Here is a 72,089-nt window from a genome sequence, read left to right on the forward strand (position 1 = left end):
TGCAAATATAACCAATAACAAAAATAATAGAACACACAAAAATGAACACAAGGCACCAAGATTTAACGTGGTTCACCCAATCCCTGGGCTACGTCCACCAAATAGCAAGTCCGATCTTATTACAATCCAGTGATTACAACCTGATTACAATCTGTAATCCCTTACAGCTCAATACCGCCGCAAGAACCAATTTAGTATCACCACACATAAAAAATACCCAACCCTAAGCCCTTTTTATACAAGTATTAAACCGCTTTAGGGTTATAACATGTCGGCCATATGTCGGCCATAATATGTCGGCTACCATGTCGGCTACTTCCAAAAAAAAATTTTTTTTGGGGCGATGCCCCGAACCCCACTATTTATGAAGTATGTACAGTACTTTCCTGATCAGTCACCACAATCTAACACATGGTGGCTCTGGTTGGTCCCCGGCTCCTTCTCCTAGTACTCGTCGAGCGCTTTTTAGGAAGTGGCCTTGCCTGGACTTGGTTCCAGCTAAGGCCATATTTTTAGTCCAGCTACAGCTATGTGAACTCATTCATGGGGTGATCTTGTATCTCTCGACCCCTTTTTTGTGAATGTTAATCTTAGTATATTTTTATTAATAGAAAAGGACTATTCATCAAAAAGAAGCTGACTACCTTGCCAGTAATGGTGTAAATATTTCATGGAAGAATAAATCAAGAGAGAGTCTCATCACCTATAAAAGTATTAGTGGCCCTACAAACTTGAAAAGTCTCATGGCCCACACAAAGTATTGCTAATGACACAAACATGCGGTATGCAATAATTTGTCACACGAGAATGCCAACCAAGGTGCCCAAGCCCCATAGTTCCTGCCTTACAAAAAGTATTGCTAAGAACACAGACATGCAGTGTGCAATAATTTGTCACGCGGAATGCCAACCAAGGGGCCCAAGCCCCATAGTTCCTACCTTTGTGGTAGGTTTTGGGGTGAGAGTTAATTGTGAACTCAAATAAAGCACTAATTTTGTCAAAGAGGAGGTTTTTTTTTAAAAAGTTTGTTAGAAAATTTGCTATCAACTAGGCTCATTTTGTTGTGAAGTATCAAAATAGGTAGACCTAATTTTTTTAGTCTAGTTTTTGTTCATTTTTCTAGGATTTCTAATTGGTTTGTTTGCCTGCATGAATTCTATCTATTGGACAAAAGCTAAATTGATATTAGAAAGTTAAAAAATTAATGTCAATGTTTTGTTCAATTATTTGTTGATTGTTAACTTAATTATATAAAACAATAATGTGAGGTAATTGAATATGATTGGATAGGAGTCAATATATTGCTAAAGTAATTTAATTATTCACTATGGTTATTTGAAGAATTGAAATTTTTTAATTTGATGAATGCATTAGCAAGAGAAAATTAAAAAATTGTCTATATGTTAGAAAAAGGGTATTTAATTCAAATTAAAGAAATCAAATCTAGCTTCTACAACTTGTAAGATTAATTAATTTTATTTTTTATGATAAAATATAGGCAAAATATAATACTCAAATAATTTTAAATTGTTTGAATAAAGAGGATGCCAATCAACATAATTTCTGTAAGATAATGAACAAAAATACTTGTTAAACTGTTCGAATAAAAGTTTAATATTGGATTTTTTTATAGCTTTTCTCAATAAAATTCACTAAAAACAAATCTAATATGTTTTGTATTAAATTATTTTTTTATATATAGACAACTTTGACATCTCAAATTGAATAATTGGACTGAACTAAAAATAACTAAACTAGATTTAAAATGTTAAGGTTCAAATTGTAGCTATAGAAAACAGTCATATTAGAAGTAAACAAATTATAGAGAGACTTTTATAAAAATAATTGATTCTTTATAATTAATAAATAAACTAATTTAAAACAAACAACTAAACTATTTCGTATGCAAAGGGTCATTTGATAGAACTGATTTGAAAAATGATTTTTTTTTTCTTCTAAATTGGTAGAATTTCCCATATGTTTCTTGGTAATGGTCATACTAAATTCTTTTCCAATGCACCAAATAATGTGCCACACATATCATCTTATTTTAATAATTTATATTTTTGCATGCTTGATATTTGATTCATACAGGTTAATTGCCTTTAGATTGATATTGTTCTTCTAATCATAGAAGGAATGATGCAAGGAGTGATAAAATTATATTTATGTTGTTAAGGTTAATTGTGCTTGATTCATGTATATTTTTCATCATCCTTGCATTTTCAAACAAATTTGAGATCAGCGGGCCTCAAATTAAAAGTAGAGAAAACTCATCGTTTGAAATGCTTAATACATCAAAATATGTAAATATTATATTTTTGTCTGAAATGGAAGGATATCAAGTCAGTAATGGAAACAAATGGGAGTAAGTGCAATCTCAGGCACCCTGAAAAAATAGGGGCCACCAAAACGGAAAGAATATAGGGAAGAAAAAATAATTCGAAAAAGAATCCTCTATTTACCATTTGTCTGGAGAAAGTGATCAAAGCAGTAAAGGGTTGCTGATAGAGAAGGTAGACCGTCTTTTGCGTGAGATCTGGAGAAGGATTCATCATTGCTCAACTTGGACAACGAAATCCCTAATGATTTGTTAGTGTGGATAGCTTTAAGATAAAGACTAAGAAGTTCAAGAAAATTATGGCAGTTAAAATGCAAATTGTTAATCTTCAGGCTTCAAATAATAACAAATAGATAACATGAGATAACATGTGTTTCTATGTGACTATTTTTGTACCTGCTGCTGAGTTCCCAAATCCTAAATTTGGCACACTGTACATCTTGCCCCTCAAACGACAGAATCTAACTCAAAAGAAACTGTTATTTTGCATAACTTAGCTCGTGTGCATTTAGCTTCACAAGGTGTTAATGGTAGGAATATACAATTTACACTACAGAAGGATGAACTACATATAAAGTACCTACACACAAAATCTCTTATTCAGTTTAATTAAAAGTCAAGGAATTTCTTCTACTACCCAATAAGGATAATGTTGGCCAGATATCTGGTAAAAAAAAAGTAATACAGGATTAACTATGGCTCTTCCTCTAGGAATTGAAATGAGGGACACCTCCATATTTGGGGTATTTGCTGAGGTGAAAATAGTGCTGTTAAACTACATATAAAAGAAATAAATAGATAGCTCTTTGTCTTTAACAATCCATTAAACTACTAAAGAGAAAGAATGCTTGTTTACCGTAAAAGAGAAGGAACGGTCACGAGGAAGCATGGAAACACTGCTCAATTGTTTGGCACCGAAATATGATTCCCACATATTCAATCCCAAGTGGGCAAAGAATGAAAACTGTATCACCTTTCTGCACTGTACTCCTGATTTGAGGCTATGGTAAATGCAGAGGCGTGTAGCTTTGAGTATGTCAAAAGACACTGCTCATTGTCTTCTGCTGCTTCATCCGCCCACATTGGAAGATAAAAATCAATATTATATCTATAGCGTGATATCATAATGAAATCCATCTATACAAATAATAGCCAATCTACCATAATTGTCAAAATTACAATGTATATCACAACAAATCTTATGATGGTAAAATAGTCCCAAAATATTTGTATCGTTGAAGTGCCTATTATTCGACACCACAACACCAAGGGTCATTGCGGATGAAGTAAAGGAAAATGCATCTCCTAGTAGCGCTGACAATTATATAGTATGTTTTTAGTGCTCTGACAAAAATATCGAGGTTTCCGGACTTAAAAGAAAAGGCATTTGAGACAAGAAGCTCTGATAAATTTCAAGGAAGCTAGATTTGAAGCTGAAAACCCCTCTTGTGTTTAATAATGTTTTAGACGAGGCTTACAGAATCTGGAAGCAGACTATTTCAGCAAAGCTTCCAGATAAAGCATATTGGTAAAATGTTTTAAATTATATATTTTTATGAAGAAAATATACTTTTCTCATTGCTCAAACCAATGAGAAATTAAAAAATTTATATTTTCCATTTATAATAAATAAATTTTAATAACAAAATTTCTAATTTTACTGCAATGAAATTTAATACTCAATTGTTATTGGTCATTGATTTCAGTCAAATTATTATTTTGAGCCTAAAGGATCCATAAGTGGCAGGAACTAATAATAGGTGAATGGAAAATTCACACTCCAAAGGTAAGATGACAAAGAGCTCAACACAAGGTTCTCAGCTTTGAAAGAGAAACATATAAATAGAATAGGCCTAGTCCACAAAAGAACAACTCCTTAAGTAATCAATTTTGTCGCCGAAGGCTGTGGTGGGTTCTCGTCATCCTTCCTTACATGTTTTGGCATAGAGTCTGCCTCTAGGCTGGGCAATGTCAACTAATCCACATGCTCTTCCTTCATATCATTTTATTCCGGCTGAAGCAAATTTGCCTAAGGATGAACAGGGAAATTCTTTGGAAGACGAAGGTGAGTCAATGGTGTTCAGAGCATTTGGTCACCATGTGGATGGTGGCATAGCCAAGTGTTATCTAATGTGAAGGGCCAACCTAGTGGTGAATTAGGATTGCTAGGTGGCATAATAGAACCTAGAGCTGATTGGGTCACTAGGGAGAGTGGTGACATGATGAGACTGAGAATGAGAAGTGTTTGAATGATAGTGGAGAGAGATTTGGCCTTGATATTAGTCTTGAGATAACGATCAACCAACCATTGGAAATAAAGGCATATGGGAGAACTCTAACCACCATATATCTATGTTACTAGAAATGAGAAATAAGAAATGAGAAATGAGAAACAAGAAATGAGAAATGAGGAATGATAAATGAAATGACAATGACAACTTGACAAGAAATTATAATTTTAAAGGTTGTGCTTAAGAAACTTACGTATGCATGTAAGTATGTGTAAGTTTGATTTCACATTGCACAATTGAATTTTAATAGCAATATTATAATTTTACTTATTGAAAAATATCTTTACTTATCAAATATATAGTATCATTATAAAAATAAAGATAAATAATATAATAGATCTCTATCACTTTAAAATATTTTATTTGAATTCTAGATATAAAACAATAGTTAGAAATTATTGTTTTACAAACTAAATCCAATAATTAAAACTATATTAGTTTATCAACTAAATATAATAATTATAAACTTATCTGATAAGATCTTTAATATAATAAACTCAGTAATAAAGAGAGAGTTGGACAGAAATAATAGATAAATATATCATTATCAATAATAAAGTCTTGGTTAAAAAGAGAAATATTTGCAAAGAGGAGATAAATAAACGAATAATATATTAGCATATGTGAATGATATTGTTGTTGTTTGAAAATGGTGGAGGGTTTTCAATTACCCCAATGAGAATATGGTACATCTAGGGGTAGCTAACTCCCATCTATAACATATCAATTCAGACACTAGGCCAACTATAAGGCTAGACCCTTCTTCTACTTCAGGCTTTGCTAAACCTAGGTGGGTGGACCTGAGATTCAATCGATACTGTACCAGTGCAAAAAACATATCCCTGAATCTATTAAGTAGATGAAAACCCTTATATCTCCTAATGGCTTCTAAAATGACATAGATCTACAACAACTAAATGCAAATCTATGAATCTCATAAGTTGAGTGAGGGTTAATTATTTTTAGCCCACTAAAAAACATGAAATACTAAATTTATTTGAATAAAATGATTTTGTGCAAATAACATTCATATCAATTTGCATTTGATTTAGTAATTAGTGCCTTATCCATTGAAACATGGAGTCATTACTAGTAGGATGACCTAACTTGCTCACATTACAATCAAGTTTATCAACTAAAATCCCCAAATCCCATACTTATACAATATCCCCTTCATACACCCAGAAACCCTATCAGAACGATGAAGCATTTACTTAACTGCTTTAGTCAAAAGCAACAAAGATATGGCATACAACTCATTCAAGCTGCCTTAAATCAAATGAACCTTATCCATTTAATCTCAAAGTTAATAGCACATGAAGAATTAGGAGACAAAATTAGAGAAATTAGATAATTCATGTAAATCCCCTTTTGTATTTATCCTTGGAAAGACCAAATACACAAACTGGTAACACTAAATAAAACTCTAGACAATTCACATAATCTAGCATCAATCTCCATTTATCTCAGAAATCAATACATGAGAATGAATTGAAAATCTGCACAGGTGTGGGTGTGTAGCCTTCACTACTAGAACTCAACTCAATAAACAGGAAGCTAAACCATCAACAACCTCTGGTTTCAATAGTAGAACTGAAACCCTGTTGGTTTTACCTAGATCAAACTGCAAATCCCCCAAATGAAAGAGAGAAAGAATGATATAGGATGAAGGAATTCCTGGATCTGATATGTGCTTGACATGTGTCCACTTGAAATTCAATCTCCTACAACTGAAAACGTCTTTCATCTTTCTACCATTTTGATATGATTTCATTTTCATCATTACCTTGTAACAAATTTGAAAATATCTTTTGTTCAATGATGAAAACTCTTTGAGTCACCAAAATGCTGGTGAAATCTTAGTTTTTACTTAATGAACGTGATCAAATTCAACCCAAACTCAGTTTTCACTACCTTTCAACCACATTTAGGTCATTACCTTATCAAAAATCACTTTTGAACTTCCTCAACTGAATACAATTGCAAGATAGGAATCTGGAAGAAAACCTCCTATAACTTGAACCAGCAGCGTTCTATGCAAAAATTGACCTCAAAATCGAAAAGTTTAGTTTCTCATTGCATATCTAGCCTTTCAAAAAAACCCTAAATCTCAGTTTGAAAAGATGTCCCTTTGGTATAGCTTCTATGTCTGTAACCTTTAAAATTAAAATTTGAAATTTTTTAATTTATCTAAAGTTAAAACTTTAGAGTAAATGCTCTTTTGATTTTAAAGATTGATCGTGCATTTTTTGAGAAATAATTAAAAATATTAAACTTTTTATGATTTGAAATTTTCTCTTTTCCTCTAACTTTGGGTCAACCCTCCATTGACTGACTACTACATGGCAGTATTTGATTTTCTCATCTCATCGCCACATCATCTGTCATATCAGCGCCACTTGGGACCCATGCCACATGTGGCCATCCCGCAATCTTGCATTATTTATCCTGTGAACACTTTGGAAATGCAGGTTTGCGTTGATCGTTGGATCGTAACATGTGTCATGATCCTGTGCATTATGTTGATCTACTCATTTGGTACCATCTCATCGCGTGCGAGACCCGCTGTGCCACATGGTAGTCACCCGCAATCCCTCAATTGTTAACCTTGGTGCATCTTCTTTTTGCAGACATGCACCGGTGGTCGATCTGTACACGTGTCAAAATCTCATGAAATGTCACCACATTAGCACATTTATTTCTTCAATTAAAATTTTGTTTATCTCACCCTCCAACTAACCTTCCACGTTGAGCCCACCTAAGACCCACATGCATGCTACAGTCTTTCAAAAGGCCTCTTTCTCAATACATTACACATTGCGCACGAGATATTATTTAAAGACTTAAAAAGTCTTGCCACAGGTAATGTGGGATAAAGGTTTTAACCTCTTCCCTGCCTGTTCACATGGTTGGCTTCCATTTACATCATGGTTGCTCCATTTTTATTTAAAAAGAAAACACAGATCTCCATTTGTGTGGGACTCTTTGTTTAACATGGGTGCAAGGTACTTCTTCTTCAAATGTCGTAGGGTGTTTCTTTAAGTGCTGGAGACTTAATCTCCCCTGCTTCTAATTTCAACGCCTCTCTTTCCTAGCATCTGATGTATTGCTCTGTTTTATTAAATAGTTTATTTTCCTCATGCTGCATGTGGGGTGGCTTCTTCGTGTATGTCGTGGATTTTCTTATGTCTCATGTGGGCATCAGTTCTCTTTTTTATGGATGTTCTGCTACCTTGTTGCCTCCACTAACCATGTGGGTATCCTTTGCTAATGGCGTTGACTGCTCTATGAAATTCCAACTTGATTTTCTTGGTGTGAATCTCTAGCTGGCTCTTCTTCATCACTTGGCATATGCTTTGATATGATTCTTCTTAGCGTGAGTTTTCCTCTTTACATTGCGTGGATTTGCTTGGTGTTAGGGTTCATCTAGCTTTTGCAAAATTGGGTAGGTCTTCAAGTTGGAACATCTTTCATCCTTGTACAATGTAGCCAAAACCCTTGAACATTGAGGACTAGCAACAACAAGAATAGAACATGTCACAACAACACTAAGTGCTTGTTGTTGTGCCTTCTCATCTATGTGCTTGTCCCCAATTTGTTGTTTCTCCATCTGTGATGTTTCATAATAGCGTAGTGCAACTTCTAGCAATCTACATTTCATGTCCCAAATGCATGCATAACAAACCTCATATTCCAAATTCAGTGCTTCATCATGGCTATTGCTTACCAAAAATGAAGCTTTTTTTTAATAAATATTTCTACATTAACAACATCATCATCCTCAAGGTATAATCAAGCAATCTGAACACACTTTGATAACTTGTATGTGTCATCAAAATCCCTAATTCTGGAATCTAGGTCAATCCCACTCAGCATCTAAGCAACTTTTGACCATTGATGTTCATCCTCATATAGTTCTGCAAGTTTTTCCTTGATTATGGATACCCGTTCTTCAAAAGAAACAACTCTGGTCTGAAACTGAGCTAGAGCATAATGGGCAATCTCTTTGTGACTATTTTGAAAATTCACTAAAGATAAGCTTCATTTCTTTGGGGTTTATTCTTTGGAGAAGATAAGGTAAGATATCCTAATCTTGAGGCACCCAGATGAGGATCTCCAGAAACAACATGTTAAATTTTTGAGATGACTTTCTTTATCTAAAAAAGGAATCAATGAACTTGCTTAACTCCATTTTGATGCTTGCTAGATTGGGAGTTTTTTTAGAGATTTTAAAACTCTTCATGACATTTCTCATCAACACTATATTATCTTCCTTCGAATATAGGGATGTGTTAACCTTCTCATTCTCTTTAGTGCCATGCCTAAGAACCTCATCATGCCTTATAGATTTGATGAAATTAGTCGGGCCCCAAAGTGGGTCTAACTAAAAAAAATATCATTTTCAACAATTTATCATCTCAAATTGATCTAGTCATCATTTGATATTGACTGGATTCAAAATCAAGCACTTCTATGTCATTAATAACTCATTTTATCACTTTCTTGCAACTTGTCAATTTTGTGTCATGAGGTTCATTGACTGGCCTTAAAAACTGACTAGAACACTTGATCGGGCTCTAAAAACTGGCACACTAATTCTTTATTCTACATACTCTTAAGCTGCTGAATCTTGTCTCATGAAAAATTCTCAATCAAAAGATATTGACTTTCAAAGTTGACCCTTCAGAACTACCTGCATGTAAACATGTCAGAAAACACTAAATTGGGTTCAGATTTGGCTTTGAAAACTGAGCAAACTAACATTTGGGGGCGCAAAAAATGGGGCATTGGTTCTCTATCATGAGGGCAATATGGATCTATGGTTTGGGCTCGTGATGAATAACTGGGCGCAAATGGCAAGCAGTCAAAGTGGGCTACTCGAAATTTTGAACATTTTGCATCAGCATGACAACAGATAACTGACCAACTTTGAGGGATTCAAAACCTAGTCAAACATACCCAAAATGACTCAAAATATGAAAGATAGGTCCGTAGGTATGGACACTAGACATTCCCAAAGTGGCAATTCACAAAACATTTTTAGGTGTGAGATATTTAGATGCAAACATAGCCTCCTATAACTATTTGACACTTGGGGTAAAATACAGATTTGGCAAATGCTCCAAACAGGACTACACGAAATGGCTCAGAATCTCAATTTTTCATCATCAAACACATAGACACACTGAATTTAGGTTGTTAGAAACATTAAAAATATTAGGGGCTTGAAAGGTATAGTCAAGTACAGCCAGGTACATATGCATTTATGGGGCTTGATTTCACTCAAAATTTCAAAAAGATGCTCAAACTGAGAACACAATTTTGAGTGCTAATAGTGGCTCTATTTGCGGATGCATGCCCCTTGTGGGGATGCATTCCCCTTGTGGGCATGGCAAGATTTCAAATCTCTGGGAGAAGCAGACCACACACTTGAACTTCAAAAACTCTCTCGAACAACTTTATTGAAAATAGGAAAACTACCACTAAGCTTATGTACACACGATGGCCCCAGGCCACCGAACCTCAAAAAAACCCTTTACCTCTATCATAAACCTAATTCTCATCTGAACATGCATGAGGTAAACTAAAAATACTTCTCCTATCAGTTTCACCAATTAGATCAGCATCCTGAAACACAACACTTAGTAAAACTGAATCTTCATTCTTACTTCCATAATGCATATAAAAACTTGCTTCATTCTCAACTATTTGCTCATTATGAAAATACTGATTAGCATTCTCAAACATATTAGACTAAAACTTAAACTCTTCTTTATTAGACAAATCATGTGTGCTATCATTCTCGAATATGAAGGCTTCATATTCAACATAGGGAAAAGGATCACACATACCTTCAAATTGTATATCCTTATGCATAACTAGATGATAACCATATGAACACTCTGACTTGTACTCAAACATGTCATCAATATCATAGTCTAAAACTAATCCATTATCTTCAAATAGTTCTTCACAATCAACAAACAAATTAGTCTTCACATCAGAAAATTCATCATAAAAAACATTACAAGCTGGACGCTGATTTTCAATAATATCTTCATCAAACACCTTGTTATCATAATCAGATGCAACATAATCATCAGTTTCACTATCAAACTCAGAAGAAGAACATTTTGATCTCTTACAGAAGTAAGACAAGGTATCATCATCAAACTCATTCTCAACTAAATTTGAATTGTCCATGTCTTCTTCAAACAATGGGTTGATTACTCCATGCAATGACCCTCTTTGAACATTTTGACAAAAAATGGGCTGATCATCATCAGGATTCCCATCATATAAAGCATTAGTATATACTTTAAAACTATTACCCATTTCATCTTCATGGAGAGTTTCAGCATGTGAAGAAAAATCAAAACCATATGAAGACTCAACATCCACTCCATCAATGAGACATGTAGAATATAGATAAAAGTTACTTTTGTTGTCTTCATGTAGGTGATTCAAATGTCTTGCAAGAAAATCATCATTTATTTTACTAATAGGTGTTGATGTATTAATCTTAGGATCACTCATATACTGATCATCACTACACTCATTCTCAAGACATTCATCTACACAATTAGGTAATTTGTCCTTATAAACAATTTCTTTATCCTCGTATTGTGGAAAAAACTCTTCACAACTTTCAACATCTAGCTGATTTGTATAATTCTGAAATGAAACTTCACTTTTAGATTTAGAAATAGAACTCATACCTTTACTGACATGAGAATACTCACTCTCGTCATTGCTTTCTTCTTTCCAATTTGCATATGATTCACATGAGGATGAACATGTACTAGCACTGTCCTCTTCTTGACTTGAGCAACCACTCTCTTCATTGTCTTCACATGATGCCTCTTCATAATACAATGGATCAGCAACTTCATTATCACTTGAAAGATGACTTTTAGCTTCATCATACTCACATTGATATGACTGTCTTTCAAATTAAAATTTAATAACGTTCTCAACATGATGCAGTCTATGAAGAAGATAAATCATTTCTTGCCTATCTGACTGATCAAGTGAATCCATTTTACCATCTATTGCTGAAACATTAAAAACATGTGAACCTTTTTCTTTTAACTGTGACTGAGATAAGTGTGATTCATATTCTCCATCTTGTATTATCTCTTGATGACATATCAGATCAGCAACATCAATTTCGTGATCAGAGAGATAACTTCCAGCCTTCTCACTTACATAAGATTGAGATTTAGATGCAACATCCTCAAAATTTGAAGCATGAGTTACATCATCACACATATAACTATCATGAGAAGAACTTGCTACTGTAACTAATGTTTGATCCGTAAAATCAACATAATGCTAAACCTGATCAAAGTCTAAAATATTACTCACTATTGTAGCATCATGAACATATGTGTTTCTATTTGTAATTGGACTAACCTTCCTTAAACACACTTTCTGATTTAAATTATCAATCTGAATAAAACCTACAACAGGGGTGTTGATATGCTTGTTTGAAACTAAAGCATCAATACTACATTCATCCTTTCTTTCATAACCATTATACCGGCAATCATGCATAGAAAAATGATCTCTAGTCAATTCATATTTTAAATTATTTTCAATATCCCTAGTAGTCCTAAAAGCCTGATATAATTTTTGTGGTTCTTTATCCTTAGTAAATAATTCATTTTCTTATCAAATGCATCAAAGTAAACAGCCAAACACATTTGATCACCGAGTTTATAACTCTCATGGATTTGATTCAAAACTCTTGCAAATCTGATGTTAAATTGAGGGACAAGTTCATCACTCTAAATATGAATATTCAAGAACTTGTCATAAGAATCATATATGCTTACCCATTCTCCAAATTGCTACATGAAGGCGGAATGCAATTGACTCCAAGATGAAATAGAATGTGCTAGTAGAAAAGAAAACTAGTCTTTAGCATCACCTTCTAAGGTCTGAACAAATAGTTTCATGTGAACATCCTCATGAGAAATCTCATAGTCACCCATCATATCACTGAACAATTCAATATGATGACTAGCTGAAGTAAGATGGTTCCCATTAAACTTAGGAAAACTTTTTCTAACATCACTAGGAATGACATTTGAGAAACCACGAATACCATTAAAATATAATGGCATGTACCGCTTGGTAGAAATAGATCTAGGAATAATACTAATAGGTTGCATACTAGGTGAAAGGAAACTCAACATTCTTCAAAGATACAAAATTCATTCACACTAATTCTGATTTTTATTTTGCAACAAATCTAGACCCTTCTACCAATGAATCATTTCAAACTATACACTTCACAACTCTAAAAAAAAAACACAACTAAAACTCGATCAAATGAAGTGCATAAGACCTTTCAAACTATTCTCATCCTCTTAGAGTTGGAAATACCACTTGATGGAGAACACAAATGTAGAACTCACTTTCATGGAAAAGGAATCACATAAAAATATAAAATACCTTTTAGTGTTGTTACACGAAACCTTGATCTGCTGATTGGCTTGGTGCTAATCTCACTTCTCACACTACTGATCATATGCTTTGTAGAGTCACCATCTCCTTGAGGAGAACTAAATGAGATCATAGCTGTGATTCATTTTTATCATTCCAAAATCTTATGACAATAGATCAAACAACACTTGTACACTTATTGGTCAAAAACTTATATAGATCTCTCTTTTTGTTCAAAGTTTTGACACAACTTTTAGATCTGCCTATTTCAATTGAAAACTCTTGAAAACATTTATACATAACCGATCTACACTAGTTTAGAGATCCTTTAGAGTGTCGCCACTCACAATTGTGAGAAAGATTTTAAAACATAATTCATAACATGACAAGTCTAAACTAGATTATCAATTTGTAGAACTTTGAAAATCTTTAAACACTTAAAAGAGAGTAATCACTTTTAAAATAATTCTAACTTTGAATTACAACAGCACCTTGAAAAACAAGAACCAACTGAATTTATTGAAGATAGAACTTAGTGACAACAATCTGCATTCAATCCTTCAAAATTACTGCTGCAAATGGATAAAACTTCACTAGGGTGCATGATTTGGAGTAAGAAAACTACAAAGAACATCAAAGAACTTACTATTGAAACTTTTTAATGCACTTCTCCTGCTGTATTGAATCTGTTCTTTTCAAATTCTCAAGGTTTGTCAACCATTCAGATTCAATACATCCCTAGTATAGTCACCATTTTGTTGGTGTTTAAAAATGCTAGAGGGTTTTCAATTACCCAAATGAGAATATGGTACATCTAGCGGCAGCTAACTCCCATATTTAACATATCAATTCAGACACAAGGCCAACTATAAGGCTAGACCCTTCTTCTACTTCAGGCTTTACTAAACCCAGGCGAGTGGACCTGAGATTTAATCGATACGGTACTAGTGCAAAAAACATATCCCTGAATCTATTAAGCAGATGAAAACCCTTATATCTCCTAATGTCTTATGAAATGACACAAATATACAGTAGCTAAATGCAAATTTATGAATCTCATAAGTTGAGTGAGGCTTAATTCTTTTTAGCCCACTACATAACATGAAATACTAAATTTATTTGAATAAAATGATTTTGTGCAAATAACATTCATATCAGTTTGTATCTAATTTAGTGATCAGTGCCTTATCCATTGAAACATGGAGTCATTACCAGCAAGATGACCTAACTTGTTTGCATTACAATCAAGTTTATCAACTAAAATCCCCAAATCCCATACTTATACAATATCTCCTTCATACACCCAGAAACCCTATCAGAACAATGAAGCATTTACTTAACTGTTTAAGTTAAAAGCAACAAAGATCTGACATACAACTCATCCAAGCTACCTTAAATCAAATGACCCTTATCCATTTAATCTCAAAGTTAATAGCACATGAAGAATTAGGAGACAAAATTAGAGAATTTAGATAATTCATGTAAATCCCCTTTTGTATTTATCCTTGGAAAGACAAAATACACAAACTGGTAAACACTAAATGAAACTCTAGACAATTCACATATTCCAGCATCAATCTCCATTTATCTTAGAAAATAATACATGAGAATGAAATGAAATTTTTTACAAGTGTGGGTGTGTGGCCTTCACTGCTAGAGCTCAACTCAATAAATAGGAAGCAAAACCATCAACAACCCCTGGTTTCAACAGTAGAACTGAACCCTGTTGGTATTACCCAGAGAAAATTGCCAACCCTCCAAATGAAAGAGAGAAAGAATGATATAGGATGAAGGAATTCCCAGATCTGATATGTGCCTAACATGTGTCCACTTGAAATTCAATCTCCTACAACTGAAAACCTCTTTCATCTTTCTACCATTTTGATCTGATTTCGTTTTCATCATTACCTTGTAACAAATTTGAAAATATCTTGTATTCAATGATGAAAACTCTTTGAGTCACCAAAATGTTGGTGAAATCTCAGTTTTTATTGAATGAATGTGAACAAATTTGACCCAAACTGAGTTTTCACTACCTTTCAACCACATTCGGGTCATTACCTTATCGAAAATTAGTTTTGAACTTCCTCAACTGAATATAGTTGCAAGATAGAAATCTGGAAGAAAACCTCCTATAGCTCGAACCAGTGGAATTTTGTGTAAAAATTGACCTCAGAATTAGAAAGTTCAATTTCTCCAGGTTTCGGTGATATATAATATAGTATATCTAGCCTTCCAAAAACCCCCTAAATCTTAGTTTGAAAAAATGTCCCTCTAGTATAGCTTCTATGTCTGCAACCTTTAAAATTAAAATTTGAAAATTTTAAATTTATCTAAAATTAAAACTTTAGAATAAATGCTCTTTTGATTTTAAAGATTGATTGTGCATTTTTTGAGATAAAATTTAAAATAATAAACTTTTTATGTTTTGAAATTTTCTCTTTTCCTCTGACTTTGGGTCAACCCTCTATTGACTGACTACCACATGGTAGTATTTGATTTTCTTGTCTCATCCCTACATCATCTGTCATATCAGTGCCACTTAGGACTCACGCCACATGTCACCATCCCACAATGATACATTATTTATCTTGTGAGCACTTTGGAAATGCAGGTTTGCATTGATCGTTGGATTGTAACACATGTCACGATCCTATGTATCATGTTGATTTGCTCATTTGGTACCATCTCATCGTGTGCAAGACCCACTATGCCACATTTTAGTCACTTGCATTCCCACAATTGTTAACCTTTGCGCATCTTCTTTTTGCAAGCATACACCAGTGGTTGATCTGTACACATGTCAGAATCTCGTGTAATGTCGCCACATCAGCACATTTATCTCTTCGATTAAATTTTTTTTTGTCTCACCCAAAAACTGACCTTCCACTTTGAGCACACTCGGGACCCACACGCATGCTACAACCTTTCAAAAGGCCTCTTTCTCAATACATTACACATTGCACACAAGATATTATTTAAAGACTTAAATTTTTTTGGCATAGGTAATGTGGGATAAAGGTTTTTACCTCTTCCCCACTTGCTCGCATGGTCAGCTTCCATTTACATCATGGTTGCTCCATTTTTATTTAGAAAGAAAACATGGATCTCCATTTGTGTGGGACTCTTTGTTTATCATGGGCGCAAGGTACTTCTTCAAATGTCGCAGGGTGTTTCTTTAAGTGCTAGAGACTTAATCTCCCCTACTTCTAATTTCAACACCCTTCTTTCCTAGCAACTAGTGACTTGCTCTATTTTGTTAAATAGTTTATTTGCTTCATGCCAGGTGTGGGGTGGCTTCTTCACTTATGGCATGGATTTTCTTATGTCTTATGTGGGTGTGAGTTCCCTTTTTTATGGACTTCTTGCTACCTTGTTGCGTCTGCTAACCACATGGGTATCCTTTGCTAATGGCATTGACTACTCCGTGGACTTGCGGCTTGATTTGCTTGGCGTAAGTCTCCAATTGGCTCTTCTTGACCACTTGGCATATGCTTTGATATGGCACTTCTTAGTGCAATTTTTCCTCTTTACATTGTGTGGATTTACTTGGCATCAAGGTTCATCTACGTTTTGCAAAATTGGATAGGTCTTCAAGTTGGAACATCTTTCATCCTTGTACAATGTAGTGAGAACCTGTGAACATTGAGGACTAGTAGCAGCAAGAATCGAACACTTCATAGCAACACTAAGTGCTTGTTGTTGTGCCTCCTCATCTATGTGCTTGTCCCCAATTTGGTATTTTTCCATATGTGATATTTCATAATAGCGTAGTGTAGCTTCTAGCAATCTATGTTTCATGTCCCAAATGCGTGCATAAAAAACCTTATATTCAAAATTCAATGCTTCATCATGGCTATTGCTTACCAAAAATGAAGCTTTTTTTGAATAAATATTTCTACATTAACAACATCATCATCCTCAAGGTATAATCAAGCAATCTGAACAAACTTTGATAACTTGTATGTGTCAGCAAAATCCCTAATTCTAGAATCTAGGTCAATCTCACTCAGCATCTATGTAGCTTTTGACCATTGATGTTCATTGTCATATAGTTCTACAAGCTTTTTCCTGATTATGGATACCTGTTCTTCAAAAGAAACAACTTTGGTCTGAAATTGAGCTAGAGCATAATGTGCAATCTCTTTGTGACTTTTTTGAAAATTCACTAAAGATAAGCTTCATTTCTTTGGGGTTTATTCTCTAGAGAAGAAAAGGTAAGATATCCTAATCTCGAGGTACCCAAATGAGGATCTCCAGAAACAACATGTTAAATTTTTGAGATGACTTTCTTTATCTAAAAAAAGAATCAATGAACTTGCTTAACTCCATTTTGATGCCTGCTAGATTGGGAGTTTCTTTAGAGATTTTAAAACTCTTCATGAAATTTCATATGAACACTATATTATCTTCCTTTGAATATAGGGATGTGTTAATCTTGTCATTCTCTTCAGTGCCATGCCTAAGAACCTCATCTTGCCTTATAGATCTGATGAAATTAGTTGGGCCCCAAAGTGGGTCCGACTACAAAAAAATTTATTTTCAACAACTGATCATCTCAAGTTGATCTACTCATCATCTGATACAGACTGGATTCAAAATCAAGCACTTCTCTACCATTAAGAACTCATTTTCACTTTCCTGCAACTTGTCAATTTTGCATCAGGAGGTCCGTTGACTGGCCTTAAAAATTGACCAGAACACCTGATCGGGCTCTGAAATCTGGCACAGTGATTCCCTATTCTACATACTCTTACCCTGCCAAATCTCATCTCATGAAGAATTCTCAGTCAAAAGATATTGACTTTCAAAGTTGACCCTTTAGAACTACTTGCATGTAAACATGTCAAAAAACACTAAAATGGGTTCAGATTTGGCTTTGAAAATTGGGCAAGCTGACATTCGAGGGCACGAAAACTAGGGCATTAGTTCTTTGTCATGAGGACAATATGGATTTGTGGTTTGGTCTCATGAGAAATAATTGGGTGCAAATGGAAAGTAGTCAAAGTGGGCTACTTAGAATTTTTAACATTTTGCAGTAGCATGACAACAGATAACTGACCAACTTTGAGGGATTCAAAACCTATTCAAACGGACTTGAAATGACTCAAAATCTGAAACATAGGTTCTTAGATATGGATAGTATAAATTCCCAAAGTGGCATGTCACAAAACATTTTGGGGTGCATGAGATATTCAAATGAAAACATAGCCTCCTGTCACTGTTTGACACTTAGGGTTAAAATATAGATTTGGAAAATGCTCAAAATAGGACTACACAAAATGGATCAAAATCTCAATTTTTCATCATGAAACATATAGACACACTAAAGACAGGGTGTTAGAAACATTAAACACCTTAGGGGCCTCAAAGGTACAATTAGGTACAACTAGGTACATATGCATTTATGGGGCTTGATTTGACTCAAAATTTCAAAAAGATGCTCAAACTAAGAATGCAATTTTGAGCGCCAACAGATATATTAGAAAATGTTATTGGTATGTTAAAAATGAGAATATAATGCAACAAATCCTTCACAAATCTTCATCAATCTACAAAACTAAATGCCCAATGAGTTAATACTCCTCTATAATAAAAGAACCAATGCTCAATAAATATGTAGAGGTATATGTTCCAGATAAACATTGTTGGTAAATAGATTTATCACTGTGATAGTTACTTCTAAAACTGATGCTGTGATCAGTGGCAACTCTACCAATAGTTGGAGAGATTGAAACTAATCATTATCATATTAAAATCTTCCTCTATGCTTGAGAGGTGCAACTCCCTCATATGATGGGTGTATTTTTCCTTTTTAATAAAATGTATTCAAACTTAAAAGTTAAAGAAAAAGCTACTGACGACAAATGCACCAAATTTGTTAGAATAATTTAGAATAATTAAGAGGGCAGGTGAATCAGTTATTCAAGGTCCAATATGTCCAATTCAAACTTTTAGCAAAACTATAGTAGGCCCATACATGCTACTATTCATCTAAGTCTTTATCTTTTGTCCTAGTAGGTTAGTGTAAATAAATATGCTATAGAATCAACACATAACACAAAGATTTATGTTAAAACCCAAATTGCAAAAACCACCAGTAACATGCTACCTTCCTTTCTCACCCTTTTGAAGTGATGGCCTATTTAAAACCTACCCTATTAAAGGCTACAACACATTGTTAAATGTGGCCCTGTTAAAGGATTTCAACACCCTATTAGGAGTGTACCTTGTTAGAGGACTTAAGAACATTCAACTTGGAATGTTACCTTGTTAAAGGATTTACAAAAGGCTATTAAGCCCACCAAATTCCATAGGACTTTTAATCACCTTTTCAAATGCTTCACCACCTAGTTTTTAAGCTAACCTATCAATATAGGATTTCAATATCTAATACTATGGTAAGAAAGTATTGGAAAGCTTTGACCTAGTACTACTTGCAACTCAAACCTTGCAGATCTTAGATCACACTTCAAGTCCTCAACATTCCTTGGCTTTCCTTGCTTGCAATTCTAATAGCTTGTCCACCCTTCAAGATCTGTCTCCTTGAGTCTTTTTCTTGTTATGCTAATGCATTCATCTCCTTGTGGTCACTTGACCAAATTAGAGTCTCTATGCTTTGTTCTCTATGTCTTTTCTTTGACACTTCTCACTAGTCTTCTCTTGGCTTCCACATTCTTCTCATACATTGATCTCTAACTTGTAACTCCTTATAAAGAACTTCTTTTCTTCATTTCTTGTTCAATTCTTCTTGCTCTTAACTTGAATTTTCTTTGAGAGAAAATGATATTACTTACCCTCCAAATTTTTTCTTCTAGAAACATCATGAGAAATCCATCTGTAATCACCTAGAATTAGTTATCAAAAAACTCTGTGACACCAACTCATCATCCTTATCACCCAACTAGTTCACAAAATTCAATGTAACAAACTTATCATCTCTGATCTAGTGAATCTTTAACTTTTCAAATAATACAACAACTTGGGACTATTGAAATATTAGTGCTTGGCACATACTGTGTTACTCGGCATCAACTATGTTTTTATTGATGCTCGACACCTGAACAATTTTGCTCGATGTCCACTATATTTCTCAGATGCCCGGCACTTGAAGACTTGCTACTCAGTACCCAAAGGTTACTTAGCACACACTAAATTTTGCATTTTCTCGATTTCAACTAAGAATTTTCTCAGCTTGAACTAGCTTGCTTGGCACTCATGGATGAACTTAATTAAGCTTTGCAATTGACCTTGTTACAACTTACACTTCTAATGTATCTAAGCATGTCCATCCTCTGTATCTTAGAATATGTCATCAATACACTATTTCATCAATGTCTTAGTTGATCCTTATACTTCATTACAACAACATAACTTCCACCTTTTGTCTAGGTGTTGTAGTTACCTCTTATTGATTAACACCTCCTTATCAATCAACTAAATGATAGTACTTGGATCATTTAAGTAGTTGTCATTCCTACAAATAGAAAGTTTGACATAAATGAAAAAAAAAATTATTGAAAACATTCTTTACTAGTTTCAATCAATGATCTTTTCAATCATTTCCAACAATCTCCCTCTTTGGCATTGATGGAAAACCAAACTGTTCAATTGATTAAGCTGATCAAGCTTAGTTAATCAAGCTTAGTTACCACCAAACTTGTATGCCAAACAAAAAACTTGCTATCCTTACATATCCATTCCATTTCTCCCTCTTTGCATCATATCTCCCTCTTTTGCTGATAGAAGTTGATTCCTCTATTTTGCTTCTCCTGCTATTTCCTTTCTTTGTTTGTCTAATCTTTCTCTTCTACTATAACTCTGTCTGTGTTAATGAATTCTACTATTTTCTCCCTCCAATCCTTTTTAGCTATTGTTGATCAGTTTCTCATCTTTCCCTCTGATCCTCTATTGATCAATTTCTCATAAATCTCCCTCTTTAACATTGATGCCAAAGATGTAGCATCTTGAATATGTTTGATGTGAACTTTATATCTACATTTTTCCCTTTGTCGCCATGCTTGTGATTGATCTAGCTTGGGTTAGGGGCTTTACCCCTAGCTTACCTCTAAGATACTCATAAGCATCCTTAGGTAATGGTTTAGTGAAGATGTCTGCAATCTGTTCCTTTGTGTGAATGTATTTCATCTTTACTTGCTTGTCTTCTACCAACTCTCTAAGATAGTGATACTTGATTGCAATATGATTGGTTTTTGCATGCATTACTAGATTCTTGGATATGTTTATAGCACTTGTGTTATCACAATACAATATTATTGGCTTGGTTATATCTCCTTCTTCATTCCCTTTAATAGATGTTTAAGCCATACAATGTTTGTGCAATTAATGGTAGCTACTACATATTCTGCTTCAATTATGGACTATGATGTGTATGTTTGTTTCTTACTGGTCCAAGTGACTAGTCTCTTTCCTAAGAGGAGTGCTCCTCTACTGGTGCTTTTTCTATCATCAATGTTTCCTCCCCAATCTACATCAATGTAGGCATTCAACTCAAACTTATCACTCCTTTTGTAGTATAAACCAAAATCATTTGTCCCTTTAAGATATCTCATTATCCTTTTCACTACCATGAGATGATTTTCTCTAGGGTTAGCAGAGAATCTTGCAACTATTCCAACTACTAATGCTATATCTGGTATGCTATGTACAACATATTGTAACTTTCTAATCATGGATCTATACATTGTCTAGTTGACTTCAGTAGATTCATTATTCTTCGATAGCTTGTCTCCAATTGCCATTGGTGTGCTGATAGGTTTGGAATCCTCTAGGCCAAATGCCTTGAGTATCTCTTTGATATATTTTGATTGGGTCAAAACTATACCATGTTTTAGTTGATGTACTTGCTATCCAACAAAGAACTTTATTTCTCCAAACATTGACATCTTAAATTCATGTTTCATCTTGTCAGCGATATCTTTGCTAAGTACTTCTTTTCTTTCAAATATTATATCATCCACAAAGATGGTTGATATAAGGATGTCCTTACCTTCTTCTGATTTGATGTATATGTTGCTGTTGAAATTAGTTCTTCTAAAGCCTATCTGCATTAGATACTTGTGAAGCCTCTCATACCGAGCTCTAGGAGCTTGCTTCAACCCATATAGAGCTTTGTGCAGCTTGCAAACTTTGTCTTTGTTGTTTTCATCAACAAACCCTTTTGGTTGCTCTATTTAGACTTCCTCTTCTAGTATACCATTTTAGAAATGTAGACTTTACATCCATTTGGTGGACTTTGAAACCTTTATAAGCAACATATGCAAGTAAGGTCCTTTCTCCTTCCATTCTTGCTACAGGGGAAAAATTTTCTCCACAATCAAGTCCTTCTTGTGCATACTCTTTTTAGACTAATCTTGCCTTGTTCCTTGTGATCTCACCATTTTCATCTTTCTTGTTTCTAAACACCCGCTTGGTTCCAATCACATTCTTATCTATTGGTGTTGGAACTAAGGTCCATGTCTTGCTTTTCTCAATTTTCTCTATCACTTCTTTCATTGCATTGTACTAATCATCATCTTATAGATCTTCACTTACTATTCTAGATTCCATTTTGCTGAGATGACATGTCTCACTTCTAAGTCTATTCCTTGTCATTGGTCTAGTCTCTTTGTTTCCAATGATTTGTTCTGCAAGATGGTGTCTTCTCACATATCTTGCCAATATTGGTTCTCTCCTTATTTCCATGTTTGTCCTTGCAACATCTAAATCACCATGCATATCTCTATTAGATAACTCTTCATCTCTTTCATGTGTGTTGTTCTTAGAATCTGAATGTGCATTTTCTATATTTTGCAACTCGATAGATACTCAAGTTTGTTGTTAATTTTCATTTTGATTTGCAACATCACCTTCATTAGGCATACCTTCATAGAAGTATACAAAGGACTTGTATTCCTCTATTTTCTTGATAAATTCAACATTTTGAACTTCTACAAGCTTAGCAAATATTACATTTACACTTTCTATAACTTTTTTATTGTTAACATTTAAGCACTTATGAGCTTTTCTTCTAGTGGAATATCCAAAAAATATGCCTTCATCACTTTCAACATCAAACTTTCCATTCCTAGACTCTTTAATTATATAGCACTTACATCCAAATATTTTGAAATGTTTAACATTAGGTGAATGACCATACCATAGCTCAAAAGGTTTTGTCTGAGTACCTTTCTTAATTTGAACTCTATTGAGTGTATAGACTGTAGTACTTACAACTTCTCTCTAGTAGTTGAGTGCAACATTCTTTTCCATCATCAAAGTTCTAACATGGTCAATCATTGATCTATTTCTTCTTTCGGCTATACCATTTTGTGGTGGAGTCCTAGGTGCTGATGTCTACCTTTTGATTCCTCTATCATTGCAGAATTCTTCAAATTCCCTTGATGTGAATTCACCTCCTCTATCAGATCTTAGACATTTCAGGCTCTTTCCTATCTCCTTCTCAACACTAGACAAATACCATTTGAACATTTGGAATGCATCTGAGTTTTGTTTCAGGAATATGATTGTCATCATTCTTGAGTAGTCATCCACAAATAGCATTATGTATCTATCACCTTTGTATCTTTGCACTTCAATTAGACCACATAAGTCAGTATGAACTAACTTTAATACTTTACTGGAAGTATAGGTTTTTCTTTTGAAAATTGACTTTGTTATCTTCCCTAGTTGACATTATTTGCAAATTGTGTTGTCAGGCTTCTTCAATTTTGGCAATCCCCTGACTTTCTTTATTTTGTTGATGCTAATCAGATTGTCAAAGTTTACATGACATAGCCTCTTATGCCACAACCGTACATCATTAGTATGTTCTATAAGACAAGAAACATCTTCCATATCTAGATAAAATAGATTGCTCCTAGTCTGGTCACCTTTTCCTATTAGACTTCCATGAGAATCATAGATTCTAGGAGTTCTATTTTCAAAGTCTACCTTGCATCCTATGTTGTCTAGCTATGATACACCTAGCAGATTATAATTCAAGCCTTCAACATAGTATGCATTATCACATGTTATCTTTTTAGTAGGCTTAATGCTACCTTTTCCTTTGATTAGACATGGTGCATTGTTACCAAATCTAACACTATTACCATCATATTGAGTAAAGTTAATGAACTTACTTTTGTCTCCAGTCATGTGATGAGAGCATCCACTATCTATGATCTACTTGTCATTTTTGTTTATGCAAGTTACCAGGGCTATTGCTTTATCTTCATCTAATTCATCTTTCATAGCCACATAGACTACTTCATCGTCATTCTCATCAGAATCTTCTTCAACAATGTAAGATCTCTTGTCTCTATCCTTTTAGACTTTATTATTTTCTTCTCTCTTGTTCTTGTATTTGCTTCCTTCTTTGTTGTTCTTCTTTTGTGTACATCTTGCTACAATATGACCAACTTCATTTCAATTGAAACAAATGATAGGAAACTTACCTTTGAATTTTCCTTTTCCTCTATGAAATCTTTTGGTCAGCAATGCCTCCAATTGATCTACATCATCTTCATCAGTATTGCTATCACTAGATACATGTTTCCGCTTTCCATTATTCTTCTTTAATTTCACCTCTTCAGTGTCTTTTACTACCATATTGGCCTTTAAAGTATATTCAAGGTTGTCTGGCTTGTAGTTGTCAAAGTTGGATAGCTCAAATATAGTGAGTCTTCCAATTATTGCTTCAAAGGTTAATGTGTTTCCTTGTACACACCTTAACTCTTGGATGGCTGAAACTCTTATAGCATAGATAGGGAGCAGAGTTCTCAAGCATTTGCTACTTACTATTTCCTCTTGTAGCTGACCACCCAAACTTCTTATTGCACTTACTACTTCTTTCATTCTTGCACCATATTGAGCAGCATTTTCTCCTTCTTCCATCTTCATGTCATCAAACTTTCCTCTAAGACTTTCTGTTTTGGCTCTCTAGACATTTTCATCTCCTGCATAGATGGTTGAAAAGGTTGTCCAAATTTTTTGTGCAGTATCACATCCTTTGATGTCATTGTATTCAACACAACTAAGTCCTGAAGTAATCTTTAGCATTGCTTGATTGTGCTCCTTCTTGCTCAAATCATCTACAGTGAGGGGTCTTGCAGGGCCAAGATGATTAACTGTGATTTAGTTCTTTCCATAGTCACCTATTGATCCAAGGTGCAATTTCATTAGACTTTTCCATGCAAAAAAGTAGTCTCTATTCAGCTTGGGAACTTCTCTCTTGAACATCTTAATCTTCCTGCTGCTAGTACCTTGAAACAAATCAGCAGTGGGCTCTGATACCAATTGTTAGAATTCTTTAGAATAAATAAGAGGGAGGTGAATCAGTTATTCAAGGTCCAATATGTCCAATTCAAACTGTTAGCAAAACTATAGTAGGCCCATACATGCTACTATTCATCTAAGTCTTTATCTTTTGCCCTAGCAGGTTACTATAGATCAATATGCAATAATGAAACACATAGAATCAACACATAATACAGATTTATGTGAAAACACAATTTGGGAAAATCTCCAATAACATGCTACCTTCCTTTCTCAACCTTCTGAAGTGATTCCATGTTAAAGGCTTGCCTTGTTAAATTCTACAACACACTATTAAATGTGACCCTGTCAAAGGATTTCAATACCCTATTAGGATTGTGTCTTGTTAGAGGATTTAAGAATATTCAACTTGGAATGTCACCCTATTAAAGGATTTACAAAAGGCTATTAGGCCCACTTAATTCCATAGGACTTTCAATCACCTTTTCAAAGGCTTCACCACCTCGTTGTTAAGCTAACCTATTAATATATTGTGTCTTGTTAGAGGATTTAAGAACATTCAACTTGGAATGTCACCCTATTAAAGGATTTACAAAAGGCTATTAGGCCCACTTAATTCCATAGGACTTTCAATCACCTTTTCAAAGGCTTCACCACCTTGTTGTTAAGCTAACCTATTAATATAGGATTTAAATATCTAATACAATGGCAAGAAAGTATTAGAAAGCTTTGACTTGATACTCCTTGCAACTTAAAACTTGCAGATCTCAGATCACACTTTAGCTCCTCAATTTTCCTTGGCTTTCCTTCCTTGTAGTTTTGATAGCTTGTCCACCCTTCAAGATCTATCTCCTTGAGTCTTTTTCTCATTATACCAATGCATTCATCTCCTTGTGGTCATTTGATTAAATTAGAGCATCTGTACTCTGTTCTTTGCATCTTTTCTTTGACACTTCTCACTAGTCTTCTCTTGGCTTCCACACTCTTCTCATACATTGATATCTAACCTGTAACTCCTTATAAAAAATTTCTTTTCTTCATTTTCTACTCAATTCTTCTTGCTTTTAACTTGAATTATCTTTGAGAGAAAATGATATTACTTTCCCTCCAAATCATTTCTTCTAGAAACATCATGAGAAATCCATCTGTAATCACCTAGAATTAGTTAGCATAAAATTTTGTGACACCAACTCATCGTCCTTATCACCCAACTGGTTCACAAAATTCAGTGTAAAAAACTTATTATCTCTGATCTAGCAAATCTTTTACTTTTTAAATAATATAGCTACTTGAGACTATTGAAATATTGGTACTCGACACATACTATGTTACTCAGCATCAACTATGTTTTTACTGATGCTTGACACCTGAATAATTTTGCTTGGCATCCACTATATTTCTTTGATGCTTGACACTTGAAGACCTTTCTACTCAACACCTAAAGACTTGCTACTTGGGACCCAAAGGTTACTTGGTACACACTACATTTTTCATTTTCTCAATTTCAGCTAAAAATTTGCTCGGCTTCAACCAACTTGCTTGGCACTCATAGATGAACTTAGTGAAGCTTCATAATTGACCTTGTTACAACTTACACTTCTAATGTATGTAAGTGTGTCCATCCTTTGTATCTTATACTATTTCATCAATACACTATTTCATCAGTGTCTTAGTTGATCCTTATACTTCATTACAACAACATAACTTCAAACTTTTCTCTAGGTTCTCTAGTTACCTCTTATTGATTAACGCCTCCTTGTCAATCAACTAAATGATAGTACTTGGATCATTTAAGAAATTTCCATTCCTAGAAATCGAAAGTTTGAAATCAATGAAAAAATAATGATTGAAAACATTCTTTACTTGTTTTGATCAATGATTTTTTCAATCATTTCCAACAAAATGACTACACAACTTTCTTAAATAACTTAAACCTCTAATAAGAATAATCAAGAACTCTACTTGAGGGCTAACATGATCTCTATGACAATTCAATCATTCACTAACATCCACACCATATCATGAAAATTTTAATTACAACTAGAATCAACACCCAAATAGTTAAAACTTTGAAGAAAATAGAATACATAATGCACATTCCTTTATTTCCTTGCACCAAGAACATAAGAAGAAACTAATTAGAAAGATAACCTTTGTACATACTTTCCAAAAATTGTCTTAACATTGAAAACATAAGTATTCACTTATTTCCAATTCTAAAAAGTCCCTTATTACAATGAGATTCAAAAATTTATAATCTGTTCTCGCATAACCAACTTTTCAAGTTCATAACCACTCAAAAAGTTAGGTTTTGGACTACACTGAAGATGGTTCATAACCAACTAATTTTTTTACATATCTAACTCTCAAACTCTAAATTTATAGCTATAACTCTCAAACTTTATCTTTTTAATTGTAACTCTCAACTCTAACTTTCTAATCGAAACTCTCAAACTCTAGTTTTCTAACTATAACTCTTAAAAAGTTAAGGTTGATAGATAGAGAGTAAATGCTAGTACATAGAAAGATACAAAAATTAGTATGTAGAGAGAGATGGTTTGAGTACGTGAAGATAGAAATTTTTAGTAGAAGGAGAAAGAAAGTTTTAGTATGAGGAGAGAGAAGGTTTTGAATAATTTGGAATTAACTTCTCTCTCTCTGTCTCTAGAATTAATTTAACTAACTCTCATAGAAAAATATCTGGGTAATAGTAGGCTCTATCTAGGGACAAGGATTGTGCAAGATGCTAAATGAACCCATAGTTAAGAAAGAGTAGTGCTTTATCATAAGGGCTATAGAGTCACCAAAAAAGGGGGTAAATACATCAAAATGGATTGAGCACACCAAAATTGGGAACACAAGCCAAACAAAAGAGAGGGAAAGGCACAACAAAAACTCCTAACTAGACTATGTACAAGGTAGGTCTCCCTACCTCCAGTGACTCAAGGTATAATCACACAAATCTATTCACTCACTAGGGAAAATATATACCATGGTGTGCTAACATGTGGAAAATTTTAGATACATGTGGACTCAAATATAAGATGGCTCCTGATTCCTAGCATGCTCCATCTCTCTAGAGAAAGGGACATATCTGAATAACCAAGCTTCATAAAAAATCTCAAACTTCAAGTCAACTCTACTTCATGTGGCATGTCATTGATGACTTCAATTTTGAATAATTGAAGTATAAGATTCTCAAATTTCTAAATGCATCTCTGATCTTCTCCTCTACTTAGCAAGCCCTCTACTTGAAATTCTAAAGATTGGTCGTCATGAAATCCTGAGCTGATTTCTAACACTAGGTACTGTTTTTCTCTCATTGGCAAGATTGTGGTTGAATCTTCTATAAAATTATTCCAACCTAGATGCACATCTATGTGAGATTGAATTTTCCCATGATCCATTTCTTCTTCTATTTCTTCCAAAAGATCATCTTGAATCTTTAGGACCTTTTGAGTTATGTTGATACTATCTTCAATGTTGTTGGTCTGAACTTCAAGTTCCCTTCCATCAATATCAAAATTCTCTATACAAAGGGACTTCCAATGGTTAGGACAAGAAGGTATCAAACCTTTTATTGGATTGTCCTCATATAATTTGTGATGTGAAGCAACTTGTGGAGTTATTGCCATTGAACCTTGTCTTTGAATACCAACATGAGAATCATCAATAGAAATGTCTCCCTCTAAGAATAAAGGATTAAAGTAAATATTTTGTTCATAGAGGAAATTACCATTCAAGAATTTTGAGCACAATCTTGGAGTAAATACATCATAAGAGCTTCTTCATCAGATTCCTCTATAAGATTCCTTCCTAAATCATTACTTCTTTCATCATGGTTATTCTTCTCACAAAATATCTTTGACATAGGATTTTATATATGGTGAGAAGGCTCAAAAAGAATATTTTTTTTGACCTTTGAATGATCTATAGGATTTAAATTTCAATTCAATTGGATTAGAGGAACATGTTACCATATTTGTATAGCTTTGATTTTCAATATGTTCAATGATATCTATGTCTTTTTGAATTATTGATTCTTCTCCAAGACATCTTTTGTGAAATGCAAAAGGTTGATATTCTTGTTGCATGCATGATAAAAAATGAAGGCTAGATGATTCATATTCTTCTCCTTGAAGTTGATTTTTAGTTTTTTCATCAACCAATATTTTAATCATAAGTTCATCAATGTCATCAAATATAAAGGTCTCCATTTTCATAGGGAAAGTAGATATTTGTAGTGGTTCATTGGTGCATTTATCTCCATCAATGGTAGTGGTTTCAAATTGCACCATAACATTTGAAGTATTGATGTTGTCAATAGATTCACCATCCTGAATGATCATGGAAGGATGACCAGGAAGATCATCTTCATAGAGGAAGTCATCATTTGAAGCATTAAGGCACCAAGTAGGAATAAAAGTAGTATGAAATTCACTTTGATCCACATTTCTCTCATCTTGAAGCATATTCTGTGTATTTTCTTAAGATTTTGATATTTCTTTTTCTTTCTCATTAGGATCAAGATGATTGGATACTTTCTTCTATGTTTGGAAATTTTCACAGTGATGCCCTGATACATTACTAGACCCTTCTTCTTCTATAGTCACCATCTCTTGACCATCTCCTTGATTAGACGTAGAAACCCCATCTTCTTTCATGCATGAAGATTTAGATGAATCCTTTCTAAAATTTGGATTGGGAGATGTTCTATTATCAAGAAAATAATTCTTACATGGGTCTTCTTTCTCAAGTTCTTGCAATATTTGAAGTAAAGGAGGATGTACTTTGTCAAGATCCAGGCGTGCATTGCCATAGAGGCTTTTTAAAAACTCAACCTTATTGAGATCAATGGAAGTATTTTTTGATGAGAAATAGGTGCAAGTGTTGGGACATTTCTTTTTGCCACAATTATCCATCCTTGAGTCACATGAATCATTTCTCTGATCAAAGTCATCCTTATAATTGCATGTTGAACTTCTTTCTAAAAATGATTTGGGCTTGTGAGAGAAAATTGATTATCTTTACCATCTTCTTCATCTATCTTTTGCAAAGTCTAGAGCAAAAATGGATGAATCTTTTCTAGATCTAGTTTTCATCCACATAGAAACTCTTCAAGAAGCTATCTTGCTTAGGATCAATGAGAATATGATTATGTTGGGAGATAGGTGAATGAGAGACATTCCTAGTATTCTTAATTGCTGATTTATATGAAAGGAATTTTTCAAAAAGACCTTTATATTCATATGTTGAACCTTTTTCAAATAATGAATCATGATCATAAGAAAGAAACCCATAATCTTTTTCATCATTTTCTTCAATCTTTAGAAAGACTTTTTACAAGTAGGGATAAACTATTCTAGGATCTAGCCTCTAGCTGCCATAGAAATTATTCAAGAATTCAAATTGTAGAGCTCATCAGGAATCTATTTCTTGGGATATGGAAAGTATTCATCATCACTATTGATATTACTATTACTTTCAACTATTCCTTTGTACCAAACCATGATTCTGAATTTCCACTTTTGAATAGAGTTGTAGATAATTCAATGTTTAACATAGAGTCCCCAATCTTCATTCTAGGGAAGGTACCTTTTATCAACCATGTTACTAGGTATTTCTCACCTAGTCTTGGATGTGATTAAGATTTTTCCTATGATTTCTTCTTGGAATAGCAACTATTCTTTCAATCACCACAATGTTTTAACCAATAGAAGCTCTTTGCAAGTTTTCATCAAATTATTCTTCTTCTTCTTCTAGAACCTATTCACTTGATGATATTATTGAGCACTTTGTCTACACCTCCATGCTAGAGTGTTCAAATCTAAAATAATATCTTCTTGTGTGTCTTGGAAGCTAAGATTCAGTTGTAGAACTAGAATCACATTCTTATGTGGCAATACCATCTTACTTCATTACAGGCAATTGAATAATCTTTCTTGTTCGAATCCCCAATAGAGTTGCCAAAAAATTGTTGTTAAACAGATTTGTCATAGGTAATAGTTACTTCTAAAATTGACCCTATTTGGAATGCTCTATTCCAAAGATGTCTCACTAATTGATACTAAAACTGACCCTATTTGCCTTATGAATAGTGACAACTCTACCAACAGTTAGAGAGATTGAACTGATCATTACCAGATTATAATCTTCCTCTACATTTGAGAGGGGCAACTACCTCATATGATGGGTGTGTTTAATTTTTTTAATAAACTATATTCAAACTCAAAAGTTAAAGAGAAAGCTACTAACAAAAAATGCACCAAACAACTTCATGGATTTCTTAAATAACTTAAACCACTAATAAGAACAATCAAGAACTATGCTTAAAGGCTAATGTTAGCTCACTGATGATTTTATCATTCACTAACATCTACACCATAACATGAAAATATTAATTACAACCAAAATAAATACCCAAATAGTTCATACTTTGAAGAAAAGAGAATACAAAATGCATGTTCCTTTATTTCCTTGTACCAAGAACATAAGAAGAAACTGATTACAATGACAACCTCTATACATACTTTCCAAAAGTTTTCTTATCATCAAAAACATAAGTGTTTCCTTATCCCCAATTCCATAAATTCTGTTATTACAATGAGATTAAAAAATTTATAACCTATTCTAGCATAACCAACATTTCAAGTTCATAACTACTCAAAAGGTTAAAGTTTGGACTACCCTAAAGATAGATCATTAACAACTCTAACTTTTACAACTCTAACTCTTAAATTCTAACTTTCTAATTGTAGCTCTCAAACTCTAACTTTCTAACTATAACTCTCAAACTCTAACTTCCTAGTTAAAACTCTCAAACTCTAACTTTTTAATCATAACTCTCAAAAAGTTAAGGTTGATAGAAAGAGAGTAAATGCTAGTATGTAGAGAGATAAAAAAAATAGTATATACAGAGAGAAATGTTTGAGTATGTGAAGAGAGAAAGTTTTAGTATAGGGAGAGAGAAGGTTTTAGTAAAAGGAGATAGAAGGTTTTAATACTGGCATAGAGAAAGTTCTAGTATGGGGAGAGAGAAGGTTTTAGTATGGAGACAGAGAAAGCTTTAGAATGGGAGAGAGAAAGTTTTAGTTTGTGGAGAGAGAAGGTTTTGAATAGTTTGGAATTAACCTATCTCTCTATGGAATTAATTTAACTAACTCTTGTAGTAAAATATATGGGTAACAAACATTAAACATTTGATAAATTTATGAGACTAAGACATTTTCTTCCATGTGAAAATGATCGTTTCCTCTATTGAAATGGGTGTACTTTGTTGAAACATGGAATTATAGTTAGTCATTGCATTTCTAGTAACTAAGACATATATGAAGCATTTACCCAATGGTTTAATAGGTCTTGCAAGTGGACATTCACTAAGGCCTCCTTAGCTTCTTGAAACTACATATGTAACATCATATTATTACATATGCAAGTTTTAGCATAGAGAAATCTCTATTAGAATTTAATCAAATGAGTGATAGTCCAAAAAAGTTAATTTAATAGATCTTGCAAGCGGACATTCTCTAAGGCATCCTTAGCTTCTTGAAACTACATATGTAACATCACATTATTACATATGTAAATTTTAGCATAGAGAAATCTCTACTAGAATTTAATCAAATGAATGATAGAAGAAAGAAGTTAATTATTTTTATTCTCTATCAATGGAAAGAACATATAAAGCATACTTTTAGGGGATTTCAAAACCTAGATTTGAGTGTGCCAATTATCTTTTTATGCCAATTAATTTAAAAGCATCCTCTTGTAAAGTGGGATTACACATTTAAACTATTGTTGCTGGAGTTAGACTTGTTATTTTATGGAAATTTGAAGGTACAAGCATAAAGCTACTTTTAAAAATAAATGCTTGCTAGGATGTTACATTTCAAGGCCTTTACATACATATTTTTCTTCTTGTGTAACTTTTCTTTCTTTCTCTACTACAACTTAGAAATACTAAAAGATTGATATCATAATTGATCATATCAGACTTCAATTTAGGATAATGGTAATAAAAAAGAAGGTGGTAATTGTTAGGTTTACATAGGATAAACTAGTAAATTTGTAATTCCATTCCTCTATTAGGTTAGTTTTGTCTAAGACTATTAAAGTTAACTCATACCACTATAAACTCATTGATTCAGTAAAATTATACAAATATTATCTTTATATATATATTAATTTATTTATTTTAATTCATTTATGTTGGATCTACTATTCAAACACTAGTATTGGAGAAAATATTTCTTATGTGTCTCAAAATACTTAATGAACACTAAGAAGAGGCATTGCAAAGCATTCAAAAAAAATTGTTGTTGTAACCCATGGATTTGGATATAATTGCATGCATTAAATCGAGACAATATATTTAAGAAAAAGAAGGAGAAATAATTATTTGACAAGGGCCTTGGAGATGTATATTGATTAGAGATTCATGATTGTTGGAAATATTATAACTAATGCATATACAAAAGTGATAATATAATACCATTTGAGTGTAATGTTTTATGAGATCCCTTACAATTTTTTGTCACAATAGTTTCCAGTACATTTTCATCCCTTCAAATGTTAAATTTTTATTGGCTTTGAACCTAAGTATTTTGATTTGTTTCCCAATTCAATACTTCTTTTTGTTTATCAAATTCACATTTCACCATTTTCTACATGTCTTGTACCAACAATCTAGTTTATTAGGTAGACAAGGTTTCTCTTGATTAGTAGAACTATTTTAAAAAGTACTAATTAAATCATTGACCTCACAAATATTTTTTGGACACATAAGAATGAAGAGATGGATATTATAGCATAGTGCAACAATAGAATCTATGCATTAAAGTAGTTAATTGGTGTAGGTGATTAATTTAATTATATTGATAAAAATTTAAATGCATAAATCATCTATCATTAAATAATAAGGAATGGAGAGTAAATTCGTAGACCAATACTTTTAAAGAACATAGACAACATTCTTACATTAGTTACTATTCATATGTTCTCTTGATCTTAATATTTGATTTTTTTTTAGTAATAAGATGTTTTTAGGATTTTTAGTTTCTTTCTAAAGTGGTTATAGGAGAATTGGTGTTAACATTTTATATAGAAATTTTAATTATAATATATGCATTAACAACAAATGGTGTATTTGACAATTGAGACATAAATGAGTCTAAGCTGAAGTTTAAGGAAATAGAGAGATGTTTATCATCTTGAGATAACTTCTTAGTTAGGGGTGATTTGTTACATGAGAAAAATTCATTCATTTAAGCCATTTCAAAAATATGGGATTTGGATTTAAGCTTATTCCTTTTAAAGAAAAGTTGTAGAGTATTATTTTCTCATGTCTACACATGTTGTACCCAAACTTGCTTAATGTTTTGTACAACATAAGAGGGATATTTTTTTCCTTACCAAAGGAGGCATTTGAACCACTCTCATAAAATGTGGACTCATAGGAAAAGGTCTCTCATTATGTGAAGAGGTTGGGAAAACCGTATGTACTCTCAAATTGTGCTTATGTTTGGATTATTTTAGTGATTTGTGGGTAGCCAAACTGAATTAGTTGGTAGCTTGTTTCTTATTTATGTATAATATAATACAATAACTCTATGACTTGTTATTGATTTGTGTATAGTTGAATCCATAAATTAACTATTTATTGTTGATTTTTCATTGGATCAATCACAATATTTTTAGAGAGAAGATGAGTTTGGGTTAATGGAAATGTACAAGGGAAACATTTCTCCAAATATGAGGTATTCAGGTTGATATGGTGGAGAGTAGCATAATTAGGATATACGCCTAGATCATAAATTTTAGGTTAATTCTTATAAGTTTTTGTCTATAATTTCTTATTCATAATGTAATCCTTAAGTTCAGTTGTTAAGAAATAAGGTTAACAAATTGAATAAGATAGTTAGTTAGATGGGAAGTTCAATATAATTTAAGTTAGTTTTTTACAAGAAATTGAGCTATTAAAATTTATGAAAATCAACTTATAATCATCCATTCAATTAATAATATTTCATATTTAGTTTATCTTTATCTACAACTATGAATTAATCCATATATATATATATACATGGTAGACAATGAACATGTCCTGGGATCTTCTTTCCTAGATTGATTATTACTCTTGGTCAAGTTCTTTCCTAGTACAATCCAAGATTTTAAGTTTTTCCTAGATGTGAATATTCATTTTAACTTGTGTATGTAATCTTTTGGAGTAACCAAATACAATGTTATATTTATTTCCAAGTCCATGTAAAAATGATGGGAGATAAAGAATTAGCACAAGGATGAACTCGTATAGATTGGGACTAGCCTAGAAAGTCATACCACCACATATTTAAGTTTTATGTGAGATGAAACTTCACCATTTGAAAATTTAAAATTATTAAAACTTCAAAGATATAATTAGTTTGTGTTGGAATGCATTAATGGGAAGAATACTTCTGAGGGGCGGGAGGGGGGGGGGGGGGGATGGTGTTGAATCAGAAGTACTAGCTTTTCATCCTTTTCAAACCCTTAATGACATATAACTAAAATTAAGATGCATGCATATAAACATTTAAATAACCATGAAAAGTAAACATGCAACACCACATGACACAACAGATTTCGGTGACCTAGAAACCCTCTAGCACTAATACATTTGGGGTCAATTTGCGACGGTAGGCAAATGTTATTTTTTTTGGCTTTTTTTTTTCAATTAGAGCTCGATGACATCACAATTGAGACATTAGGCAACGTAGGTGTCGCAATTGTGACATCGTTGAGCTATAATTAAAATAAAAAGCGCGCATTGGTCACTAGGCGGGTTTTCTTCTGCAACATATCAAGTCGCGTTATATGCCATTTCAAACATTGAACACTTGAACTTTGAGGTGCATTGCAAGACATTTCATTCCAAATTATTCCACATTCAAAACCCCTCAAACTTACCTACAAAACTAGGGGTCATCACGTACATTATATGCATTTGGAGAAGGGTACGTGCACCTGTGTTTTGCATTATATTCATTTGGAGAAGGGTATATTATTAGGTTCTACAGGTGAGAAATGTCCACAACTTAGCAATTTGTGTGGGTGGAAGTTTTATTGCTAAATGATAAATTAGTTTTATTGCTAAATGATAGCACATCAAACTTGTGGAGGAGCTCCTTACCAAATAGATAGTGCATCGAACTTGAATTGTTGCATTTTTAAAATTACCCATCATTGCATATCCTATTTAGGGTTTATACCAGAAATTGTGTTTAGAACACAAAATAGAAAGAGTGAGAATTCCATGGTATGCGAAGGAGTTGTAGAGGTTAAAGTTAAGAGAACTAAAAAGTAATCTATAGGAAGAGATCCACATAAGGGAGCAGCTAGTCAAAGAAAATATACTTGTGAATGTGCCAAAAGATTTTGATAAAATCCCATCAATGATTTCATTGCCAAGTTCAACTGCCAAATGCATCATGAAGATAGTCAATGTAAGATCCTCAAGGGTGAGCATATAATCTAAGCTAGAAGTGGTTGGACTAGAGGCTAGAAAAATTAACATTTTCTATCATGTGCAAGGCGATGTTGTTCTAGAGTGCATCAATTTAGATTTAGAATTGGGATGGCAAAATCAATGCCTATGATAGAACCTTTTTATTGTAGTATTATTATTGCAGTCAAGTGGGCAGCAAAAATGAAGCTTTAATGTCATCCCCAGTGGAAACTCTTGGTCAAGGGCATATGCAAGCACTAGTTTTAATGCCTTCATTAGTTGTTGAATTCCTTATAGTAGAGGCCACAATAATGAAGGAGGTATCTCATGCCAAGGGAGGAATATAGTATCCCAAGTGGAAAATACTTGAATGGCTACAACATGTAAAAGGAGGTGCACCCATGCAAAAAAAACCTCTCATGCCTTGTCTAAACTGTCCATTTTCCTTCTATTGTATGAAGTGTTTCCCTTTGGAGGTCATGTGAGTGATTAAGTGTAAGATTCTTCATTAAAATGTAGAGGCATCATAAACATGAACGCTGCAAATACACTCCAAGCATTTGATGTTTTCCTGCTCCAACTACCTGATCATAGAGGGTTTATTTATTTAGAGAACAAAAAATTGTAAACTTGAAACAATGTTTACAAGCTCAAATTAATCTTTATAACCATTAACTTGGTGAGTGAACTTTTTTGGTTGGGTTAGGTGTTTGAGGACCTTGGAAACCATAGTAGAACCCTCATGAAGTTGAGTCCTTGTATTTGTATATGTGAGCCATTAGTAGCCCTAAGGAACAATGACTGATTTTGATGACTTCTGATTGATCTCTGCTCAAGATATCTCCAATTCCTTCTCACTATTTTTAGTCTTTTGCAGCACTTGTGTTTATCTTTGAATGAGCACCATTTAATGACTTGGCTCTTGTCCATTAATTTTCTTTTTACTATCTTAATTGCATGATTCTTGACTGTTGCTGTCCTTTAATTTGTTGATTACTATTTTGCACTGGAATTCTTGTTCTTTGGGCTTTCCTTTTAGATTTCAGTTTTCATCTTTTCAACAACAATGTTCTTGTCTTATTTTATTTAATGCTTTGCTCTTAGACAAACTTGTATCTTTGTCTCTAAGACACCTGCCTTCCATTATCTCTTTCTTACTGCTATAATATTCACAAGACCTTATGCTCTGTTGAACATCCTTTTGACTGAGTTGTCATGACCATCACTTTTTTTTTCAAAATTCTATAGTGGTAAATATCATTTAGGACCTAATATTCATGTAAAATCCCTCTGAGTCACAATATTTTCCATGGATGTCTAGATCAACCTAATCATCCTACATTTGATGTAAGGTGCCATTCTTACCCAACTACCAATAGTAAGTTTACCAGAATCATAAAGATTTTCTTTGCAAGCAATGCAGCCTAGATAGATCTTCATTTATATAATGAAAGTTAATAAAAATGGAAAAATATTATAAGAACTCCTATACTGGAAACATTTGTGTAAAAATGTATTTCATCTACTTTGTATCTTCTCTAATAGCTATCACATTCTTTCAATGTTTTCATCAGTGCCCTTGATATTGTCTTCATTTCTTAGTTTCTTTCCTTTTGTCATGACTCTTCATAATGTTGTTCCTAACTGCTCTTATCATCTTCAAGATCTCTATAATATAAAAGACCTTGCTTGTCATAGCAGTGACATCTATTGAGCATCGCTATCTTTTATTGATATCTCACTATCTAAGAGATGCTTACTATCTTAAAGCACTGTTGATATCATTGTTACATTGAATATCATTGTTATCTATCACATTTCTTTCATTTTGAACATCAACACCAGAATGTGCCCCTTGAGACTCGGGTTCTTTCGAAGCAGAAGCATTAGCATCAGCTCCAGCAACCAACTCCACAATTAGCAACCCTTCTTCTTGTTGCTTCACAATATCATCACTCTGAGATAGGATCTCAATTGATGATTGAATTATGGTTGGAGATTCCTACTTTTCCACCAGGTGCATCTCAACCTCTTCAATTATATCTTGTTGCATGGGAGTTTCAAAAATTTTAAGTCTTTTTTCACTAGAATCAACCTTACCTAACTGGCATCCATCTTCCTCAAGTGGTTCATTCATTTCCTTTGGTTTTTTTGAAGACTCTGGTTTCTCTACTTCACCATGTTCCTCAGTAGCACTTGGATGAATGGTTGGCATATCAATGGCTACAAAATTTGAGGCCTCTTCAATCATGGCTCTCTCATCTAATTGAGCCTTAGCAGAAATCTCACCAAGTGATGAAGCACATACCTGTGACAGACCATTCAATATCATTCTTCAGAAAAAGTATAACCGTAATTTACATTGAAATTAACTATAATAAAATTAGAACAAAAGTGAATATAACAGATTTGAGAGCATTTGGCATCCCCAGATTTTCATAACAGAAAATGAATTGTCTCTTAACATATGAACATAACTCTCCTATACTAAATGATAATTGTGTGGTTTATTTTATTTAGTAAGTATAATTATGGAGAGGCAAAATTGATAAAATTTTATGGGAAAATTTTGGTAAAAGTCTTAGATGATACTCATCAATGGCAAGTTAAAGCAATGCAAAATTCTTCTTTTCCTACAACACATATAACATCAATGTAAACTTATCTTGAAACTTCTTCTTTTCCTACAACACATATAATAGCAATTATAAGTGCTTGCAAGGTATATACTTATGAATAAATATTACATCCTGATTTAAATGTATGAAAACAATTTTCATTCCTTTTAAGCTTCATTCATCTCAAGGTGCAATTCACAAACTCAAGAATAGTGGCTTTTGTTCTTCAGGATACCTTTAGGGGAAGAGTATGTGAATGCCCCCTTGTGTTTGGAGTCCAGTTCAGAGGAGATGGCTATTTACACTACTAAAGTTTGTTGAATCTAATTCTAAATAACATTGCTTGATATTGTATCATCACTGAAATGAAAGCAAATGATTTAAGAGTTAAAAGAACAAAATGGATTTTTTGAAAAGGCTTTAGAAACTTTCAAGCAAATACTATTGCTAATGATTTATTGCTGCTCTATTTTGGTATTTGATGATTGTCCATGCTTAAACATTTAATGTCATTATGGTTATATGAATGGATTCTTTGCCTTAGAACACTATCATCTTCAAAATCCCATATGAAATCTATATGACCATTTCATTTCTTCAATATGCCCTATGGATGTCCCTATCTAACTTTATATCTTCTAATTGCATATAATAACTAATTTATGTGCTTTTTCATGACTATGTTTGACTCATATAATTGTGATCTCTCTAGCACTATGATGTCATCTAATATGTCTTGCTAAAGCTTGTAAATTTTGTTCCTTTTTCCATGTCATGTAATATGTCTTGCCTTGTATCTTATATGTTTTGAAATTTCTGTTAGGCCTTATAGCTTATATAATTTGATTGTTGGAGAGCTTCTATAGCTAAGCAAGAAGGTCATTGCACAAGTTATAGCTGCGCGCTCGGGTATGAAAATTGTATAATTTTTAATCTAATGTATATTTTAACTAGACTTGTAGCTTATATGTTTTGAAATTGTTGTTAAGCCTTGTAGTTTGTATAATTTGATTGCTGGAGAGCTTCTACAACTAAGAAAGAAGGCCGTTGCATGAGTTATAGCCATGCGCTCGGGTATGAAAATTGTATATTTTTTATTCTAATGTATATTTTAACTAGACTTTTAGCTTATATGTTTTGAAATTGCTTTTAGTGGCTTAATGTTGTAAGGTCTCTTGAAATAAGACCTTCAGGTGGTTGGTCAAAGTTTTACAAATAATTTTATCCACAAATTTTCCTAGAGCAATTGATGGAATGTTATAAAAGGTGATAGCGTTAAATGTCTTAGGAATAAAGTGAAAGAAAGTATATTTAAAATATTAAAGTATTTAGCTAGGTCTAAGAATATTTGTGTACTTTTGATAGTTTTTCTTAGTTTGTGAAAGTTGTAGACCAAAGTTTTCATAGCCCAATTTTTCCTTCCTACAAAGAACGATCATGTCAGATAATATAAGTGAAGAACAAAATAGGGAGACAATCACTAGATTGTGGTCTAACTTGAAAAGAAAAGGTGATGGAAAATGTTATTGTCCTTGCAATATTTGTAAGGGCTTTAATCGTAGAAGATTGCTAATCAAAACAATTAAGAGACATTGTAGGGAGAATGGTCACATTGAATGGGGGCATGACTATCATCCACTAGTAATTTGTTCATTATATCATTTTAACAATTTATATACATATGAAATCACTTGATGATGAGTTGATGATCATGGTTTATTTATGTTAATCAATTTTATATAGGTTGATCTCCCTAGGGAAGTACATGATATGAACCACAACAATCTGAAGAATATGGTTTTCGAAGTGGAGGAACATGGAGGCACAAATATCCAAGGTGAAGATAATGATCCCATGGAAGATGACAATCATGTGCCAAAAAACATAATTAAGGATGATGGTATAAATACATTGATCCATGACACATTTAGTCCAAGCGTATCTGATCATGATGATGATGATATCCTTGATGTACCTCTACTTGAGAAGGCATACGAGTCCCTATACAAAGACTCCCAAACAACTCTTCTCTTTGTTGTATTGTTGTTGTTGAACTTCAAGGTTATGAATGGTTTATCCAACATAACAATGTCATATATGTCTTTATAGTTAACAAAGGGTGAATAATGTACCACTAATATTGTTTATATTAACAACTTATATTTTTTGCTGTAGATTGATAGGTGAGTTTCTATTACCATCATCAAATATTCTACCTCACTCATATCAAGAATTATCTACTGTTATGAAAAATATTGAAATGGAGTATGAAGCAATACATGCTTGTCCCAATGATCATATTATATATTATAAAGAACATGAATTTTCAACACAATGCCCTTTATGTCATACAAGTAGATATCAAACAGATTGACTAACAAAAAAGGTGCCTCAAAAGGTTCTTCGTTACATCCCCATTATTCCATAGATGTGACAATTATTCAGGTGTAGTAGATTGGCTCAATTTATGGATTATCATGCACACAATAGAAGTTGAGATGACATTATTCAAATCCTTGTGGATGGTTTGGCATTTATGCACATAGAGAAAAAGTGGCAACACATCAAAGAAGAACCTTGTAATCTTAGGCTTTCATTGGCAGTAGATAGTGTCAATCCATTTGGAGAGATCTGAGATATGTTTACTTAGTGTGGCCTATTTGTTATCAACAATAACATTCCTCCATGGATGTCAATAAAGAGGGAGCACATTATGTTGGCAATGATTGTTCCAGGTATCTTATCATTATATAGTTATTAATTTACATATACTTACAAATCTTGCAGTAAAATGATCACAATAATTATGTAATGTTACTGTTCATTCAAGTACGTAAATATCAAGTAAAAGATATGAATGTATATATTGAGCCTCTTATCGACGAGTTGGTGGAGTTATGGAACGGTGTCACTATGTATGATGTGTCTAGACCAATAGGACAAAGACAATTTCAATTCCATGCAATACTTGCATGGACAATCCATGATGGCCCAGGGCTAACACATTTTTGTGGTATGTTATAGTGAATTCAAGTTGAGCACGATAGTTCTAATTATAAAAATCAACATATTTAATTATCCAATTATATCATTATTTTGTAGGTCTTCAAACAAAGGGAAAATTTGCATGTCTAGTTTGTGGTCCAAAGATGAAATCTTGTCATTCAAAAAGTTTAGGAAAGCAAGTGTTTGATGAGTGTAGACACTTCTTCCACAGGAATCATAAGTATCGAAGTATGAAAAAACATCTTTTCAATGGGAAAGAAGAGACTACATCAAAGCCATCAAGAATGACACCTTGCCTATGGAAGTTGGAATATAATAGAATTAATCGTCGAGGTAATGCCGTTCCACCTAATGGTTTATGTTTTTAATTTATATATTTCTATTGAGATTTTTGTTTACTAATTATGTAATTGATGATCATGAAGGTCGTCAAGGCAATACTGACAACCTTCCAAAGGGACTAAAAAGCTATCCCAGACAATTTAGTAGGCTGCTCTACTACGAGCACTTACAAATTGTGCATTTGTTTGATACTATGCATATTGGAAAGAATATAACAGAGACATTGTGGAAAATATTGGATGGAAGGCATGACAAAGAAAAAATTGTCAAAATTTGTAATGACATACATGAATCCAATCATGCATTGAAGAATTTCATTCACTCAAATAGCAATAGAGATCAGATTAATATAAGTTCCCTTCCTTAGTTATTAATGGAGCAGCAAAGTGATGCCATAAAAGAAGTCATACTTTCATCAAGGTAAGTTACATATGTTCTTCTGTATTTACAATATATTCATAAACTACATGTATTGTTCGTTATGTTATGTTGGAAAATAATGAAATGATTGGTTTATAATTACTGCAGTACGTGCTTCCTCTATCTCTCCTAGAACACTTCAACAATAACATCAAACAAGTGATATACGATCTTGGAAAATATATGAGGTAAGGAATAACATATGTTCAATTTGTTGTATATATTTATTATATTCACGATTTGTTTTTCTTGCTATGTAATCTATTGTATATTTTTTTGTGACTTGAATCTCTTAATATAGGTGGTTGTCATCTAAAGAAATCCATAAAGAAGATATAAACTATTGGAAGAGAAGAATTCCTCATTTACTGTGTGAAATGCAAAAGTGTCTACCTCCAACTTTTTTCAATGCATAGGAACACTACCTCATACACCTAGTTGAGGAGATTGAATTATGTGGACCTATACACACTAGGTCAATGTGGATGGTTGAGAGGCATTTCAAATCTTTGAAGGCTTTGGTTCGACAAAGAGCACATCCTGAGGGTTCTATGGTAGAGGGATATATGGTATACCAGACTATGGTGTATATTACTGAATATCTTCCTAAGTTTGCATCAAATATCCATGTAGATCACATTTGGGATCTCGAGCCTTTAAAAAATTAGAAGGGGAGTACTTGATGGGGAAAAGTACATTGAGGAAAGTGAGAGGTAATAAATTATTTCTTAATCTTCAAAATGAATCGGTTGTAAGTTGTCTATTTTTTTTTTGTATAGGTGCTCGAGAGTGGTATGCACTACATTTGTATATTACAAACAATCTTGATTGGATGACGGTATGGATTGAACGATGTCAACATTCTGGTTGCACATTAACATGGGAAAGTGTATCTTCATTGGTTAAAGAAGCTCATTGTAATCGAGATTCCAATGTTACGCAAAGGGAAATAGATTTAGCACGTGGTTCAAGAGATTTCCACATATGTACAAATTTATTAATCACCCGTATGTTTATCAACTCACAATACAATAATTTTGACATGTTTCATATATTATTGTTGGTTAAACACCATAAGGCTATGTTCTGTGATGGTCAAAAATTTTGTGTCAAAGTGTTGGATGACACGAAGAAAACTTGTGATTCAGGAATAACTAAAGTCTTTCAAGTGACTAATATTTCATCTAGAAATGACTTACATCCTCAAGAGTCTAAAAATTGATACTATGGCATTTTGGATGATATACTTGAGTGTGACTTTAGTTCCTTCAAATTAGTACTCTTCGTTGTCAAATGGCACAGGCTATGACTTAATCCAAATGATCCTGATAGAACTATTATTGAACATTATAATGGATTTACAATGGTTAATACAAGGTCGTTTGAGCTAGTTGGGGATGAGCCTTGTGTTCTTCCAAGCCAATTTGAGCAGGTATTTTACTCAGAGGTTCCACATAAACTGGGTTGGTCATTTGTTGTTAGACATGAACTGAGAGGAAGGCCAATAAAGTATAATGTGATGGAAGAAGAAGATACCAAAGAAGTAGAAGATAATGTAGATGGTGATCACGATCGACAGTTATTGGATGATGTTCCTAACACAAATTTTCATGAAGAAGAAGAAGAATATGATGACGATGATGCTACTACTGATGATGATGATGAAGATGATATTGATGTTGATGATGATGATGTTGATGATGATGACAATGATGATCATGACAACGATGACGACGATGATGGTGAGGATGATGATGATGATGACGACGACAATGATGATGATGAGGATGACGATGATGATGATGATGATGATGATGAAAATGATGAGGATGATGATGATGGAATTTAGAGGTATGCCATCAATCCTTAATCTATTTAATATTCATTTCTTGATAGAAATATATTTTTCTTATATATATGGTTACATAGTTTATTCATTATCTGTTTAAAAGCTACAAGTTTCAACTACAAATAGAATACTGCTAATCTAAATTAACTATTAATCTAAATTAATTAAATAAAACTATTTAAAACACATATTGATGCATGAATGTATTGAGCCTTATTTTCTTTTAGGTCGAAAGCATTTATAAGTGTTTAGTTTAGAAAAGGGAATTCATTAAATATCTATAAAAGGGAGTTGTACCTAGAATAAAATTCATAGGGAAAACATAATATAAGTGCTTACCCAATCTGTTGGTTGATCATTCTACCTCTATAGGTGATGCAGAGACCCTAGGTGGACTTGTAATCATTCATAACAAGGGGGACTTCCATAGTGTTCTCACAACACCAACCAAGCATCTTCATAAGATACCTCTCCTTGATCTAAGCCGAATCCATAACCTATCAGAGTGCACACCAAATCCTTATGCCACCTTAGGTTCTACATCTTTGGAATAATCCCATGAATGTCCCTCAATCCATCCAATGGATTCATCCAAGCAATCTAATCAACAAACTATCAAATGGTCACAATGCCTCAATAGGCGCCAAACTTGACTTCACCTTAACTAGGTGTTTCCTCCACCTCCACACACATCAAGAAACTTCAAATAGCATGTCCCCAAGGTGACTAAGCCCTCAACTCATCAGCTGATACAAAAACCTAGTTTTATCCCTTCACTAGGCCTACTTCCCTAGTAGGCTTATAATGTGAGCTTGATTTAAGTGTTTTATTGTTTACCTTTTAATATTTTTAATTTTTATGTGATGCTAATAATGGATGTGATTATGATTATGATGTGATTATACTCACAATAATTGAATTACATTTGTAGGAAACTGAACCCCTTTTAGGAGCATCCCACATAGTCTCATGGATCGACAGGTATAAGTCAATACTCCTTATAAACAGTCTATTTAATACACTTATCAATAGTAAGATTGATGTCTTCTAAGATCTCTCCCATTTGTAGGTACCAGTGAATAGGTATTTATTAGAAGTGTCTTCCTTGAGTGAGGGAAATATAGGAATAGAAGATGAAAGTGAGACATGCAATTTATCTAGAACAGGGAGATTAACTAGAGGTCAAAGGACTAGAAGGAAATTCAATAAATGCATGAAATTTTTCCTTGCTCAAGGGGGGTCATGTTCTTATGATGATGAGATGGAAGGCAACATCAAGGTGCCCTTGAGGTACAAACATCTACAAAAACATTGGGTACCCAAGGAACTTCCTCCAATAAACATTGATTTTTGTGTTAATGAGAGGATATATCGCATAGAACCATCATCATTACATGGTTTGGGCCTATTTTCTATGGATGGCATAAAGGTGTCTTACAACAAAATTTTTGAATTGATGGAGTATGTTGGACCATGTTACGATTACAAAAGTTGGATGAATATTCTTCAATATAAAAAAAGTATGCGTAGGTATGCCCTCTCGGAAAATTATATACAATAGCAAGACAATAATCAAAGTAAAATTTTGGCTATATACATTTATGGAAGGCCAAAAGCAATAGGGAATATTGTGGGTTTTATAAATAGTACATGACCTGGGTCAACTATAAAGCAACCCAATTGCATATTTGAGGCACATGAGGGAAATCGTGTATTCATTTGTGCGATAAAATCAATACATGTAGGGGAAGAGCTTCTTATTGATTACAATTTGAACCACATAGATACAAATGAGGCTACTATCATAGGGGTGGTACATATTATTAAACCAACTTCTAATCAATGACTTCAACTTACCATTTAGTTAATAAATTTTTGGCTAACATTTTTATACTTGATCTTTGACACAGGGGCACAATATGGAGCAACCACCTAGAGGGGATGCTAGCGATGTTCTCGGCTCATCTACACATGAGTAGGTAAAACTCATTGTAATTGTGCAAACTAGATAGAAGAAAAATGTTGTTTTTCTAATGTTGTTTTCTTCATTGTTTTGGAGTAATTTTGATAATACTAATACTATTGTTGTCACAGAGGGCTAGTGGTCGAAGGGAGGGAAAGGAACCTGTAGTCCCTGATCATTAGCCCCCCCTAAGGAGGACCCTTTCTATATTGATTTAGCAGACACCGATGACCCAATCAGTTCGACTAAAAAGTTTCTAAAGAAAATTGGCAGAGAAATTCTATGTTTGGCAACCATAAAGCCTACTACTAAGGAAATAAGAGATAGGGGATTTGAATTGATGCACACCTCTGAAACCTTAAAAGTAAGTATTAATGAAATTTTTAATTATAACAAGAGTTAAATAATGGTTTTTATGTTATGCTCTTTTATGGCATTAATTAAAATATGGATGCGTTGTCTTTACAGAGTTTTTTGCATGATTTCGAGCCCCATTCCCATGATGAGGGTGTTGCAGGTGGTTCAGGTAGATCGCATGTTCCATTCCCCACTTGTGTTTTCCACTGAATATATATAGGAATGATCATAATCATTGACAATACATGCTCGAACAATCCTTTTTTTTAATGCTCTAACAATCTTGTCCATGCTAGTCCATGTGTTCTATATTTATGCATGCTCTAACAATTTTATTCTTCAGCTTCACATCAATTGAATCCTATGATGACGCCGTCTCCACCTAGGACAACCACAAATCTCTTTTCGACTGCTAAGTTGACAACACGCAACTTACAAGCATCGACTATTGCACCATCTACTGGTACACAAATCCCTCTTTTTCTCTCTTATGATAGCAACAAATAGTTTTTTTTTACAACTTTTTAACATCAATTATCATTTGTTATTTTATACTTCATGACAAAGACTTACGAAACTTATGAAACTTTTTGCAACAGGAGCTACAACATCATTTCCTGGATGTTCCTAAGTTTCTAGTACAGGAACGGTGAAGGATGTCATATTGATCGTTAGCAATGATGAAGGCACTCCATTAAAAGTAGCCAAAGTTCTAGGTAATTTAAAGTTATTATTATTCTATAGTGATATAATAGTAATTTAGTTTTTTATCACTCTTCATTGACTAATGATCCCATGATTTTTTTGTAGGGAATGATGTTTTTTGGAGAAAACTTGGTGATGAGTGTTTACAAATATTCGGGCCCACCCTGCATACCTATTGGAACATCATATCCTAACTAAAACCCCAAACCACTATTTTGATTTCATATCATTGCTATAATAGTTTTCCTTTTCATCCATTTCTTAAACTGTATTAAAGGTAGCTTCACTTCATTTATGATTCTAACATATTTTTTTTTACTTACAAGGTGGAATAACCAAGACAAACTATTGAAGGATGATCTTATAGAGAGCATGACCTAACTCTTTGGACCTCGTGCATTCGAGAGAAACAAGCTCCTTGAAAAATCTAGTTTATGTTTGAAGTATATTAGGGACCAGTATAGAAAAAAATTACGAGATAACCCTAGGTACGAGCGTCTGCCCTATGTTCTTAAGGCTAAATGGTAGGCTCTGATTTTGGATGGAAAGTATAAAGCTGACAAGAAAAATAATATTACACCAGTGGAGAGTACAACAAGGTATGTGATATTGTTGAGAATATAATTATGTACTAATTAACCTCTATATTTATACTATCTAACATATTTCAAACTTTTCATAGATTTCCTGACACATCAAAGGCAATGAAGGCAAGACTAGAAAAGCACGGGACACACAAGCTCGGCTCTGGTGGTTTTTTGAAACTTCAAGCAAGAGTTGTAAGTATTAGTAAATGAAAAATTGTATCAAGCTTTTTATATAATGTAATGGGAAATGCTAGGATAGACTAGCTTGTCTATGCTCTTGATCTTCAACTTGGATCTCAATGTTCCTCCACACCAATATATGATGTAGAGTAACACACTTTGGAAGCACCAACAAACTCCTAGCACATTGGAACAACTAAGCAATTCAAGTTATCACCTCAGTCCTCTATTCTCCACAAGAACATTCAAGGCTTGATTCACCTTCAAAAAAGGAACTAATCTACTATTACAACTGCTCCTTTAATTCATATACCCAACTCATCACATAAGGCTGCATACTAGTTACTTCTCCCTTGTACCATTCAAGGCCTCATACACCCAACCTTGACACCAAGTGTTTTGGACAACTCCAACCCTCTAACATAAATGGAAACACAAAAAAAAATCAACACAACCCAAAACAAATTAGGTTTAAGGCAAACTTGTTGTTACCAGTCATAGGGTAGATTGCAGCTCTTGACCTTTATTCTACACACCCAACCAAGAGTGTAATTGGATCCTCTAGGACTCCCAAACACCAAAGATAGTTTAGAAAAACTCCAACATGACCAAAATAAAGTGTAACAAGGGTTGGAAACCCTGCTAACTATTTACCATTTCCTTTTGATATTTTAACTACCCTCCATTGGTTGATAAAACAATGCAAGTAAAATTCACCATACCACGCAAAAATGTAGGGCCCAGTGTTCAAGAGATGCCTCATAGAAGAGGATAAGAGAATTAGCTTCCAACAAGGCTATAGAGCTGTGGCTGAATGGCTACGAGCTGAAATCAGTGTGGAAGGTTCTAATAATGATGCATCTGAGCCACAGGTAAATAAGCTAAATGAAATTTATTTCAAATTGAATACTTTACCAATTAGTCTATTTGATGTTAAGTTCCAATATAAAGTGAGTATATCTATTTTAAGCAAGCAATGATAACAATGTGTAGGATGTTGGAATGTAGGCTGACAATCCTTCTACACAATCTGTGGATGTTGAAGGTTTGCATGATGTGCATCCCAGTGGTGGAGGTATACATTTTCTATTAAATTTTTTATATGTAATTGAAATTGGTGTTTGGATTAATGTAACATTTTGTATAGCAGCTATAGAGGATTGAGGGGTCAATGTTCATGAGTGTGTTGATGTTGAGTCCAAACAAAATGATGTGGTTAGATTAGGTAAAGAGTGCCACAGTTATGTTATTTAAAATAATTAAATACTTGTAACAATTATAATAAATTATTTTTAATTTAACTCTTTTATTTTTTATTGTAGAGGACCCCCCTTTGCAACAATATAGGAATTTGAGATCATCAAGAACAGAGAACAGAACAACTGATGAGGGGGGAATTGATGATGACATTGATGTTCCTCTTAGAGCTTACATAGAAAAAAGAAATAGAAAGAAAAAAAAGAAATGATTTTCATCTACATACCTTAATTGATAATGACTTAATTTTATGTCTCAATGAATTTAATTATGTGCTAATGATTGTTCATGAATTATGTGTTAATGCAGAATATTGATGAATGTTGCATGTTAACGAATTTAATGTGTTAATAAATGTTATCATGTGATATTGATTGAATGTTACATTTTATTAATGGTTGAAAGAATGAATGAATGTTAGATGCTAACAGGGAATGTAGAGTGATGTTAGGGGGATGGGGGTGGGGCCAAATGAGCTTCCACCTTCACGTGGTTGGCCCTGTTTAGTAGAGAATATTAAACTATTCTCGAAACAAAGTGAAGCTCAATAAGATACTAAATATTTCTCTATTTTGTCCTATTTTTAGACCTATAACACTGTGTCTTGCTAAGGCCCCTTTCAAGTGGAAGGACACGAGCATATTTTACATAGATGCAAATTTGATAGGATCTATTGATGATTGCAAGTAACAATTGGGTATGCTGTCAACATGAGCTCAAGACCAGTTTCCTAGGTTTGTAAGAAGAAGATTACAAGGAAGCACATTGAACAATATGGAAAACAATCTGGTATTATAGAATTTGAGGTGATGTTTTTATTTTCTCTAATCCATCTCCAACAATATACTACAATGCTCAATATTTTGAAGATGGTGAAGAATCCACCGATGTATGAATGATTCAAACACATTAAGTTTTATTTTCATTAACATGTACTACTTGATTAAATGTTTTCTATTGGATTCACATTGGATTACATTTACATCTTATTCTAGACTGGTTCTGGCAAGACATACACCATGAGCACTGGTTATGTAGAAGATGAGGAGATAGGAATTATTCCTCAAGTTATGGAGGCAATATTCAAAAAAATTGAAACATTGAAAAATCAAGTAGAATTTCAGTTAAGAGTTTCATTCATTGAGGTATGCTTCAATGCTCCTTTATTATACTGTTTGTTCCAATTTTCTTTCTTATCTTTATCAGTCATGATACTCAATTTGTTTATCCTTGTTTATCTCTCCTTTCTATATGTTATTATTTAAACCTCAGAAAATTACTTTATTACATCAGTTGCATTCCTCTTGGGCTAAAGAGAGACACTTCTTGTCATGTGGCCCTTCTCTACATGGTATAGTATTATTTCTTGAGAAATGTAAATTAGGCTCCTGATGTATTTAGTACATATTATTTAATTGGTGAATTTAGGCAAGAATAATCAATGTTTCCTTTCACTTGCCCTTTTCTTTGTGCTAAGAGGCACAATTTAAATCCCAAATCAGCTTGGGCTTTTTTTGTGTATAGGTGAAGGTATGTGTGGATAACTTTGAAGGTCAAAATTAATAGGGGTAAAATGAGTAGAACAAATTCAAATAGGATAGCATATTCAAGCCTCAATGGAAACCTAGAATATATCAAAAAGAAAGTAGAATCTTAGTGACAGTCCCACCATAATGTATGTGTAAGAGCACAGGGATTGGATAGCACAAGGCATCACATATCTTTCAAAGCATATTATATTCATGTTAAGACATGTTTGTGCTAGTTTTTACTTATATTGAATTTTGATAAAGTGGATAATCTGCATTCTATCTTCTCTTGTTTAACTAAAGTATCTATTTTTGTTTGGATTTCCAACTTACTATCTACTCATTACTAACTAAAACATATAGTATATTTGTATGCATATTACCTAGGACCACCTATCAATGTCTATCCTGTAGTATAAGTCTCTTGTTTTCTAATGACCAAAATTGTTGTAGTTGTGCATTAAAACCTGAAAAGACCTATGATAACAATATCATTCCTTGCCACTTTACCCTAGAAATAATCTAAGATATTTCTGTATGAGGCTTTTCAATATTTTTTTTTTGGGGTATAGTGGTTTTGTACAAATTGAGTCAAACTTTCATTTTTGAACTTTCCTAAGTTGCAATTGTTTTATAGTGGAAAGGAGGCAGAAGGTTCCCTGGGTGAATATTATTAGCCCTTATCACTACAGACTAAGATTTTCCTAATCAGACTATGATTTAGGTGAAGAATTCTAGGACTGTAGTGTTTGTCTCATCCTTGGCCCTTGAGGCAATGGCCTATTGTCCATATCCATATGTTTTTTTGAGAGAAAACAAGATTTCCTCTATTAAAATAATATCCTTACTTAGTTCTAATAATTGAAGTTATATAACCTTAGAAATGCTTGATCCTTTAACATTTACTAAATTTGGATGGTGCATTCACCAAATGGATGTGAAGATGCATTTTTGAGTTGGAATCTCCAAGAGGAAGAAAATATGTAAGTACTCGAAGGATTCAAATTTCAAGAAAGAAAGAAGTAAATATATTAGTGTCCACAGATTATCAAAAGCAGGTCAATGCATCCCAAGAGTACAGTAGACTATAAAGAAAGTTCAAGGAGATTCCTAGAGCATCAGTTATGTCAATTGATCAAAACATTGTATGGGTTGAAGTAAACTCCTTGTGCAGGGTACAACACAGATTGATTAGCACCTTTGAGCTCATGAATTATGTCAAAGTCTTTTAGACAACAACTGAGATTGTCATCCTGATTGTTTATGTTGATAATCTTGTGACCACTATAAGAAGTGAAAACTTGACTTCAGGTAGATCATGATTTAAATAATTTGAGATTACATATCTTATATAGTTACATTTTCTGCCTTGAAGTTAGATGTATAATAAATCATAATCATGCAATTGTTTCTTCGACAAAGTATCCCAAAGAGTTGATTGAAAACTTTGGGATGGCTGATAGCCAAAGAATAGTGGAAAACCATGGTTTTCCAGTTATGATTTGTCATAAAAGCTTAATGAATCTCACTATAGATATATGGTTTGGATCCTTGTCGATCTTACAAATCCCTGATCAGATGCAAGATTTTTTGCAAGTTATTTCCCCAAGATAATGACAGGACCTAGGCAAACACATTAGAAGACATCTATATCTGTTAAGATATGTGTTGGGTACTCTAACATTTGGACTAGACAACATAAAGGATGATGACTTCTCCCTGATTTTTTACATAGATGCAAATTTGACAAGATCTATTGATGATTGCAAGTAAAAATTGGGTATACTGTCAACATGAGCTCAAGAGCAGTTTCCTAGGTTTGTAAGAAGAAGATTACAAGGAAGCACATTTAACAATTTGGAAAACAATTTGGTATTATAGAATCTAAGGTGATGTTTTTATTTTCTCCAATCCATCTCCAACAATATACTGTAATGCTCAATTTTTTGAAGATGGTGAATAATCCACCGATGTATGAATGATTCAAACACATTAAGTTTTATTTTCATTAATTAAGGGAAAAGATGAAAAATAATAAAATGGAGATGTTGTCTTTCAAGATCAACTTGCAGATGACTTTATAAAGTCAACATCTCAAGCCAAATTTGCACACTTTTAAACTAGACTCTTAGTAATTGAATCTGCACAAATTAATATTTAGTGTGTGTGTGTTGAGCAACTCAATAAAACTTTTTTTCATTATAAAACTATAGTGTTAGAAATACAGTAACAATAATCTTTACAATTCCAACTCTCTTGTTGTTTAATTACACTTTTGTATTAGAAACAGCTTTCAAACTGCTAGTTTCTTTTGTATATTAATATGTGCACATGAAAATACTATTATACAATTTATTTTTTAAACAGTGCATGATGCATATTTTCTCAGTACTTGCTTCAATTTATTGAAATCCATTAATGCCTTGTATTTTAATCATATAGATTTTGATATTTGGATTTTACATTCAATTGAGTCGTAGAGTATATTTCTAACTTCTACCAATTTTTTATTATAATTTTGCAGGTGCAAATTGGTAAGCATTCATTTACATTTGATCGCATGTATGGTAGCACTGGTTCTCCATCATCAATGATTTTTGGAGAATGTGTTGCTCCACTTTTTGATGGTTTATTCCAAGGTTATAATGCCATAGTTCTTGCATATGGACAGGTGTGTTTCATCTCATCATGGCACCTACATGTTGGTTGATCGATTTATTTTTTAAATCCCTTTTTCTTCTGTAATTTTGTCCAACTTGGATCATAAATAATTATGTTGTATGAAGGAATTTAATGATAATATGTTTCAATCTTTCTCAAACTGATTCCTGGCTCTTTTAAAATTTAATATTGACAACACTTAAATAAAAAATATGTCAAATGATAGGTAGAGCCTATGGTTACTATTTTGTGAAAGCAACTTTTAAATAGACATTCCCTTGAATTTAGTTCAACCTAACTTTCATAAAATCAAAATCAATTTGGAGATACAAGCTTCTCATCTACCATTTCACTAACTAACCAAATTGAAACAAAGCTATTTATTGTTATTCTTTTGTGTAAGGTTAGGAACTCTTTTTTTAGGGTACACTGATTACAAAACTTGTTCAATGATAGCTAAAAAAGGGGTTCATGAGATTCTGAAACCTTCTTTTTAAAAAACATATTAGTATTGAATTATTACAAATGAATAATTAGTTTAAATATGATAGAAATCAGTTCATGACATTCTATGTCCCATCACCAATATTTGTTTGGATTCATAACCCGTATGTCCATTATTTGCCTCAGTTTGTGGGTGCATAAAAGTGACATCTCTAGTCACAGATCTAATCCCTAAACATGTAAAACTAAATTTCACAGATCCAATCTCTAATCTCTAAACTTTTAAAATTTAATAAAATTCATATTCTGACTTGTTTATTATTTGACAGGTTGTTCCTAGAATCATGATTGTAACTTAGTTTCATCACAATGATCCTTATGAACTTACATATACATTCACTAACAAGTAACTCTAGATGAAACTTTAAGTTTATTTATCGCATTTCAACATTCTCACCAAAATCTGAATGATATTATCTCATGATTATTGTAGGGTACCACTGCTCACATGTGAAATAGGCATCTAGATTACTGAACCCTTCTTAAAATTAGTTTCATTGAATTAATATATATTATGCTATCACTGGGTGTGTAATTTGAGCATGAGAATAATGTCATATCTATCTACGTGTTTTTCCTAACAAACTTCTGAAATATAATTTCTATAAGTTTTTAAAATTAGAGTAGATGAATTATTCTATAGGAAAAGGTGTTGCATTTAGGCATTTATTGATAGGTTTGGACATGAACAATTTTCTATTTTTAGTAGATTATAATGATGATAGTATTGGATTTTTTTCCATGTTTAATTTTTCTCGTGATTCTTGAACTTTCAGGTTGTTGCTTCACAAGATTGGCCTAAACTTATAAAGGATACAGGTTTGTTCTATGTATGCTCAAGCACATCGAAAAGAATTGACTCAAGAGATAGAAAGATCATCTAAGGGGCACTGTATCTGCACTTTCAACTCCCATGCATTGCTATATATTTCATATTTTGAACAAAGGAAAAAATCATATATTCAAAAAAACACAGAAAAAACATAAAACTTACTTTCACCAGTATGAGTATATTTATCTATATTGTTTAATTGAATCACCTATTGCTTATGAGAAGAGTCTAATACATAAAATATTTTTTTTTTATATTTTCAAAAAATTTCATACTTTGTTAACAAGGATGAGTGAATGTAAGAAGATATCAGAAGAAGTTATTCATATCTAAACATCATCTTTTTTAATATTAGCGAGGGAATAGAGAGGGGCTTATAGACACCTCCAAGATTTACTGTTCATTTCATAAATGGGATTTTTTGAGTCACTTAAACCTTTCAATATTATTTTTATGCTGGGAACTCTAGGTTATAGTCTTAGAAATGTATTTTATTCATTAACAATTGCTTCAACCTGGCTTGTAGGTGAAGTGCACACAATGTTCTTATTGCTCAAATAAATTTGATCCTTTCTTAGATTTGAGCCTAGAGATCATTCGAGCAAATTCCTTGTTGAAAGCCTTATCCCATTACACGACAATGGAGCAGTTAGAAGGGGATGTGAAAAGATATCAATGTGAATGATACAAAGTAAAAGTGAAGGCTCTAAAACAACTCAAAATTGATAAAGCACCACATGCTCTTGCAATTCATCTCAAGCGCTTTAGTGTAGTTGGATCTAGAGGAAAAATTGACAAAAAAGTAGACTTTGGTTGTACATTGGATCTCAAACCATTTGTTAGCAGTTCACATGTAAGTAGCCCTTACAATATTATTTTCTAGTGGATCACATTTTCAATGGAATTTAATAATATAGTTTTTGTAATATCTACTGGTTTTTTAATAAATTTTGCACATTTGAATGATATTCTATTTTCTCTGTCTATTGATCAATCATAGGAGGGCAATTTTAAATACACTCTTTATGGTGTTCTTGTTCATGATGGCTGGAGCACACATTCTGGTCATTATTTTTGCTTTATTCATTCATCCACAGGCATTTGGCATGCTTTAGATGATAATCGGGTATACATTTGCTATAGTTTTGAAGACATGTTTAATTTTGTGGAGCAAGCTCATTATAATTTGTGTATAACAGAATACACAAAAGAACTACAATTTTATGTAGAACCTTTTCTTTATATGGTAACACTAATTATACTGAAGTTGCTTAAACTAATTGAAGTTATTCTTATGGCATTTTGTACTATAGGTCTATTCAGTTAGTGAGAAAAGTGTGCTTTCCTAGAAAGCTTACATGCTATTCTATATACGAGATAAGAAAACTAGCATTCAAATAGCAGGTGGGTCTGAATCTTAGTATAATGGCTCTAAACTAAAGAAGAGGGTGTCATTGAACATAGGACATCCAAAGGAAAACCACTTACAAGATTCATATGCCCCCCAGGTGACAGAAAACATGCATTCTTTCCAAATAACAACAATCTCTTTTAGTGTTGCAGGTGTGAACAAGATACCCCAACAGGTAGAAAATTTGTCAAATGTCAATTTCATTTCAGAAAGTCTAGAAAAGAACACAAGTTCTGGCCAGTCATGCAATAAATCCTGATCATCAATAGATCATGATGCTACATTATAGATGGTGCCTCCAAGAAACAATGGTATTCAAAAAAATAATGTGTTCTAGTCAAGTCATACCATAAGTAATGGATGCACATCGAATGGGTCTAGTAATAATGTTAAGAAGTAGGAATCTAAAATAAAGGGAACTGATTTTGTGGGTAATTTTAATGATATGGTTGTTAGACATTCTCGGAACTGTGATGTGAGAAATGACAATGAGAACTATATTGGTAGAAATTTTGAAGCTTATTCAAAAATTAATGGTAATAGATCATGAGAATGTCAAACATTCTACAAATGGTTTGACAGGTATTATTACTCAGCATCATGCTACTAAACTTCCAAAAAATGATTCAAATGGTAAACTTGTAGTTGGTGAGCATCTAGAGAATGGTAGGGTGCTCCACAATTATATAGATAATGAGAGTGAGGCTACTAAGCTCCTATCCCTGGAAGATGGTTCCTTATTTCAGGTGCTTGATTTTTGTATTAATGTTGTAGTGTATATGTTTATTTTTGAGAAAATTTCTTTTAGTCCTAATGAATCTTTATATGTTCCTTTTGGCAAGGAGGCAAAAATGGTACTTTAATCTGTAAGGGAAGGGAAATGAATGGGTCATGTAGAAGCTATGCATCCACATAGGTTGCAGAAATATAGTCAAGAAACTAAATGTATTTCCAGCCAAAAGTACCAAAAACACCATGAGGACAACCACTACCTCATTAGTAGAAACAGATTGAAGCTTATGAAGCATCCTCCATGTCCTTGGTTTTTACAAGCATTGTCTTTCAAGGGGCATTTTCTTCTAAGAGCAATGCATATTTTGAGGAAGAAACGATCCAATGAAAGGAAGAAATGCACGAAGTTACAACTTAAGAAGGCTGACATTTTTCTTAAGCAGAAACGCTCTACAAAAATGCCTTCTAGAAAAGAGTATCCAGCTGCAAAAAGTATTGCATGTTTAGTCACTTCTAAGTATCCACAACAATCCCATGGAAAGGGTTTGTCAAATAAAATAAATGGTTGTGTTTCTGTGCAGCAAACCAAGACATCTAAAATTACAGCTGGTGTGGTTCAGAATGGGTGTAACATTGCCAAATTTTGTGATACTTTGATGCCTCTTGTAAAAAAGCAGCTTTCTAGTAGAAATGGTACTAAGCTAAAGAAACAAAGAGAAGTTCCTGGTAGACTTTGTTTAAGTAAAGCTAGACAATATTTTGATGTTGAGAAAGACTCTAACATTAGCACAAAGAAAAACTGGTCTACTCTCTATGTTTCTGTGCAGCAAACTGAGATATCAAAAATTATAGCTCATGTGGTTCAGAATGGGTGTAACATTGCTAAATTTTGTGATACTCTGATGCCCCTTGTAAATAGGCAGCTTTCTAGTGGAAATTGTACTAAGCTAAAGAAACAAAGAGAAGTTCCTGGCAGACTTGGTTTAAGTAAAGCTAGACAATATTCTGATGTCGAGCAAGACTCTAAAATTAGCATGGAGAAAAACTTTTCTGCTCCCTATTAGTCAAATAATAGCTTTACAGATAGAGGAGAAACATGCCAACAAGATGGGGCTCTATCTATAAATAATAGCATAGCAGTCTATTCATGCATAAAGTGTTTTTATGGACAATAATCAATTATCTATGTCTATGCTATTGTGTTTCCATAATCTTAAGTGTTTTATGCAGGGATGAAGAATATGACCGTGGCAGAAGGAAAAAGGTTAAACAAGTACAGGATGCAGATGGCATAGATGAATCTTATGGAAAATATTCCAATCGACAGAGCAATCATTTTCAATCACTTTCAAATAGAAAAGCCAAGATTGTTGGTAAAGGGAATTCATTCACAAGAACAAATCAAGAGAAACTGCAACATAATGCAAGATAGAGATTTTTGTCAAGCTCAATGCCAAACCAATGTTTGGGCAAAACTTATAAAATAGAGGGAAAATCACATTGTTGGCAACCATTTAGAAAACATGGCAAACACTACAGAAAGTTGATAATGAAGTCAAAATATCATGAAAAGATGCATTACTTCAAACTTTTTCAATGATTCAACATTAGATCCCTGTAGCCAATATTTCCTTATACTTCAAAAATTCATCAAATAAATGTGAGAAATGGAGATATATTTCTACTTGTGAAACTTGCAAATATGTTTGTGGCTGAAGTAGTAGGCTAAATATGCTTGGGACGGGGGCACTGTTGTGGCGACAGTAGTTAGTGTCGCCACCACAGTGGCCCTAGGGCAATGCTTGACATGGACATCACAATTGTAATGTCTGCCCCAACCATTGTGATGACCCTTGGCATCACTACCACAATGGCCCCGTTGCAATGCTTGTTGTGGGCATCACAATTGCGACGTCCATGGCAAGCATTATGACGGTCATCGATATCATCGCCACAGTGACCCCATTGCCAGATGTCATCGTGACCGCGTTGCAATGCTTGTGGTACATGTCACAATTATGACGGATGCCCCAACCATTGCGATGGCCCTTGGCATCACTGCCACAACAGCCCCATCGCATTGCTTGTCATGGATGTCACAATTAAAATGTCCACGCCAAGCATTGTGATGACCATCATCATCGCTGCCACAGTGACCTTGTCGCCAAATGCTGTCATGACCCCATCGTAATGCTTGTGGTAGATGTCGCAATTGCAACATATGCCCCAACCATTGCGATGGGGTTCATGCCATAATAAATTTGTTTCATAGCGATGGATAGGCATCATAATTGCGATGACATATGATAAACGTCGTAATTTGTGACTAAAAATAATAACGTCTATTATTGTCGTAGTGGCAACACATTGCAGTCATAATTGTGACACTTAGCCATCACAAATTGATGCCAAATGTATTAGTGTAGGAATAAGAAGGTAAAACTCGGGTGGGGATGAGACCCACAAAAATTACTGCAACAATGAGTTCAACCACTTCTAATGGTTTGCCCTGTTAAAGGCTTTACACACTGTCAAATGTGACCTATTGAAAGGATTTTACAAACACTTTACATGAAGTGTCACCCTATTAAAGGATTTACATATAGGTTGTTAAACCCACCTAACTTAATAGGACTTTCATGGCCTTCTCCAAAGGCTCTCCTATCCTTCTCCAAAGGATCTCCTACCTAGTTGTTAAGCTAACCTATCACTATAGGATCTCACCTTCTAATACAATTATGAGAGAGTATTAGAACATTACACCTGATTGAATGCAATCTCTAATTGCTTGTCTCAAACACTTGATCTACTCTTCCTTTACTAAACTCTACTAGATCTGATCTTTGAATGTGTCCCTTGTTCTATTCTAATCAATTAGATGTATAGATGCTATCCTTTCTACTAAATCTTTGACACCTCTATTCTAAAACAACCTTATTATTAACCTCAACTTCTTCTTCATTCAACAACTTTTTTTATGGTGTCATGGTTTCGTTATAAAGATTAGTGGTTGGTAATGCATTGGAAATTAAATTTATTTTACTCAAATCCTTTGATTTCATCTATTAACTACATGTTGTCTCCAATTTTTTGGTTGGCCGCATGTTGATTTTATTGGTAAATGGAAGGATTTGATCTTATCTCTTTATCTTCTCATGAGTCATGCATAACTATTTTACATCTTGGTTTGTGATGGCACAAACTCTTATGCTGATCCTGTGTTGCTTGACACATATAGTATTATTGATTTTTGACACATACTATTTCTAGATTGCTTGGCATCAACTATGTTTCCTATTTTACTCGGTTCCTATTATATCCTGTATAGCTCGGCACATGTTATTTCTGAGTTTCTTGGCATATATTGTTTCTGTTACTCGGCACACAAACAATTTTGGATCACTTGAAACATGAACTTTTCTTGTATTGCTCGACACATACTATACTGTGATCTACTTAGCACTAACTATGACTTGGCATACATTGTGTACTTGACATTCATATGAAAATGGTTAAGTGTGTTGACACTCATTTGTCAATACTATCTATTTGATCAACAATCTCCCCCTTTGACATGAGTGTCAAAAGCACTAAACTGATCATTTATGATCCAATCCTATTGAATACATACTTTACTTGCTCAACTTGCATGCAAAATTTCAAAAATATTGTAAGTACCTTATGACTCCCCCTGAGTTGTGTATGCCTTGTCAAGTCTTGAAATTGAAGTTCTGTGCCACTGTGCCTAATCTTCTCTATCCTTTGTCCTATTTCTGATATGTTCCTTCATTTTGATCCTATATGTTATATCTGATTTGTATGATGTCCCTATTTTCCATGTGATTACCAAAATTTTGCATCTCCCCTTCACTCCTTTATTACTTGTCTCAAAATGAATGAAAGAATGAAGTGAAAGAATTTAATTAAAATGATCAAAATTTGTCAAAATTTGGTAATTACCCTTATTATTTTCATATCTCCTCATATACTTATTGCTCCCCTTATAATGTATCTCCCCCTTAGAATATTATCTCCCCCTTTTTGACAATAATTTCAAAGGGTTCTATGTGGTAATGTCATGCTTTGTCAAAAATATTTGATTCACTTGAAGGAGTATCTTCAGAGCTGCATCCTAGTTATGTAATGCAATGTCTAATGACTTATGTTGGATTGCAAGATTTGCTAATAGATCTACAAGTCCTTCATGTGTAGAAAGATAGGGGTCTTTCTTCATGACTTTCTCTACATACATCTATTCCTTGTGGAGTACCTCCAAGTGAGGTGTTATTGAGGCTTGTATTTACATTAGCTTTGCTTTTATATTAGCCTCTTCTACTATTAATATAGCTAGTTCCCTCTAAGTTTGAAGCGTCTGTGCAAAATGCTTCTTACTTTGAGCTAGATTGTTGTGTAGTTGTGTGCTAGAAATCTTAAGATTTCTCTCCTAGCTCAATATCTTCTGATTTGTTTCTTGTGTGAAATTGGAAAAAAATCAGACAATTTGGTGTAAAGGGAGAAGATGTTCCCAAGTACAACTTGACTCTATCTAATTTCTTAGCCAGGTCAAGTTGTCCCAAAGTAATGTCATTATGATTGACCTTTGCTTGGAATTTTATTTTTGACCATTCCATGAGTTTAGCATTTGTATCATGGTATTCATTATTCACTTGATCAACTACATCTTACAGTTGCTCAATTATTGGCCTTGTTACATTTGGAGGTTGTAGGTTGAAGGCATCCATGAATATATCTTTGATTTCATTCATTGTTTTCCTATATTTTTATTCTTTTCTCATTGCCTCTTGTCTCCTCCTTCTATCCAATGCACTTAGAATTTCATTCATCTTTTCTTTTGCTAAAGTGTTGGATTCATAATAGGGTATTTTGATTTCTTCATCAAGCTCAAGAATTCCATATTGAATGGTCTTGACTACCCTAGTATAGATTGAGCTTGGTGTTCTGACTGGTAGAGCTAACATGTCAGTACTTGGCTGCTAAAGAGTTTTTGTTGGAGTACCTATTTTTGGTAGTTCTATCAAAGTTTGTATTCTAGATTCCTCCTTATCTTTTGTCTCTTCCTTCTCTTCTTGGTGTGTTTCTTCTTCTATTACTATAGTTGGGGGTGTACCTATTGACTATACTAATATATCTATATTTACCCCTACTGCTGCACTCAGCTCCTAAAGTGTTTCTGATATTGCTTTTGATGGTGATGAAGGTGGAAGAAGTAAAAGTTCAGTAGTTTGTGTAGTCTTAGGTGGTTCTTGTCATGGCACCTCGACTTCCTTTAATTTCTCTATTAACTTTTGGAGTTCATCAACACTGATCAATATAGGACTTTGGCATAGTTTGGTTTGTTGAGTTGATTGTTCAAGGATCTTTGTGAGATCTTCTATAGTCAAAGGGTTGATTCTTTGACAAGAGGTGTCAACAACATCATTTATCTTTATTGTCTCTATAGGTGTGATGGTAGAGTGAGGAGGGCTAGGAGGTGGTAGTTCTATGTCCTGCACACTTTGTTCTTGCTTCTCTCTTTTTCTCATTTCCTCCTCCTTTTCTTCATCCTTCTTCTCTTCTACCCTCTTCTCCTCTAGTTTCTTTCTTCTTTCTTATTTTGCCTCCTTTGTTTTGGCACTTGCTTCTGCCTTGTACTCTTCATCAAAAACATCATCAATTTTCTTGGACAAAACTTTCTACAATCTTCTGGATTTATTCACAACCTCATCAATTTTATTTTGTATTATAGAAAATGTTCTATACTTGGGCCTAAACCTATTATTCTACCTTTTAATTTCATTTACAATTTGACTTTTAGTCAAATATAGGAACAACCTTGCTAAGGTAGACTCCCTTATCTCTTTCTAAGTATTGAGACAAAAATGCAATTTATCCTCTACAATTTTGTATAATTCCTTTGGCAATTGGCCATCCAATTCTACAGGTGTAAATTTATATTCTTCCATCATCCTATAGATAGAGTCCTCTACTTTATTCTGCTCATCCTTTGTGAGCCTATTAAAATCAAAAAATTTCAAATTACTCAAGTCTCCATTCCTAATCTTTCCACATAATTTATCAATTAAAGACTTAGGGGGATGACTTACCACTTTAAACTAGTTGTTGTCATCTAATTTAGTCTTCTCTTCATTAAAATTAGGTTGAGCCACATTTTTTCTTTTTTTTTTCTTGGTTTTTCTTTACTCTTCTTAATTGGTTTCTTCTTCTTTGTAGCCTCTTCTTTTGCTATTTGAGTGGTGGCCCTAGTGGTAGCTTTGGTGGTTGACTTCTTGGGTGTAGGCTTGACTAATTTCTTTGGGTTGGGATGAGGAGCAGGAGGTTCCTTTGCTTTTATTTTGATGACCTTGGCCTTGATGGGTGCTTCCTTGGCTTATTCTTCCTTGACACTTTCATCCTTGTCTTCTCCTAGGCCATGGCTTAATTGAAGTGGCCCTTGCTTTGGATCATCTTCATCTTCGTCATCCTCTTCTTCATCATCACTAATTTCCTTTACTTCCTCTTCAGTCCTTGTTTCACCTAAGTCTACCCCAAATTTCTTTTTAAACTTCTTCACAAGCTTGTCTTTCCTCTTGACTGCACTGGTTGTCTTAAGGTCTGTCATCACCTTTGATTTGACAACATCATATGTGCCAAAATGATTTGCAGCTTTGTCAATTTCCTCTGCAAGTAATGCTATAATGGCTGCTAAAGCTTGGTCCACATCAAGCTCATAACCAATTATCTGAGCCATCTAACTCTTGGGATAATTGCTTGAACATATGTGTAGTCAATGTCCACCAGAAAACAAATTCCTTTGACATGTTCCTCCACCAATGAGACTAGGATTCTTATTCTTTGTTTCATGGACTATTTGAAGTCCTCAAAGTAGCTAGTCATTTGGACATCAAAATTTTTGCCCACTCGTGCATTGAAACCATTAATCTACTCAAATATGGTTTTTTCCTGATCCCAATTTACCTTCCCAACTAAGGGGAATTCCTTAATCAAATAGAAGAACATATAGACTAAAACTGCACCAAATTTACAATGAGTCCCTTTCGATTTCCTTATGGTTCCAAGGTTTTCATTAATTTGCTGCATCATCAACTTGGCAAGATCATAGGTATGATCTTTCTTTACAAGTTTGTATGCCACATCCACTACTATGTAGGGTACACTGTTTAATCTGCTAGATTGGTAGAATTTGTGGGATATCACCCTTATAGCAAAGTCAATTAAGGGGTCTTTGATTGTATCTATTATCATTCCCCTATTATTCCACTTGGCTCCAGTATTTTTTTCAATAGCCTCCCCCTTATCACTCCTTAGGGTCTTAGGCCAATCTGGGGTTTGGAATCTAGTTACCCTATTGATAGTTTTCTTAGTGAATTTGATTGGGTGTGTCTCTAGCCAGAAGGCTCCATTATAGATTCTACTCAGGATTATCCTAATTCATTCAGTTTTAAATACTATTGGGAAAGCTAGGGATTTTTTCAAAGTTTTCTCTTCAAATATAGACAACTCATCTTTTAGCTTCCCATCAACACAAAACTTCTCAAATGCATTTTCAATCTCTAAGTCTCTTATTGCCTCTATTTTGCAATTGTAACACTTGTGTAGATACTAAACCATAACTACTTTTTCAAGAATAGCAAATAGGGCACCAGCAGGATGATTTTTGTATGCAACCTCTAGAATAGTCTTAAACTCAGGTTGTTTCACTTCATTGCTAACCAACTAAATTTCTAGACCTTTCTTTCTCTTAGTTGACTTAGAAGTAGATGTCATAGCTGACCAAACTAGGGTTTACTATTTAAAGAAACTTTATAAACTACGCAGCTCAACACTTGAATAAAATACCTAGAAAATTTGATGGAATTGTGTTGGGTAGCTATTAGATTTCTATAAATCACCTTTTGATTGTTGTAAGATTGCTTGGTCATTCTTCTCGTAATTGTTGTTTGTTTGAATGATCAAAAAATGAGTTTTTTTCACTTTTATTAGGTTCAAAACCTAGCATTTAATGTGTTTGTGCATACAACTGTCACTCAGCTTCCAAAATATTTTCCAACTTGGCATCCACTCTATTTCACTTGGAAACTATTATTACTTGGCATCTACAATCACTCGACAACCATTATCAAATCTAACTCGGTAGTAACTAGACTGTTCAACTCAGCTCACACTAGAGTCTTACTTGGCAACCAAAGGTAACTCGACATCATCTTCCAACTTTTATCTTGACATCTTAACTCATGCAAATTTCCTCTTTTCTATGCTTCAATTTTCTTTTGGGCTGATGTATGATACATCTTTATATGTATCAGCCCTATAAGCTTATCTAGTGCTTAGTTGGATGAGGTGTGATCACTTGAGCTCTTGGGTGAAGTGACCTCCCATTGGATGTACTTGATCCATCTCTTATCTGCCATGTCTTCTTCATATCTTCTTTGATGTGTTCTTCACAAACCTCCTCTTTGCTCTTGTTGACTTTAGTCTTGGGTGACTTGATCTTTGTTGGAAAATTCCTACTGACATGTCTAATCTTCAATCAACTAAAACAAGTAGTCTTATTCAACCATTTTTTGTAGTTCCCCTTGAAGTGTGTTCTAATTTAGTTCTAAGGTACATGAGCATATTCTTGAAAATAGTGACAAATTTTTCTTGTATTGTAGTCCCAATTGTAATGGTGTGCATAGTTGTTTCTCCTTGCATACTGATTTGGTGTCCACATAGGCTTTGATCTGCACTCAAAGGCTCTATGTCCATACTTCTTGCAATTGTAGTAGTGACCATCAAATGTTTGTTTCTTTGTGACTTTAGTCCTACAATCTTGTGTTAGATGTCCTTGCATGTTGTACTTGTGACAATACCCATTGCTTTTGGGTGTGTTCTGCTCACTGATCTTTCTACTCCTACAAACATTAGTAGTATGCCCTTTTTTATTGCATTAATGACAAGTGGGTTTTGAGTTCTTACCTTTTTCACTCCTTTGTTCATCAATCTTTGATGTTTAAACTTCTTTAGTATTGGTGAATCCAAGACTTGATGTATCAGTGTTTGATCTTGGGGATTTTAGCAACTATTCAAAGTGCTTGATAGCTTCACTTGACTTGTTGAAGTTCTCTGCTATCTCTTTCTCTCTTTTTTACTCATTCTATAATTGTTCATTCTGCATTCTTAGAGTAGAGATCTCAATGTCTTTCATGTTGAGTTCATGATGAGCATTCATCATTTGGCCAAGTGTGTCCAACTATGTATTTGAAATCTTTGTGAGTTCAGTGGACTTCTCCTCAAGTCTATTTGCAAGGTTTCTCTTGTCATCTTAAAGCATAGCTCTACTATAGCTATGTCCTTTCTTCTTTTCAATGATTTCCTCAATTCCTCTCTAGCTTCCTCTACCTTATGTAGATCAAGGTGCACATCAATCACTTTGTTTTCAATGATCTTTCCAAGTTTGAAGACTTCCATCTTTAGATCTTTTTCTCCAAGCTATTAGACTTCACTTTTAGAGAACTAGGCTTTGATACAATTTGTTGGAATTCCTTAATGGGAAGAATGCTTCTGAGAGAGGGGGGGGTCAGTGGGAGGTGTGAATCAGAAGTACTAGCTTTTCATCCTTTTCAAACCCTTAATGACATATAACTGAAATTAACATGCATGCATATAAACATTTAAATAACCATGAAAAGTAATCATGCAACACCATGTGATACAAGAGATTTCGGTGACCTAGAAACCCTCCATGAATAAGAAGGTAAATTTGGGGTGGGGATGACACCCACAAAAATTACCGCATCAATGAGTTCAACCAATTCTAATGGTTTTCCCTATCAAAGGCCTTTCTTGTTAGAGGCTTTACACAATGTCAAATGTGATCCATTGAAAGGATTTTACAAATAGTTTACATGAAGTTTTACCCTATTAAAAGATTTACATATAGGCTATTAAACCCACCTAACTTAATAGGACTTTCATGGCCTTCTCCAAAGGCTCTCCTATCCTTCTCCAAAGGATCTCCTACCTAGCTATTAAGCTAACCTATCACTATAGGATTTCAAATTCTAATAGAATTATGAGAGAGTATTACAACATTAAATCTAATTAAATGCAATCTCTAATTGCTTATCTCAAGCACTTGATCTCCTCTTCCTTTACTGAACTCTACTAGATCTAATCTCTGAATGTGTCTCCTATTCTATTCTGATCAACTGGATGTATAGATGCTATCCTTTTTACTAAATCTTTGGCACCTCTATTCTACAACAACCTTAGTATTAACCTCAGCTTTTTCTTCTTCCTTCAACAACTTTTTTATGGTTTTATGGTTTCCTTATAAAGATTAGTGGTTAGTTATGCATTGGTAATTAAAATTTTTCCACTCAAATCCTTTGATTTTACCTATTGGCTGCATGTTGTCTTCAATTTTCTGATAGACAAATGGAAGGATTTCATCTTATCTCCTTATTTTCTCATGAGCCATGCATAACCATTTTACATCTTGGTTTGTGATGGAACAAACTCTTATGCTAATCCTATGTTGCCCGACACATATAGTGTTACTGATGCTCAACACATACTAATTCTAGATTTCTCAACATCAACTATGTTTCCTATTTTACTCGACACTTATTATATCCTATATAGCTCAGCACATGTTATTTCTAAATTCCTTGGCATGCATTGTTTCTGCTATTCAGCACACAAACAATTCTGGATCACTCGACACATGAACATTTCCTGTATTGTTCGACACATTCTACACTATGATCTACTCGGCACTAACTATGACTTGGCACTAACTAAAATTATGACTCAGTATATATTGTCTACTTAGAATTCATATGAAAATGGTTAAGTGTGTTGACACTCATTTTTCAATACTATTTATTTGATCAACACTTTGCACTTTGACTAAAAAATTTTAATACAAAAGATACTTTAAATAAATTGTTACATAATTTGATTATTCATGATAAATAGTACTAAAATATTGTATCAATGAGCTCAAGTAAGTTTAACAAAGAGTATATAAAAAAAACATATATTTTTTTATGGTTATAATTTTGTAAATGATATTATAATTTTATTTTGTTAATCTACTTCATTAGTAGTGAAAGTACAAATAGAAAGATGTATATTGGGATAGTCTTTATTGTCTAGCTAGTTTCTTGTAAAACATCATTCCCTAGATGTTCATGTATGGAAAATCAACCTTAGTGATGTTTTTATCCTACAAGTATCTATTATAAAATTTGAGTTCCCCTTGTTTGAAATTAATCTTCATATGAAGTGGGAATTAGGTATACTCTAAATAATTTTTGTATAATAAGATAACTTTCTACTTCAACAACATCTTGAATATTTCTTTCAAAATAAAAATAGTAGTGGACATCTATTAATTATGATGGTTAACATTTTTTATTCCTTAGATTTTGGTTTATACCTTGACTCTTTATGTGCCCAAAGTGGTGGAAAATACAACAGTTAATGACAAAATGGGTTAATGTAGTAATGTATCAGAGACCCCTGGATTGAAAGGTACAACTCCCTTGTGGTGCAAATATTGTCAAGGAAATTGTTTTTAGTAGATCAAAAAAATTTAGGGGGTATGCTCTTAACTAGAGAGCAAAAGAGGTGTTTACCTAATTGTCCAAAACTTCAAACAATCTAGGCCAATTTTGGATTTTGACTTATAATCTCCATAGATATGAAAGCATATGACTAGCTTTTAAACTTATCTAACACTTAAAATGTAATTTATTCTATTTTTTGAATGCAAGCTACTAAAATGCAAGACTATCTACCAATGCACAACTACATAAGAGGAGAAACTATTAATAACTTTACAATAACTAGATTTCCCAAGTGACTGAGATTTGAAAATACCTAGATTATTTCCTACTCAGTCGCTTTCATTAACCAAGTTCTAGCCTTATCATAGAATAATGAAATGCATATGAACTAATATGTACAAAATAGGGGAATAATATAATACTATAATCAAGAAAGTAAAGGTTACAACCCACTAAAATGAAAGAAATAAAACCAAGTTTATTTGTAATCTCTTAGTTTTTATTAGAAACACATCTCATCACAAGTATCGTATAGAAACTAGATGAACATAAAATTCAAGATGTAGATGTAGATTCTCACACAGTAGTCCTAGCTATAGGGGTATTCCCACAAAATAATTTTCCAATCTTAATTACTCTTCAAGAGGTTGCATTTATAGGCCCTTGTTAGGAATGGCCAATTACATTTGATGATAACATTATAGAGAATCTATGAACTAGTGAAAGCTAAAAATATGATTTATTGATTCATCGTCCATTAAAAAGTCCAAGCATATTAGAAGAATGCTGAAAATTACTACAAAATTAGCAACTGAGAAAGAGAAGAAGTGACAGTTGTAAAAGAAAGCATCAAATAATCAATTTTTCTTTGGGGTCACAACCTTAGCCTTGTATTCCTTCATTGCATCAGTTACACTATTGAGCTTTTTGATACCTAGGATGAGAATGTTATAAACTCAAATCATCCAAAATCATGTACTTCTATCAAATCTTCAACTCTAGATATCTTTGATTAGAGCTCATCTGATGCACACCTCATAACCAAATCCACTATTGAGAGCTCTAGGACCTTTGACATCCAGAATCTTGATGGATCAATAGCTTCTTCCATAAATACCTAAAACCTAGTTTTCATGCATTCAATGTCTATCAATTGACCATTATTACTAACATATGATTCTATGTACAACACCTTTAGATGTTCAAATTTTTTTATCCATGGCCCTTTGCACTAAATCGCGTACTTCTTTTAGCTCATGTTAGACCTTATTGAGCTCTCAATTATGAATTCTAATGATTGCTTCTAATGAAGTAATGATTCTTTGATACAGGAGAATTGAGCTTCATTTTTGGTGGAGTTATTCTTTTCATGGTTAGATCTATGTTGGAGACACATTGGAGAACCTTTCCTCATGATTTCATAGAGATTGGATGGATTGAGTTGAAGTTTGAGTCATTTGGCCTTGCTTCTAGAGATGTGTTTTTAGGTGGTTGTTGTAGGCCATGTAACTAGTTTTGTACAATGAGTTAGAGGATGAAAATTTTAGGGATTGAATAGGGCCTAGATTACTAACTATAATTCAATGTGTAAGTTCTACTTCAATCAGAGCTAGGAGATATCACAATTTAAGTTGAGTATCAATTTTTGGGTATTTAATTTGTGTCCTAGGCTGACTTGTTGCTTAGATTGGTATAAGTAGGGGTTGTGGTGGAGTCTTTTATTCATTCATTTATGGAGTGATCCATTCATTTAGAGGAGGATTGAGTGTGGAGAGTAGCCGAAGAGCAAGTTTTTTTGAGTCTGTGGAAAGAGCATCAAATGTGAGGTAGTTTATAGTAGGATTGTGATGGAGATGTGAATGTGTCAATAGAGCACCAAATGTGAGGTAGTTTACACTTGGATTTTGGATGAAGTTGGAGAAGAGCTAGTAGCTATGGCTTGGAAAGCAAGGGGATTTCTTTGTGGGATAGCAAACACAAGTTGAGATCTTCCTTGGAGGTTTCTACCAAAGTGTGGATCTAGACTAGCTAGGTTTGGATTGAATCTTTAGGGATCTTGCAGAACTATTATTGTAATTGCTATTGTATTTGACCATAACTGGGAATTCCTTATGTTCATGTTTTGAAAACTACTAAGAAAAAAAATGCTCAATACCATAATGACATCACTCATACAATCCAAGGATTAGCCAATTCCTATCGATAATTATATGTGCAAACCATTTGGACCTAACTTCAACAAAACCAAGGGTGGTTTTCTACTCTTTAGGCTCTGCAAAACCAGGGTGGGTATAGCCAAGGATGATTCAAGACTAGGAAACATTGTATTAAGATTATTTTAGTTTCATTCTGATTCTCATCTCAAATCCTCAAATACATGCATAATTCATGACAATTTGCTAAACACATCCCATGTAACAGATCTGGCCAAAATTCTTCTATAGGTCTACACGTGTTCTCAACAATAGTGGCTAACTAAAGCTAAACCACTCCATGGAAACAAGTACTAGCCAACTTTGAAGATATTTAGGAAATAAAAGTGAAATTCATTATAATTTTTCATTTGAGAAATTTTTTTGACATATTTCCCTTCCAGCTAAATTAATTTGATCAGTGCCTAATCCATTGGGCTTCAGAGTCTAGTACAAATCCTTAGATCTATTTTTTTTCCTTACAAAAAATATTATCAACAATTCTTATCAGAATTCATCATTCAAAAAAT

General features: G+C 33.5%; 1 pseudogene; it reads right to left on the reverse strand.

The window, feature by feature from the left end:
* Positions 1–3,835: 3,835 nt before the first annotated feature.
* Positions 3,836–39,173, reverse strand: LOC149545460 (COP9 signalosome complex subunit 4-like; annotated as a pseudogene).
* Positions 39,174–72,089: the final 32,916 nt, after the last annotated feature.

The sequence above is a fragment of the Cupressus sempervirens genome, chromosome 7, assembly GCF_028749045.1.
Source record: "Cupressus sempervirens isolate cs-2001-9-10 chromosome 7, ASM2874904v1, whole genome shotgun sequence".
Lineage (NCBI taxonomy): Eukaryota > Viridiplantae > Streptophyta > Pinopsida > Cupressales > Cupressaceae > Cupressus > Cupressus sempervirens.